We start from the raw sequence: 71,930 nt of genomic DNA on the forward strand, positions 1-71,930 counted from the left end.
CTAGGACTGACCCAATGCGAGTTACATAGTTCTCTCTTTACACAACGTGTACACTTTGTCCTTAGATCAGAGATTATCACATGTACTCAAGATGTGGATCGACTTACTTAGGGGCTATCAAACGCTACATCGTACTGGGTAGTTATAAAGGTAGCTTACGGGTTTGTCAAGAAGTATGCTGTGAGGCATGGTCAGTCAAGATGGAATTTGCTCCTCTCAATTTTCAGAGATATCTCTAGGCCCCTCAAGTGATCGGATCTGGAAATGCATGGCCATGCTACGTGAGGTTAAGAGTTAACCTAGAAAGGGATTTTGAATCATAGCAACGAGAAAGAGTGGTCGGCTTGGAGCTAGACCAAATATTATGAGGTAAAGGGAATAGCATGTACGTGATGTTGTGATGGTTCGCCTAATATGATCTTCGTGTGCATATAGGAGTTAGCATGTCTTGCTAGATGCCGCTACTAACTATTGGCTGAGTAGGAGTACTCGAGACATGTCTATACGTATATGAACCTATAGGGTCACACACTTAAAGTGCTTGAAGCCCAATTCAGATATGATCTGAATTGGACCAGGTTTAGGAGTACTAATGGGCCTCGGACCTAGAGGCCCTTTAGGAACCCATATATATTGAGGGGGGCCCAAGGGTTCATCCCTTTTCGTACTAGCAGCAGTCGCGCCTCCTACGCCCTCACCTTGGTGCACTCGCAGACCTAGCAGTCCGGCTTGCGATGCTTCCTCCCTGCACATGTGGATACCTTGGAGGTATTGCATCTGTAGCACTTGGACAAGCCGCTGCACGAGAGCTCTAGCAAGGAACCTGACGAGCCGACGAGGAACATGACGAGTTGGCACATGAGGAGTTCGCCGCTGCACGTGGACAAGCTACTAAGGAGCTGCTGGACGCGGACGTGTTCGACTACACTGCGTCGACGTGTGATCGACTTCGCTGCCCCGACGCATTTCTACAACTTCTGCACCTGTGCGTCGAGTGGTAATCTTGTGATCTTTAACAGTAGTTATTCCTGGTTTACGCGGTAGAAAAATTTTGTTTTGCGTTAGCGTAGCCTACCTCGTATCCCAACAGGCGGGAGAGCTCACCTTGGAGGCTTGGGGGCATGGACTTGATGCAATGGCGAGGTGAGGCCGGGCGAGCTGAGGCCGTGCAGCACGCACGGGGGCGTGGATGGCGGCGCAGGAGTCCTGGCTTGTCAGTGGCAGTGTCACGGGTGGCTATGGCGGCTCCCCTCCTCTGCTCCGGATTTCCCCCTCTTCCCTCTTCTCCAGTGGTGGCGGTGGATGGGGAGAACCCCTAGGGCAGCGACTGGCCGGAATAGGACACAGGCGAGGGATTTATAGCAGCGTGCCTAGGGTTTGGGCACCGGGACAAGGACGAACAACCGGCGATCTTCGGGATGTGCGAGAGGGGTGGTGTGGCGAGCATCGGACGACTCCTAGGGCGCGTGTTGGTGCACGCGGGGTCACAGGGGTGCAGCGCAAGGCTTCCGGAAGGCTCCCACAGCCTCCTTGTCGTGGGGCGGGAGAGGCGCAGTACAGGGCGGCGCAGCGCAGGGTGTCAGCGGAGGAGGCTGGAGGTTGACGAAAAAGCTAATAGGTGGGACCCACCTGTTGGCGAGCGTGAGAGAAGGGTGGGCGCGGTGCTAGCACAGGTGGGCGAGCAAGCCAATGGGCCAGTTGTTGGGCCATGGAGGCGGCGATGGCTTCGACTTGGCGGAGGGTTAGTAGGCCGGCGGAGAGGATGAGACCGGCAGGGTTTCGCGGGCCGCTATCAATTTCGGCCCATGTGAGTTTAGGGATTTGGCTTTACTTTTTATAATTCAAATCTTGAATTTAGAATTCAAATTTGAATTCACCCAATTAAGATCCAATTAAATCCAAATAAAAATCCAACTCATTCATACAAGGGTCATGACTAAATATTTTAGTGCACCATTTTTATTTACTAGAGATTTTGGGAGGGAGAGAAATTTTTAGCCCTAATTTGTAAATTAATTTCATGGCTCACACAATTCAAACAAAAATTTTCAAAATTTCACTTTTTGCTAAAATTGACATTTTGCAAAATTTGTGGGATGTTATAATTTGCTAGAGTTCGAGGAACTGTGTTTGTGCCGGTTATTCCCAGTATGACACAAGAAACTTTGAGGTGGAAGTTGTTTCCTGTCTCTCTCAGAGAGGACGGAGCAATGGTACAGTCGCACCGTAGGGACTGAGAACGGTGATTGGGAAGAACTTCGAGTTGACTTTTGTTACTCGTTCTCCCTTTTAATAAAACGCATAGCCTCCCTTCCGAGTGACTTCCTCAACTTCGAGCATTTAAAGAAGGAGTCCATAGGTGCAGCATGGGCTAGGTTCTTACGCCTTTTGGCATCTAGCCCAGGCTTGTCTATATCCAATAATGTATGATTATACATTTTCTGGTCAGGTTTAGACATGAAATCTACCCTAGATCTCGACATTGCCACCGGTGGTGCGTTTGCACACAAAACTACGGTGAAAGGAAGGGAAATCCTAGATTGCCTCTTAGAAAACTCTTCCTCCCCTACCGATCATAATGAACTCCGCCGAGAGGAATCTGAGTCGAGCCATGAGAGTCCCTCAATAGTCAAATCCTAGCATTTACCTTCCATATCCCAACATTCATCTGTTGAGCCCTCTCGCGAACCACGTACACCAAAGGGAGAAGAAATTCAACCTTCAGAGTTCTCTTTCCAATTCGAGGATGACCCTTTTTAAAATATTAGAAACACCCTGAATTATCCCTGCAAGAAGGAACCACCTATTGGGATACGAGGTAGGCTATGCTAGCGCAAAACAAAATTTTTCTACCACGTAAACCAGGAAAACAGCTGTATATGGATCATGTGATTACCACTCGACGCGTCGGGGCAGTGAAGTCGATCAGCGTAATCGAATGCATCAATGTTGAGTAGCTTCTTAGCAGCTTGTCCACATACAACGAGGTCCTCCTTGTGCCGCGGTTCGTCGTCGGCTCGTCGACAGCTCGTCCAAGTGCTGCAGGTGCAACACCTCCAAGGTATCCACACGTGTAGGGAGGAAGCGTCGCAAGCCGGATTGCTAGGTCCGCGAGTTGCAACAGCGCGAGGGTGTGGGAGGCACGGCAGCTTTGCTTTGGCCAAAAGGCTATCCACCCTAGGGCACCCCTACCCCTCTATTTATAGAGGTTCCTAACGGGCCTCTGGGTCCGAGGCCCATTAGTACTGCTAAACCTGATCCAATTCGTATCACATCCGAATTGGGCTTCCAGCCCCTTAAGTGTGTGACCCTATAGGTTCGGATACATATAGACATGGCCCGAGTACTTCTACTCAGCCCAATAGTTGGTAGTGGCCACTAGCAAGACGTGCCAACTCCTCTACGCACATGAAGATCATATCAGACGAACCGTCACAACATCACTTACATGCTATTCCCTTTGCCTCACGATATTTGGTCTAGCTCCAAGCCGACCGCTCTTTCTCGATCCTGTGATTCGGAATCCCTTTGTAGGTTAACTCTTAAACTTACGTAGCATGGTCATGCATTTCTGAATCTGATCACTTGAGGGGCCCAGAGATATCTCTCTCAATCAGAGAGGGGCAAATCCCATCTTGATTGACCATGCCTCTTAGCATGCTTCTTGACAAACCTGAAAGCTACCTTTTTAACTACCCTGTTACAGTGTAGCATTTGATAGCCCCTAAGTAGATCCACGTCTTGAGTACATGCAACAATCTCAGGTCTAAGGACAAAATATACATGTTGTGTAAAGAGAGAACTACTCGTGTTGGGTCAATTCTAGCACATGTCTCTACATACGCCTACATTATTAGTTTGACATCTCCATGTCCATGACTTGTGAAACATAGTCATCAACTAATACATGTGCTAGTCTAATATTCATGTGTGTCCTCACATGAACTGCGACTAGGGACAACTTTAGAATAACCATACAAGTAAAGAGTTTCACATACAATTCACATAATTGCAAATCAATTCAAGTAGCCTTTAATGGATATTCAAGGAACACAATATAAATCATGGATACAAATGGAATATCTTCATGTCTATGATTGCCTCTAGGGCATACCTCCAACACCACTGATCCTCGCTACTCCTTTAGATCCTCTAGAAGCTAGTTTCCTTAGAGAAACCATGCATGAGTCAGCCACCGTTAGGAGCAATGAACGGTTAAGGGTGCTGGAGCTATCGTCAGATGTTCTCTGGATCAGCTCCCCTGCCTTAACCATTCAATGCACCATACAAGGGATGGAGGTGGATGCTCTTTACAATACCACTATTGCGGCCAACATCATTTCCAATATCTACGCATTGTTGTTCTTTGGCTATCCACTAGCAACAACCAACAAAACCTTCCGAAGCTCCTCAGGGGATCTGTTAGAAGGGATAGGGATCTTGCAGAACATGTTTATAGGACACAGAGACATCGATGCTACCGTATACTTTCATGTCTTCAAAGTCCAAGACTTTGATATCTTGATCGGACATCCTATAGAGAATTTTCTCTTAGATGCTCCGACTCTAGGAAAGCTTGATGTCCAATTAGGGAAGGAACCTTCTTCTATCCATATCTTTCCACCTAGAAATACTTTGACAGAACATTCCCTCAGGCCTACAGTACCTCCTTCTCCTCCCGATCCTCACAGTGAAGCATTTCTCATGGAGGACATAAAGGAGGAATTGTCGGATGGATTGAGGCACTTTTCCGAAGCAATTCGGATTAGTTCACCCTCCATGATCCTTCCATGTTCTATAAGGGGAATTACTGTAGAATCCCATCTCAACCCCATCATGGAGGTCAATATCATGCCATGGCACATAGCATACACTCTCTTGGGCAATGTTCCGCTAAGGCCATCCGACAAGCTCCCCAAAAGTTTGGACACATCCTTGAATGTCAGGGGGTTGCAAGTGTCGTGGCAATCATGCTAGATAAAATCAAGGTCAACCTAGACTTCTACATATTTGATATCCTTGATTTTGATCTACTAATAGGCTACCCATTAGAAAAACCCCACCTATATGGTGCATCTCAAGGGAGCCTTGATGACAAGCATAGGAAAGCCGCTTCTGCCACCTTTTGCTCAGAAAATCCAATGGCGAAGCCTCTCCCCAAGCAAAATCTGCTCGAGAAGGTGATGCATGCATCTTCGTTCGTATCATCTGAGTCCGTTCTCTTTGAGATTGTAGAATCTACTGCTCCCGAAGAGTACGACTCGGAAGAGACCCTTCACCTTTGTGAAGATGAACGATCATCCCTCGATCGAGTTTGAGCCTCTTCCTGCTGGCTCGTATCGTGTTATTTTCGACCACGATCAAGAATCAACATTGATCTTCCACGATGAATCTCTTGAGATGGAGAATAAATGGGCCATGGAATTTAGTGAGGCACTGACTCTAGAGTCCGAAGGAAAGGATTCCATAGATGAGCGTGGAAGCTTCATTCTTGAAACACCACAAGAACAATGCTTGCATAATGCCTCTCCAGAGTCAGCCATGCTTTGTGCTCCAAGCACGCATGAGGACTACAACCACCTTAAGGTCCTCTCTTTCAAAAAGTTTAGAAGGTTGGTTGTAGATGCATATATTTATCATAAACATTGCAAATTTTGTAGATGCATTGTGGCACTAACCGTGAAGCAAAAGCTTCAATGAAACATTAATAGTTGGTGGTGAGAGGGGAACACGTCACCAATGATAGCTGCAAGAGGATGTCCCCATGGTCGAGCTTGTGACCATAAACAAAGCACTACCGGAGATAGCCCGAATTATCATAAATTTTTTCCTTCCAAATAAAAGAAAGAACGTGTCTTTAGGATAAACTCTCCTTCGGATATTTTTGGTCACTAACCATTTCAGGTGAATATTAAAAAGAACGATGGATAGGTGATACCTAAGAACATGGAAGGTACACTAACTACAACACCTTGGTAAGTCTTGGTGAGGGAACAATTACAAAAGGAAGCTTGAACTCCACACACTTGAGTTGTGTTGCCCTACAATGCAAACTCCAAGTGTGGGGGAGGTTATGAGTATCCCGAGTAAGTTCCTTTCGTACCAAATCTTATCTCAGTTTAGAGATGGTGTTGGTTCTTGCATCTTGCCCCACTAAAAGAGAGAGAGAGAGAGAGAGAGAGGAATTACCACTATGGCAATTTAGAATCCTTCATCATCCAAACGCCATGGTAAGTACCTTCAGGTATGTCCTACTTTTGACTTTAAACAAAGCCCTTCTGGGAGGTCGCATGAGGTTCACCAATCTTATACTCATGTTTATCTCTCCTCTTGAATATAGCTTGATCATGCTTTCATGCTTCCTTTATCTATGCTCGTATGATTTGGTTTGAATGTATGTTTACCTACGTACATTCATAGGCCTTTTAAATTAAGCATGGTGCTTAGGTTAAAATATCTTCTTCCATCAAACTAGACATGGTGTCGAGTTTGATTGATGAACCTTAGAGTTAATACTTTCATAGATCTTGGTTGTATATGTGGATGTTCATGTAGGAAAGTCTTCAAATCTGAACGGGTAAGTCGTTGAGCTTGATTAAAAAGGGAAGATAAACCAAGGTGTCGGATTCATGTTGCACAACATACAAAGGAGGTAAATATCACCCTTCAAGGGTCCACTGTAAGTATACCCTCCTTTGCTTATGATGGTGCAATTTTAATTCAGCCTTGTTTGAGTTACGTCATGGTGAAAATAAAATAAATATCTCAAAAATATTTGAGTTCAAATAAAGTAAGACTCCCTGGTTCTGAAACCAGTAGAGTCCCTTTTTTGTTTCCACCATTTTGTTCGAATAAAGCACCAAGTATAAGCACAAGTGTGGGAGAGATCTCTCAAGCTCATTGATATACACACTCGAGATCTCCCACAAAGATGTCGCACAACATCGACTGCGCCAACATGACAAGGGACAAGGCGAGTGCACCAAGATGAATTGGCCACCCCCGTGGTTTGGCCGAATCACCACTAGTCTGCCTCTGTCCCCATATCCTTCAAGAGCGATGGTATGTGCACTCTATTCCTCACTCTCCTTGATTCATGAGTTTGAATGATTTGTAATTCTGATCTACTAAAATCAAACTCAAAAATAAAATGAATCAGTATTCTCCACCTGCTCTACATGTTTCCTATGGTTGGCTTGCATATGTTCTATTCCATGCTTATCACCTTGATGCTTGTGAGCAAAAATCTTTAGACAAGCATGCTCATCTAAGTAGTTGATGTTTGATGTATGGTTTGATGATATGATCTTCGCTCTTGATGTTTAAGTTCTTGGAAAATTTATTTGAAAAAATTAAAAAGCCCTTGCAAGCTCCTCTTTGATATGCCAAATTCCTACAAAGGTCATATAATGAGATATCTTGAAAACCCTATACGCATGTGCTGCCTGTCTTTGCATTGACTTTTGTCAAATTGTTGTGACCCTTGAGAGAATTCCTTCCATGCTTTCATGATCAAGATTCATGTGCATACCATATTCCGCTTGCTATGCTTATATGAGAGATAGCATGGTACCATCCATCCATTCTACAAAATAAATGCTCCACCATATGTGTTTGTCTCTCTCTTCGCTTATTGTTACAAAAGAGACATGGGCTATCAAAAAAAAATATATGGACACATGAAGGTCCAAGCATTGAAAAAAAAGTTGGACACAAGAAGGTCCAAGAAAGTAAGAAAAGAGAGAAAAGAAAGAAGAAAGATAGCCATGTTTCAATGGAAATTACAAAGGGGGAGAGATCATACAAAAATGAATTTTCATTCCATCCACCATATCCATACACGTGCACATCTTGATCTAATTGTATGACTTGTTTTTATCCTTGGATCCGATTTTTGACTTTGCAATATATGTGATACAAGTATGCCTTATCCTTCATACCCTATCTTGAGCTACACATATAGCCATCATTAGAAGTAGGATGAAGAAAGGCAAGTCTAATGCCTTGGTGAGGACATATACACATTGAGTGATCTGAGAGAATCAAATGAGGAGCTAAGCAAGGTTTGTTTTGAAAACTTATTGAAAAATCCCAAGCTACTTGACATGAGCAGTAGAAGTGATTTGATTCAAGATCATTCCATGCCTCAACTACCCAAGATGGTATGATAGACACTTAAAAGTTCACAAGTGCAAGGTATGGTTTGGAATATCACTTATGCTCGCATCATACCTTTGGAAGTAAAGTTTCACCTTAGTCCTTTCAAACAAAGGCTAAGTGTGGAGGTGTTGTTGACGGCTCTTAAGAACCAAATCTAGGCCATCAACTCCTGCATAAACACACAAATGATGAGCATCAATAGTAGTGGTAGGAGTTATTACTAACGAATTCCGCAAGTGTTGATGAATATTTGTATGCAGGTCCATTATAGGAGAAACACACCTCAAAGAGCAAGGAAACACACTCTCAATGAATCAGGAGCAAGAACACGGATTGAAGGGCCCACAAATGGGAGTAAACCAACAAGTTTCACCGCAAAACACCGTGTACCTATATGGGGACCCACCTGGCAGCCACCCAGCCAAAGGCGGCTGCCTAAGGCGGTTCCCTAGGGTCGGTCGAACCCCTAGTGGCCCCGTTCGCCTCTACCCATCATGTGTCACTAGTTACCAACCTTGTAATGGTAGTTAGGAAAGATTCCCTAAATATTCCCCTTGGGAACCAGCCCCCAAGTGCCTATAAATACAAGGGGAGGGGTCTCATTTGAGGACACACCACCACCTTGGATGAACACCACCAACACCACTCAAGAAGAGTTTAGAACTTCATTGCAAAGGCGGAGTGCTACCTAGTTAGTGCTTAAAGTAGGGAGAGAGTAAGGGGTAGTTTGGGGAAGTGCCGGGTCTATCGGCACCCTTCTCCAAGCTCGTACCTCTATGAATGCTAGCTTGCTTCGGTATAAAGTAAGTTGTATTCATGATTCCTTTCTTATAGTAGTTCTTATAGTTGAGTGAGATCTATTCTCTTACTCACGGGTTCGTCGCTTCATATTTATATGGAGTGTTGTAGTTGGCTACGGGACGTCAGAAGTAGTTGGGCTGTAGTAGTAATTAGTAGCGCAGACGTGGTGTCTAAGCTAAAGGGTTATCCTTCGTTTGCCTTATATCCCACGGGTTGCTAGAGGTAGCTGTAGGTGGTGACAGCCCTATTGGTCCTTTATAATCCTCCACATTCGGATATAGCGTAGAGCCGTTGGCCGGAGGTGCCTGACTAATTCAGGGTAAGCCGATGCCTGAAGTGAGTTTATGACCTGAGAGATCGACCTTTAACTCACCTATAGAGCTATCTTTAGAAATCCTCCCTACCCTCACCACCTATCTTGGTGTGTCCTTGGACCAACTATACTAGGAGTTAGTGCACACACGTTCTCTTGGATTTGATACCCTTGGAATACTCTGAGGTGAAACCTACAATGATATTTGTGCGCTTGCGAATTTATTTGCATTCATTAAATATAGCAACACCAGCCAAATGGGCGTTTGATGATTTTGAAAGACATCATAGGATGTTTCGGTGTTTTACAATACCTAGAGCCAGATCAATAGCTAGTTAAGTGCGCTTTCGAACATATTGAGATACGTCAAAAGGATTTTCCCACAACTACTATGATAAAAGGTCTATATGCACATATCGGTTTATATCTTATACAAAAAATGAGTTCAGATCGAATCAACTAAAACATTAACTGATTTTACTTCCTAGTCCTCGTCACTGTCAGGTACAAGATTTTCATCTTCATTATGGTATTGTCAGATAGTTTCATCCTCCTCTTCATCATTAGAATTGAATCCATCCAAATCATCCATGCTTTTCTAGAGAATGGAAGTAACTTGATCCGCTGGAACGACAGTCCACTCCTCCTCGTCAGTAATAGGCACCAGAGCCTCTGAACCATCACCAATACCATCATCACCACATTCTTCAATTTTCATCATCTTGATATGCAAGTACCATGCCACTAGGTGCTATGTCCTGCTCATTTTCATTAAAGCTCCACAAATGCCTATGCTCAATTTTTTGCACCACTCTCCATGGGTCTTGTAGCAGGGTGTCTGGCAAGTAGAACATTCATTTCTTGTTCAGCAAAAATGTAGGGATCACTTTTGTACCAGTACCTTCTAGTATTGATGCTTGTGAAGTACCCATCATTTCAAATCCTCAGTTCCCTCTTTGTCCCTCCCAGATCATACCAATCAAAGTGGATTAATACAATAGTTCGACTTATGCTACGTCCTGATGAGTTATACCGCAGCTCAATAATTTCTTTTAGACAACCATAAAACTCAAATGGCTCACTGTTATGAAATCCAGGAGCCATAATCCCACTGTTCTGTGTCTTCCTATTTTCCTCTCAACCATGTGTGTGGTACCGGATACAACCAACAAGACATGTTGAATATTTTCTTTCTCGCTGGTCTGGTAAAGCTAATAATGCATATAGGTCCTCGGACACCTCTCATTCAGGCATCTTTTCAATCTGTACAACAAAACCATAGTTTTATATATAGTTCCTCGCTAGCTAATATAAGTTTGTTCTGAAAAAGTAGAAAACTTACATACGATTTAAACCATCGGGCAAATTCTTTCTGAATTCTATGGTCAAGGAACTTGTCCAACACACCTTCCACTTTTAATTGATCCCTGTATATCCTGCAAAAACACATCCATCTAAAAATAAGACCGAAATAATTGCAGTACAATAATTGCATGAAGGATTACATACCTGATATATGGCTCAACCTCTTCGTAATTGTTTAGCACATACCTAATCCAAATCAAGGAACGAAGTCTTCGCTGCTCCAAGTTTATGAACATTGTGCTAGAAACAAGATAAATCTCCTTCTCGTAACAAATCAGCATTCTCTCTGTTCCTGCCCTCCTGATTGAATCGTGTGCCAACATCATCATTCGCAAACTACCATGAGAAAAATGTCAAGCACTCATTAGCAACATATGTTTCTGCAATGGATCCTTCAGGCCTAGCCATGTTTCTCATGAAACATTTCAATGTGTGTAGCCTTCTTTTGATGGGATACATCCATCCATATTGTACTAGACCTCTTAGGATTGCTTCCTCAAGCAAATGGACAGTCAAGTGCACCATAACATCAAAGAAGGCAGGAGGGAAAATTTTCTCAACCTTGCACAAAATTATTGGGATATCAATTTTCAGTTTCTTCAAACACATCCAACTTCAGAGTTTTTGCCCGAAATAAGTTTCCTAATTCTGAAATAGCTGAGTATATCTCTTTATCCTTTAAACCTCGAAGGGAAGCAGGAAAAATCCTTTGGAGTAGGATATGACAATCATAAGTTTTCAGTCTTTGGAGTTTGCATCCATCAACGGCAATACATCTTGATAAGTTAGAAGCATATCCATCTGGGAACTTCACCTGACTTATAAAATCATAGAACATCTTCTGTTTCTTTTTACCCATTGTATATGGAGCTTCTGGCATTTTGCATGACTATACTTTCGTAGTATTCAGCATGTGTAGATGTGGTCTAATGCCCATCTTTTCCAAATCAACCCTAGCATTGATCGTGTCCTTTGTCTTCCCAGCAACTTTAAGGAATGTTCCAATAAGGTTTTTGCATATGTTTTTTCTCAATGTGCATGACATCAAGATTATGTGGCAGCTTCAGAGTTATCCAATATGGCAAATCAAACAAACAAACCCTTTGGCTCCAACACTGTCTGGGTTTCCGCTTCCTTTTCTAACCTTGAGGAGGCTTTCCTGGTTTAATGTCTTTAACCTTCTCTAGTTGCTGTTGAAGCTCCTTAGTAGTAAATTGCTCTGGCCTCTCTTGATTTTCAGTATTACCATCAAACTCTGCTTTATTTCATCTCCATGGATGGTCAGTTGGAAGGAAACGACGATGGCCAATATAACATATCTTGTTCTTCAATCTCCTTGAGAAAGGATCCTTGTCACAACGCACACAGGCATAATAACCTTTTGTGACTCGCCCCACCAATGTGCTTAGTGCTGCATAATCATGTATGCACCAAATAACCGCAGCTTGCAGTTTAAAGGATTGATGACTACAAGCATCGTATGCATCAGCACCCTTCCAAAGGTCCAACAGCTCATCTACGAGAGGTTGCAAGAAGACATCAAAATCCTTTGATGGAGAACTCGGCCCAGGGATCAATAATGTCATCATGAAGTTTGATTCTTCCATGCATACCCATGGTGGCATGTTATATGGCACAACAAATACTGGCCACATACTATATGAGTTGGGCCAAATTGTCACACTAGATTTTATAAACACAACCAGGTGCACACTTTATGTATGCCAGGATCATATTTCATACATAAAGTTTGACTTCATCAAAGGTACATTTCCGTATCACATTTAAATATTACAAAATGACCCTTTGGTCGAAAAGAAAAGTACAGCTATTGCTTAATATCTTGTGCGGAAGCAGGCTCCATGACCACATGCAATCAACCGGGGGTTTGCACTCCTAGATCTTCATGGCCTCCAACACCTTAGCAGCATTTATTAGGGAGAGGGACATTAGGGGTTGAAGGGAAAAATGGTAAGTACATCAAAATGTACTCAAAATGTACTCTACAAGCGTAGGAGGTAGAGGTATTGTCGGTGTTTAAACCCGGCAACCTACCAAGGGGGATTCCCGAGGTAGTGTTTTGGTTAATGGGGCTCGTCGAGATCAGAAATTCGAAGGTAAATGCAGACACACAATTTAGATAGGTTCAGGCTACTAGATTGGGTAATACCCTACGTCCTGTGTGTTGGTTGGATGGAATTGCTTTGGAGGGGATCCTTGCCTCACCTTTATATTGCCAGGGGTAGGATTACAGGTCGGTTGGTCATATTACTACGAGTATTTTCTAATCCTCGACTAGTTCCTGTCTTTCCATGTAGACTACACCGTCATGCGCCATAGTCTCCATGTCAGATACGTCTCGATGTCATATTTAGGACTGTCCAAACCTTCTGGTGGGCCTATAGATATATGTACAACAAGCCGTTGAGTACTTTTTAGTCAAATGCAACAGTTCCGAGTACGTTTGTAGACTTCACCAACTAGTTTTTGAGGCTCTTTGAGTACTTCATCTAGTTGAATCTCAAAGGTACCCAAAAACTGTCATGCGGCTAGAATGTACTCAAGCCTCATTTAACTCAGTGTCGTATCCTCCAATCTTGAATTTTATATAGAAGTGCGAAAGTGCACTTCATATGGAGTAGCCCCCGAGCCTTAGGTTGAATCAAAAAAACCAGGCTGAGGGTTAATTTGTAATTTGCATCATTTTCCCCTTAAAACCTAGAGAAAAAACTTTTCTATGGATTTGATGATGTGCAGGACATTTGCACCAGTCCACGAGCATACCTTGTTTCGGAGGATGGTGGCTACATTAGTGCTTCTAATGTCGAGGAGAACATTGATGAGGGTGTTTTTTTGGGTGACAAAGTCAACGGCGATGATGATGAAGGACTTGTCTTGGGCTTTGAGGACACACTGAGGTATTGTGATGTGTTTTCTACCGATCAATCTATTGCAATACCTCCTGTTGTCCCTAGCCTTTTGCAGGACATTCAACCACACAAGGATGAGGAAGAGAATCATGACATCGCCTCATGTGAACATTTAGGATCTTCATGCCATGATGCACCTTCGACTACCGCTGCACATAAGACCAAAGGTAATGAAAAAGATGCTACACTCACGCAAGGTGATAATTAATTCTTTTGATGTGTTAAATTTGTCCACAAAGCATGCTATCATAGAGTAACATTTAGTGGAACCTTTTAATGATTTATCTTTATCACAAGATGAATTGCTTACTATTTCTTGTGATAAACAAGAGTTGTGTGAAAATTATTCATTTATTCCTATGTCGCAACTAGAGAATAAGCACAACACTTTTACTTGTGCTGTAAATAAATATTTTTCCCCTATAACTACTGCACATGATGAGCTGAAATTGTTATCTTCTTTCAATACTTTAGGTTATACTGAATTTGATATTCTGTGTAATCTAAACTGTTTGGAGCAGAGACTTTTTGCATATTCTGAGTTGACATGCTTATCTACTCATACATATCACTTTATTGGCGGGTATAATTGTAAAGGAGAATATATGGTACACTGAGTTTATATTTGTTCAAAACTGAAATCTCCGTCGATTGTGCAACAATATGATCAAGGATAGAGCTGCAATAACACTAATCCTATAATGTCAAGTTCTTTTAGTTTTGTTTTAAACAAACAGATACAATTCCAAGAAGGGAAGCATTGTTGGCTATTACCCACGATATCTTCTACAACTACACTCAAAATGAGGACGGTTTGCTTTCAAGAAGGGGAGAATGATGAGAATATGACTACTATGGATACACAAAAGATAAGGAAATATTTGGAGAAAGTCATGGATGATAAGGTGAACTCCTTCCTGTGTAATCTTTTTAGTTATTTCGAGAATAGATTGCTACCTAATAATATTAATATGATTAGGAACAATGGAAAGAAGAAGAAATACTTAAAGATAGGCATGGGAACAGAGAGGACCAGCATGGGACGTCCAAGCCATGTAGAGGCCTAAACGATATCAAGTTCGGGCCTATCTCGGAATCCAGGAGCAGCCCGCACAAAAATCAACACCCAGGCCACATACAGACTCCGTTTTGGATGTTATACATATCCATGGAAAGCTAAGGTGGCACCAGTCCCACATCAAAATTCTTTCGGAATCGATATGAATCATCAAAACAAGTGGGTATACAGGATTGGTTAGATGGTTGTGTCACCGTCTTTTGGGCCGGTGGGCCGTGTATCGTATTGGGGGTCCATTAGGAATGTGTCCAGGAGGTGGAGCTTGCCCCTAATTCCTTGTATTCAGTAGCCGCCGCCAACATTAGTTTAGGTTTTGCTTAAATTAATTTGTCTTTCAACAGTTTCGTCATTTATCCGTTTGTGAGGCCCCAACTCGTGTGCTTCATATTATTAGCAATATTTAGATTGCATCTACCTTGTTCTTACTTGTGTTCTTCGATTCGCAAGCAGGGATTAGCGTTTGTGGCGACGTCAATCGGGATATGCACGGTTGATAACCAGAAGAGAAGTGGTGCTGCAATTGTGGGGTTCGGATCTTGCTTATCGGAAGTCGGATCGTGAGTGCTATTTCTAGCTCCACCAAATCGAAAGTTATCCTCACCTGACGGAAGATCGGGTACCCTAGTTCCATCAGAAATCATTTATTTTTTTCTTGTTGACCTAATTACTGCACATATATAATTGGTTCAAGCAAATATTCTGCATATTAAGAGCTAAATTTTAAAATACTGTACAACAGTTCCTACGGTCAGATTGACATGTTTCATGATCTATATAAATTTTGGTTCAAATGGTGGTTTGGAGATGAACTGACAGATTTCAAAATCTATATGTTTCTTAGTTTCTTACTAGTAATCGCTGCCCTAGAGAAGCTAAAAACTAAAGTTTAATTTACCATCACGTAAGCAGTGGCAGTTCAATGTGATGTGTGCTGCGTATTAAAGAATTACATGGTCAGATCTAATGAAGTCAAACCTACTCTGCTCCTGTTTAGTGCGTGTGCTCTTCTTTATAGCATTATTAGGAGGTGGTGATCAGTTGCTATTGTATAATATTGGGCTCTGCACCCAAATATATTATATATTATAATAGAAATGTTGACAAACAACTTCCAAGGCATTAGGATCTAATGAACCAATTGTTTTATAACTGAGTCATGCGTGCACTTGTGCTGAAAATTTGTTTATTTTTTTTTTAAAAAATATTCTGTCGTTCCTTCAAAGAAGAAAGAGTCTATAACTGAGAATGTGAAGAATAAAAATTTCGATGATTTTCATCTCATTTTTCAGTAATTTCCAGAGTTTTCCTTATCCTTGAATTTAAAAATGTTGATGCGTTGAAGAATCGATTGCTTCTTACCGATCTCGTTATGATCAACTTTCAAAGATTTGATGTGTAATATTTGTTAACTGCCGCACATACATCTATATCATACGACTGCAGCACAAAGAAGACAGCTGGAGACTGGCTTTCCAAGACAAATTATTCAGCTCAAAGTTTACTTAAGAACGCGCCATGCACATATGTATAATTTGGAGAGAAGACATGTAAAAAATGTTTCGCTTATTGCAAAGCAATCGAGAGGGCCACGAGCTCAGAACTGCTGAATTGGAGCCAACCGCCGCATGGAGTTTCTCTGAATTGGTAAAGAAAGAAATTAAACATAACTGAAGCACTGAAACTGAAAGTTACATTAGCCATCCTGACTAAAATCCGACAACAAGACCAGGCGAGTGTGCTCCCCTCAGATCCAATTAACAACACAATGTCATCTAAAGAACAAGAGATCCCTATAAACTTCGTTGGAAAGGAACTTGCAATTTATTTCTGCTTCTCTTTCGAGATTGATTTTCTCCATTTGTGCCCACAAGTCAACCTATCAAAATGACTCTTATTTCTTAAATTCGCAGCATCATGGGAAGAGTTACAGGTTCAAAGAACGATTCCCATACTCCTGAACCATTGCAGCGAAAAGGGATGGCTGTTCAATCAACCTTGACGGTGCGTCAAATTCTTTTACCAGGCCTGAACAGAAAATGGTGTTGTTTAAATAATATCCTTAAAAAAAATGCATGCATTTCATGTTACCAGAGTACATATACTAAAAGCGACAAAGTGCTCTTAAAAACGAAGACACGTAAGGGACATACCTTCATCCAGCACCAAAACTCTATCACAGTCCATGACTGTTGGTATTCTGTGTGCAATACTTATTATCGTACACGTTGAGAATTCTCGTCGTGTGATCTTCTGAATCGTGGCATCTGTTTGAGAATCAACAGAAGCAGTTGCCTCATCCATAAATAAGATTTTGGTCCGCTTCAATATGACACGACCAAGACAAAGAAGCTGCCTTTGGCCTACGCTCCAGTTCTCTCCACTGTCAGCCACTATGAAGAACCAAAACATGGGACATGAGTGCAAGATGCAGCCTATGTTAACAAGAAAGTATGAAGAAGCATAAAAATAAAAATACCTGGAGCATCAAGTTTTTCAGGTTTTGAAGCTACTACATTTTTCAGCTGGCAGCGCTTCAGAGCCTGAAATGAATGCCCCCGGCTAATTAACACAGCACATTTTGAAGAAAGGAGGCTAAGTAAGACAAGTTATTAGTGACACCATACCTGCCATATTTCAGCATCTGAATACTGTCCAATTGGATCTATGTTGTTTCGAATTGTTCCTTCAAAGAGAACTGGTTCCTGGGGAATTATGCCTAATCGAGATCTCAGGTCATGCAGACCCAGTGTGGATATATCTATTCCATCAATGATCATCTTCCCCTCTGTAGGCTCAATCAACCTGAACAATACTTGGATCAAAGTTGACTTGCCACTGCCTGTCCTTCCCACGATTCCTATCTTCTCTCCACCACTGATGCTTACATTAATACCTTTCAGAATTAGAGGTGTATTTGGTCGGTACCGGACCTGAAATGATAAAGTGATGTGCTCAAATTTGTAAAAAAAAAAGTTCCCTATTTGGAAAAAGATTGTTCCAGTGCATTTCCACTTTATTGGGGGCAATATAGACTGGCAGCTGCTTCAAATTATGTGATATATAATTTAGAACAATGGAAGAAAAACAAAATTACAATATTGTCTATTTAAATTCTTCGAATTATAAAGGGCTACTAGAAAAATAAGGGTAAATATGAATTACGAACCTTTAGATCCTTAATATCGATATCTCCATTAGTGGGCCAATTCTGAGAAGGAAGATTGTCTTCTCTTTTCCATGCTGCCTCAGAAGGAAGATTACTGAACTGATTTACCCTCTCCACAGCAACCATGTCATTTTCTAACGTACAGCTAGTGGATATTGCAAAGTACACCAGGGAATTGAGGGAAAGGCCATGCGAAAGAGACATACCAACAAATTCTGCAACAACAGCCTTAGTTCTTCAGAACTATGATAAGCTTACAATCATAACTGTAATAACTAATGATCAGCTATGCCAATCATCAAGCAAAAGAGCAACTGAGACAAAAAAAATCATATATCTTTAAAGGTTACCAACATCCCGGCAGACTAAAAATGTTGTTTAAGAAAAACAAATTCTAAATAGCACCTGTAGCAGCGAGGCACCAAACTAGAATACACTAGCTTTCTAGAGCAGATTATATCTAGCAATTTAGAACCTTGAAAGAAAACAAATTCCAGTTAATGTTCTTTGATTATTGCATTCTGATGAATGAAGCTGAAAGGGGGTAAGCTCAGAAACTTTCAAAGAAGCAATTCGTACTTTCTCCTGAGATGGTATGGCTACCTTTATATGCTTACAGGAAGTTAAAATAATAGTTATACTTAATTGGTACCTTTCTTTATAAAATTACTGGGCAAACTTATCATGAGAAAAGCAGTTATTGACAATACGAGTGTTCCAATCAGTTCCAGTCGGAACCCGAGCCACTCGTTTGCAGCATAGTTGTGGAAGGACATGCTCAAACTTGAATTAATTCCAACTAGATTCTTCTGGAAAAATTCTTCTTCCTTTTTGAAACATCTTATAGTTGTAGCACCTAGAACAGTCTCTGAGAAGTGATCAATAACCGGTGCATTTGTTACTCCTTCAAGTCGAGTTAACTCCCGAGAAGTTTTAAGATAGCGGTTCTGCAAAGTAAGAGGAACATTGCAACACCAGTAAGAAATATGTTTCCCATAATCCCATGAGCAGAACTAGTGATGGTGTTTGAGATGAATTTTAGATACCATACCATGTACCAGATGTTGAATAGAAGAAGTGGAATTACGGCTATAACTGATGGCCATGCGACCTGACAAGTAACAACTATAGCACTCAATACTGAAATGTACATTGAAATTGTCAGACCAATAAAAAAGGCCAGCACATCGTCAATGGTTGTTTGGTCTGATGATGCCTGAAAAGACAAAAGGAAAACACCATATCAATAGGAGAATACGTCTTAAATTAAAAGTACTCCCTCCGTTTCAAATTGTAGGTCGTTTTGTCTTTTCTAGGTTCATAGATGTTTGTATGCATCTAGACATACACTATATTTAGGTGCATACAAACATCTATGCACCTAGAAAAGCCAAAATGACCTACAATTTGGGATGGAGGGAGTAGTACGCACTAACAGTTTAGAATGGTCATACTATTGAAGCTATGATAATGGCTTAGAATTGTTTTCGCCTATATGGTTTAGGGTTTGTTGAGGAATGCATGTCCAATTCAGAAGGGTTTTCCTAATAGAGTCTTAACCAAGTGAAATATTTACCCGACTGAGAATCCTTCCTGAAGGAGTCGTGTCAAAAAATGACATTGGAGCACGCAGAATGCTGTCAAACATCTTCGTGAAAAATATCTGAGCCGTTTTAAGTCCAAAAACCGTCTCAAGAAGACTCTTGATTACCTCGAGAACCATTGAAAATACAGCTATGGCTACATACACTCCAATGAACAACGATGGGTCAAATGGAATACTGCCTGACAATTCATACGATAGCCAATAGTCGCCAGCCAAATCAGAACATTGCCACACCAATGCAAAGGCAAACATGCCCACAACCCCCCACCAACCCCAAGCCTCTGTCATGTATAGTTTGTAGACTTGCCAACTTACTTGACCAATCTCCCTTTCCTCTTCTTCTATAATCTTAGAAGTAGCTGCCTTTATGTCTGGTGTGACAACCACCTTCTCACCTTTTCCAATGGATGTAGAGCGAAGGGAAGGGATTCTAACAACTGCAGCAGGCTGAGAACGTTCAGTTTTCTCTGCTTGCTGACTTTGCTCCATCAGCTCCAATGAACTGTCATGAGCAGCAACAAGAGACGCAAAATCTGAGCCAGCCTCTAGTAGTTCATCATACTTTCCTGACTGCTCAATCATACCATCTCTCATGACCTGTATATTTTGGTATGGGCAAAAAGGATAAAAGAGCAAGTCAAGGGAATATTCAAATACACTAGCATTGTGCACTTCTACTGGAAAAGATTCATCTACAATCTTTAGACCATCTCAGATCTATAGAAGAACAAAAGTATGCTACGGTTTTTTATTGTAATAGATAATCGTTGCAAATTTGCTTACAAACCTTGAGAAAAAAGAATTGTATCTTTCTTGCTAAATCTTATCAGAACATGGTGATATGTAATTTTATCAGCAGACGTGAGATAGTGCATATAAAAACTGTAGAAGGTGTAGCATACAACTTACAAATATATTATCCACATTATGCAAGAAATCCACTTGGTGCGTAACAAGTATGATGGTCTTTCCCTTAAGTGTTCCCCTTAGACACTCCTGTAAAAAAATGTGACCATTGTAATACTGTTCAAAATTATATGGTTAAACAATCATGCTGATGCAGAAATAGAGACAAAAAGTACTGTGGTTTTTCCACCATTGAATGCATATATCAAGATAAATCAAGTACCATTACACCATTCTAAATTCCATGAAGCTACTAAAAATATTTTTTATATTTAGATCAACATAGAACCAGATCATTCACATATATTTTTCAAGAATATATTTACCCCTAACTCTTTGTATATTTAGTTACTCCAAGTGACGACAATGATCGATATGAGATTTTGTGGTCTAACTCCAGCAGGAGATAGAAACCTACTGAAAAATAATCTCCATCGTACTAAATTTTCAGGGAAACAGAAAAGTCTAAAACTTACAAGCATCATAAGGGGGAAATGTATATAACTGGAAGATACCCATGACAATACAACTTATAGAGACAGACCATCTTAAAAAATAATTAACCTGACAACCTCACATACTTGGCCCATCTCTCATCAGTTTCAGTTAACATGGTTTGGAGGGAAAGAATGAAACTTAATCATGAACCTACATAATGCATAGTTAGTATTTTTAGCATTTGATAAATTCATGAAAACAAATTTATTCTATTCATAAATAAGCATGAGCCATGAGGACAAGCTTCAATAGGATTTTAACATTTCTTTCTGCACAGTTTGTGGTCTATATATAACTTAGACTACAGCTTGTGGTAACATTAATGCAGCAAACAATATTGTAATGGCATGCGAGCTTGTAAATATTTAAAATATGAAAAAATATATACCTTAAATATGTTTGAACCGGTATGTGCATCGACAGCACTGAACACATCATCAAGAAGATATATACTGCAATTTTGATAAGCTGCTCTTGCAAGCTGAATCCTCTGTTTCTGCCCACCACTGAGATTGATTCCCCGCTCTCCTATTTCAGTCTGGTCACCAAATTCCATCGTCTCCAAATCTTTTTCCAGGCAGCAAGACCGTATAACTTCTTTATATCTTTGGGGGTGCATCTGCTGTCCAAATAAGATGTTCTCTTGAATCGTTCCATTTTGAATCCAAGCAGTTTGTGCAACATATGCAGTGCTCCCACAGACCCTAACCTATATAAAATGAAAAAGGATTAAGAAAATGTTTACAAGATTACAAACAACAAAAACAGCATTTAGATTTACGGCATCTTTCTGAAAACAGATTAATGGAGTTTGGGTAGGAACATGGAGTCCATATATGCTGACAGTTGTGTTTGCTGATGTTGCTATTCGGAGAATGTTGTATTAGAATAATGAAAGAATAGAATAATTCGCTACTAACAACATTTGGCCAGGAGTTTGTATCACCTCGATGTAAAAACCTTGGATTCAATAAAATTTCCCTTATATAAAAACTAACAATGTTGAGCCTGTGCCAGAAATATCACGCACTCACCGTGCCGGAGACCTTCTCCATCTCCCCCATAATGCATGACAGCAGCGATGATTTGCCGGATCCGACCGTCCCGACAACCGCCACAAGCTCTCCCTTCTTTACCTCCATATTGATCTCCTTGAGCACCGTCTCCAGCACCGGTGTCACCTCCACATCCTTGTACTCCTCCTCCTCCCCTTCCTCTTCCTCATCCTCGTCCTCGCTTTCATTGTCGCTATCAATGTCATCATCCTCACCATCTTCTCTCTCCTTCTTGCCCCTCATGTCCCACGCAAAAACGCCATCGCGCACCGCCACGACCACCTCGCCTGTGCAAATGCCGGTGTCATCCACGTGCTCCACTGCCGAGTCATCAAGCTCAGCTTCCAGGAGGTATTTGTCAAGCCTGCCAAGAGACACGGTTGCCTGCGTCATAGCAGAAATCGCCTCGGGGAAGCTCTCCATTGGTCCGTCCAGCATATGGAAGAACGCGGTGGCCGTGAACACCTTGCCAGCATCGAGCTCGACGCCGGTCAGCACGCAGGTTCCGAAGACGAGCACGGTCATGGCGAGCGGGCCGCTCCACAGCACGATGGTGTTGGCGCACATGAAGTACATGGACTTGGCCAGCCACCCGAGCTCTTCCTCCCGGAGCTCGCGGATCTTGTCCCCGAACTTCTCCTCCCACGCCTGCAGCTTGATCACGCGGATGTAGTTGAGCAGGTCGGTGATGGCCTTCATGCGCTCGTCACGCTTCCCGAGGAACTTGGTCTGGTACCCGATGTTGAGCTTGTTGGCGAAAGCCACGACCACGGTGACCACGACGATGGCAGCGACGGCGGTGAGCACGGCGGGACCGAGGTGGGCGTAGAGCAGGGCAAGCGCCACGGCGATCTGCAGCGGCATCAGCCACAGATTGTGGAGCTCGTGCATGACGCTGGACACCTGCTCGGCGTCCACCTCCATGTAGTTCACGATGGCGCCGGTGCCGTGCACGCGCCGGGCGCCCGTGGACAGCCGCAGCGACTTGCGGTACACGGCAGCGAGCAACGCGGCGTGGATGCGCATCCCCAGCTTCTGGCCCTGGAACTCGTAGTGGTGCGACGCCAACGTCTCGGCCGTCTTGCCGGCTAGCAGGACGGCAACGAGCTGCAGCCCCTCCGTGAACTCCCCGCCGTGCCGGATGAACTGGACAAACCTGTCCACGAGCGACGGGCCGATGTACATGACGGAGAGGTGCGCCACGCCGAGCACGGCGGTGAGAAGGAGCTGCGGCCAGAAGGAGCGCAGCAGCGTGGTGAGCACCGGGTGCTTGGGCATGGATGACCCCGGCACTGGCGCGGGCCAGTTGGAGGTGAATAGCTCGTAGGCAACCTCGGCGGTGTCGGCCGGCGCCACTGGCGGGATGTCTTCGGTCGCGAGCGTCTCCCTGGAGCCCTTGCTGATGAGCGGATTTATCCATCCGAACGTGGCGAGCGAGAACCACGACGCCGTGGCGTACGTCACCTCTGCCGCGGCGGCATGGCCAACGTCGGACGAAGCGCCGACGACGGCGAGGCCAGTGGAGCCGGTGACCGAGAAATACAGCAGCGGGAGCGAGAGCGCCAGCCACGCGAACGCGAGTGGGTCATCTGGGAGGAGGGGCTCCCCGGCGGCGTACCTGGCGGCCGCGCACCCGGAGAAGAGCGCGGCGAAAGCCGCCGTGCCGAGCCAGAACAGCCTGAGGTGCAGCGGGTGGACGGCCAGCGCGGCCGCCCCAGGCTTCTTCTCCGCCGCGACGACCCCCGCGGCCGCGATGTGCGCCACGGCGTGCGCGGCGAGGAGCACGCACTCCGCCGCGACCCACGCCCCCGTGGCCCCCCGGCGGAGGCGCAGGAGCGCGGACACCAGCAGCACAAGCGCCGCCGCCACCTGGGCCCCGGACGCCGCGAGCGTTAGCCCGTGCCGGGTGCTGCCTCCGCGGCGGGGACCCGCCGCCGAGGCGAGGAGAGGCTCCCGCTCCGTCGCGCGGTGGTCGACGCCGCCGCCGTCATTGCGGCGGCGAGTGTGCCAGGCGCGGAGGGCGAGCGCGAGCGCGGCGAGGAGGAACACGAGGTCGAGGGCGGCGAGGAGCGCGCGCTGCGGGCACGGGGAGAGGAAGAGGAAGGCGAGGCTGGCAGGGAGGGAGCGCGGCGTCGGCGGCGGGGAGCAGGCGGTGGTGGAGAGCCACCTCGCGAGGGCGGAGTGGGACGGCATCGCGGTGGTTGTTGGAGTTGGAGGCCTGGCAAGTGGTGGTGCTGCCTCGGCGTTACATTTGAGCGCGCCGAGGCGACGAGGTGGCGGCGGCGGCGTGGGGGATGGCACATTGGAGGGAGGGGGGGGAGATGCTGAGCAGGCGGAGAACGTTGACGGCCGGAAAGCTTTGAATACTGGAGATGTGACTGACACGTGGACCCACGGAGGACACCTGCCGTGGCACTGTACGTGGGTACGAGTTCCGGCGAAAGCGTTGATAGCTGCGCCGTGTAGAAGGAGCAGTGGACCACGTGGCTCGGGTCAAAACCCCGCGCTTGCGTGGCCTTGGAGATGGCCGATGGGAGATCTGAATATCTTCAAAAAAGATTGGGCAGCTACCAGCTACATTTATTTACTGTACACTGCATCGAGATACGCGAGCATCCTAATTTAGATGTTTATGTCGCCACAGGCAATTTATATACGCTGAGGACATATATATATATATATATATATATATGGCATGTTTGATTTCCTTTACTTATCCATAAGCAACTTAAAAATAAGCAAATAAGTTGCTTATAACTCAAACACTCTTGCTTATAGAGTTGCTTATGCATAAGCAAATAAGCAAGTTTTAAGTTGCTTATGGTTGCTTATGGGGCACTTTACTCCTCCTACCCTCATTCTCTCTCCTCTCTCCCCTTTCTCTCTCCTCTCTCCCGGAACTACTCTGGCGGCGGCGTGCTTCCGCCGCCGCCTCTGTACTAGGAGCTGGTAATGGTTGGGGGTAGTGGGAAATGAGATGGTAGGGGCAAATATGTCATATGCAATCAGATAAGCAACCCAAATCAAACACCTAGACTTATAAATAAGCAACTACAAATAAGCGAATAAGCAACTTATAAATAAGCATCCATAACCAAACAGGCCCATAATCGTATCAAACTTTCACATTTAGGAACGGTGCAGTTGCTTAGTTGCAGGAGCTAAGCCATAAAAAATTTTGTAAGAAACAGTAACCTATGCTGAAATTTGTATGTACGATGAAAAGTTTTCTCTAATGATATGCATGCGTTTGATAAGACAATGTTATAGAAATAATAAGCATAGAGCATCTCCTTTCAGACTCTTATCTTCTCTTTTCTCAATAGTTATTGTGATAAATCAATAAGCCACTCTAACCCTCCCCGAATATCTAACTCTCCCCAGATAGAAGGGGAGTTGTAAGTCTCAATAGTTGGATTGGATTGAAGACTGCAAGTGTAACTCTCCAAATAACATGAGATACCACCCATTAATATTCCATCTGCTTCAAAATGTGTGTCGTTTTAGGTTTTTTTAGATACATATATTTTGCTATGTATCCAGACATAACTTTATATTTACGTGCATAGAAAAATCTATACATATAGAAAAGCTAAAACGATCTACATTTTAGAACGGAGAGAGTATTTATTAGAGACTACCAAAAATGCTAAAGCATCTCCAACAAACTGCCCATTTTTGGCTCTCTATTTGACTCTCTATCCAAGTTGGCAAAAAGATTCTTCTCTATATTAAGTTGTTCATTCCAACAGACTATCCATTTTCCACTTTCCAAATCCCAACAGCTAGCTTCTTCTCTAAAAATCCGCACTCTCCATCCACTCCAACATCCTCTCTATTTTTGTACTACAACAGTCTCTCCATTCTGCACTCTCCATTCTGGCGATCACTGCGTGTGGAACCCACACTTTAGCAAGGCAAATTGGCTTGCCAAGTTGGGATAGAGAGCCAGATAATAACTTTGTTGGACCATGATTTTTTTTACTGACTTGCCAAATTTTAACTTAGAGAGTCGCAAACTCTTTAGAACTTTTTTCTATTTCTAAAACCAACCTAGCGGCGTACAGCCAACTAGCGGTTTATACGTGTGTGCAACACACGCTTGGTTTCTACTTTCTAATAAATGCAAAATTGCTTCAGACTAGCACCTATCGGCCTACGCCCTAGATTTTTGTTATTTGTTTGTTTACTTTTATGCCACTTATCTCTTTTTTTAATTTGATAAACTCTTAGACTACTTCCAATGAGGAGTTTCATGAGGTTTCATTCTCAGTAATTAGTACACCATATAGGATTTTTTTATGACATGGCATGAAATTAAAGAAGAAAGAGAGGGAATCAGTTTGATTTGGATGAAACACACACGAATACCAACTCTCCATGAGTCATGAAATTAAATGCGATTTTGATCCTATGAAACTACACTATGAAATTATGCATTGGGGACACTACTGGAAAAATCGCCTCTAGTACCGGTTCACAACCCCCCTCCAGTATCGGTTGTGCAACCGGTACTAGTAATCCAGTACTAAAGGGGGGTCATTTAGTACCGGTACTAAAGGGTACCCTTCAGTACTGGTTGGTATCCCTAACCGGTACTAAAGGCCTGCCACGCCACGCACGGGGGCAGCCTCATTAGTACCGGTTGGTATCCCCGGCCGGTACTAATTTTTTTCCTTTCTTTTCTTATTTTCTATTCCTTTATTCTATATTTGTATTTCGTATTTATTTCCTTTATTCTAATATGCTAATATATATAAAGTTCTATTTATTTTTAATATTACATTTAAGATACTATTATATATATACATATTGTGCGCGTACACATATATGAATAATATTACACATATATATAGACATATTGTGCATACACATATCATATCTACTAATTGAACCCGAGTCCCGATGGTGCTGTAGATTTATCCGGTATTATGGAACTCCCCCGCAGGATTTATGACCTCGTCTAGTAGAAATCCACATAATTATTCTTGTATTGCCCTAAAAACTTCCGTCTCGAGGAGTTTTTCCTTCCTGTGTACATCATTTGTGTCATTGGCAAAGTTTATTATATATATAGTAGATCAATGGGTTTGGACAATTGAAACTTTTTTGAAGTATAAGCAAATGATCTGAAGTACTTAATCTAATTTTTCTAAGTACATACACATGGATTGGTTTTTGAAGTATAAGAAAATGATCTGAAGTACTTAATCTAATTTTTCTAAGTATGTACACATGGATTGGTTTTGAAGTATAAGCAAATGATCTCAAGTACTTAATCTAATTTTTTCTAAGTATATACACATGAATTGATTTTTGAAGTCTGCATATGAATTGAAAAACTTAATCTAATTTTTCTAAGTATATACATATGAATTGGTTATTGAAGTATAAGTAAATGAATTGAAACTTAATCTAATATGAATTGAAAAATTTCTAGGTAATTTCTAAGTATTTCAATTCATGGGAGAAATCAATTCTAATTCATTTGCTAGACGAGAAATACTAGGAATAAGATTTCTCATCTCCCTTGGTGAAATCTAATTGATTTAGAAATACTAGGAATAAAATCTAAGTGTTTGAAGATTTATAGTTTTTTATATGAACTCGGATGGATACAACTTATTTCTATGAAAAAGGGCAATCACATCTAGCTAGAAAATACTAGTGGCATAGGAAAATCAAAGTTATTGATGTGATAACATTATCGAAACACGTTGTCGCTCGTTCCATCCAAACGTCGTACTCTATAACCTCAAATCTGTAATTTTCACATATTTTCTATAATTTCTAGCTACTCCAACAATTTTCTATATTTTCTAGCTATTTTCTAGTACTGCAAAAATAAAAAAATAGCATGATTTCCAACACTTATACAAATTTTTCTACAATTTCTATATAATTTTCTACAATTTAAGATAATTTTCTAGCTATTTTCTAAATTTTTCTACAATTTTAGATAAAAAAATTAATGACCCTTTAGTACTAGAGGGTACTAGAGGGTGGGTGGCGCATTAGCACCAACCGGTACTAATGTGCACCCTTTAGTACCGGTTTGCCCCCAACCGGTACTAAAGGGGTTCACGGGATGCGCTCCGGGCACCGTTGGACCTGATACTAATGCTAACATTAGTACCGGATCCAAACCTAACCAATACAAAGCCTCGGGACGAGAGGTCATATTTCTAGTAGTGGGAGGGTAGTTTCAAACACCATTTTATTTCATTCTTATATGCGGCTGTTTTAGAAACATCAACATTAAATTTTTCATTGGGATTAGCCTTAGCAAACAAGGAACTAGTTCCCCCCCCTCATGTAAACAACTTATACTTGGTGATCAATTTTTGTTGGGATTCCTCCAACGAGAACCATAAAAAATTACTGCATGCGAAGCAAAACAAAGCCCTCTTACATTTGGGAACTGAGAGAGGGATGGAGCCTAAGGGCATATATAATAGTACTATGCAAGTACTTGCCACATCATATACAGACAACAAAATAAATAAATAGTTGATACAGTGGTTTGTCTATATGTTGTCTAGAAATTAATTTAATTCATATATGGATGCATGAATCATGACGATCAAATGTTAATATAATCTTTGTATACCATTTTATTGCTTATTTGAGATAATATATGGTGCATACTATGCAAACTAATATAATCATTTCACAAGGACTGTAATGTAACATTATTATTATATTTCCTACCTTCTTGCCTGTCTAGAGGAACCTTATGTGATTTCTTTCTCTATCAAGGAACATATGGTAAAAAGGGCAAGATATCTATCTGAACTTCTCTCGCTGCCATTGACTTCGGTATCCTCCCTCTCTCACGGAGTGTTTGATCCCCGGGCTAAACTTTAGTCCTTATCACATCGAATGTTTAGATACTAATTAGGAGTATTAAACATAGACTATTTACAAAACCCATTGCACATATGGAGGCTAAACAGAGAGATGAATCTATTAAGTCTAATTAGTCCATGATTTGATAATGTGCTGCTACAGTAACCATTTGCTAATGATGGATTAATTAGGCTTAATAGATTTGTCTGACCATTTAGCCTCCATCTGTGTAATTAATTTTATAATTAACTCATATTTAATCCTCCTAATTAGCCTCCGAATATTCGATACGACACGGACTAAACTTTAGCTTCAAGATCCAAACACCCCCTCAATTGCATTGCTCCATCTGTTCAGGGCGACGCGCACGACATCTGGCAGCTTGGCTCCGACGGCTGGTGCGGCTCGGCATGGGCGTTGCGGCGTCCAGAGGCCACACAGCGCGGCATGGGCAACGTGGCGCGGTGCGGCGCGGACGGCTGGCTGGTGGCACAGAGCAGATGGCCAGCGAGCAGGGCACGCACACCGGAAGTTTGCTCGCTGCTGCTGATTTTCCTTTCCAGTGGCGGAGCCAGCCATGGCTCCTAGGGCTCCTCTTCTTTCTCCCTGTTCTTCTTCCTCTTTTCTCTTTAAAAATGGAGGCAGGACTCAAAAAGGGTTCCATTATTTTTGGAAGGACAAGGGGGCTTGAGCCCCCCGACTCACCGGTGGCTCCGCCACTGATCCTTTCCCATCAGCATCGTTTCGAAATAAAATCACGCGATCCCACATCAGATCGAGCAATACCGTCGTTAGGAGAAGATGGTCCGTACAACGCGTCGTTGTCTTCTCGAAGTACGTGGTCGTCTCGCGAAATGATGGCCCATGCCTCTCTCTTCATTGAATGTTGTACACGTTAGATGGTTTTGCTTGTGTGGTACTATGGGTGCCGTCTTTCCGTTGTACATGCACTAAGGAACCATAACACTTCTGGGAAAAATTTTAGGAAACCCATCACAAAGGTGAGTCCATGGTCACAAACGATCGAAGGAAGGTCACTTTCCAACGGGTGTTTTTCTTTTAAAAAAACTATTCTACCTCCTCTTTTTTTTAGTTCGTCTGTGTTGAGGCTGTTATTCTGAGGAAGGGAGGAAGCTTTCCTTAGCCCAAATGCGGATCTTGGTTCTGTTGCTATTACTCGACCATGTTGTTGTTAATTCAATAATGTGAATCTTGGTATATAAAGTTGATTTTGATGGTTTAAGCGATTGAAGACTAGGAGATCATCACCACTCAAGATTTCATCTTTTGGAGTGGAGTCCCAACTACCTTAGTTCTGCTAAGGTCCTTTTCTTTCATGATTCAGTCCAATGGACTTGTACTTCTTATGCCAGAAGATGTATTCCCACGTTTGACTATGTTTATAAATTCCTGCACCAAGTTTGCACCCTCACTCATATCCTTAATTAGTTGCCACGTTTACATTTCTACATTTACTTCCTTGCAATGTGTAAATGTTTACTTTCGTAGAGTAGTTGCTAGCACTTGGACTAGGTTAAGCCTATTGTTATATTTTAAAAATAGTCACACTAGAAAAATCTAGAGTGGATCTCGATAACATATGAGATGGATTTTCCTTGTGCAAGTTTTGTTGAATCCAAGTAGTTTTTAACTTTCCTAATTCTCTCCCTCTCCATCTTATTAGGATGACAACAAGGTATTCTCACATGCTTTATATGCTTCATATCCATATATGCCATTCATTATACATGCGATTAAACTTTGAAATACTCTTAAGTGATTGCTGAACCATGCGCTTGTGGTACAAACTTTAGGTGCAAAGAGAATAGCAACCACCTTACTAATATTAGTAGATATAGAGATTAGTGGCTCAAGTACAAATATCACTTACAAAAGATAAAACCGTCTCTAAACCTACACGGAGACTGAAAATATCTTAATTGATGGCAAAGGAAAAAGTCCTATCTACTTCCTCCAAGTATAAGCTTGGTCTAAATTAAATTATATAAGTTGGATTATGAGCATATGTGTAGTATGGTAAAAGATCACTGATTAACTTATTTCAGATTATTTGTGGTCTTATAGTAATTTTTTACCCTACTACCCTTGGACTATAATCCAACTTATATAATGTAGGAGGGAAACAAACAGACGCTTAACCTCCTCATTTTGCTAAACCAGTTCAAACCACACCTTTTAACACATACTTAAACCGGATTTGATGACTTGGCAGAATTAGGAACCTGATTTTGCTGATTAGGATCCACACGTCAGCTGACCTGCGTGGCCGAAACATCAACCCCGACCCTTGTCAGGTTGTTAGGTGTGTTCCCTCATCCCTCGCACATTGTTAGGTTTCGCCCCTATCTCGCTCGCCCCTTGTCAGGTTTCTGCGGCTGCAGCCAGATCAATCTGGCGAATGATCAAGGAGCCGATAAGTTAATTGGTGAGAAGAAAAACATCCAGGGTTGTTTCCCTACCCATTCTACCGTGAAATTTTGGCTAATTGTTATTTTGGCGGCCAGGTGTTGGATACGTAGAAATTTGCCATACGAACAGCGCCAATTTACCTTGTATGATTGCTGAATGAACAGCCGCCCATTTGTTTTGTACAGGATCCGGAGCTGGAACCGGGAAATTTTTGTAGGAAACTTCCAGGCCACGTACATGCGTCCCAAAAACTTCTGGGACCTCCGGAGCTGGTGCTTCGCCTCGTCCAAGACAACAGAGGTCGGCACAAGCTAACCCTACCGTGGGAAGGTCCGTTCGTCATTGCACAAGTATTGCGACCAGGCACGTACAAGCTAGCGACCCCCGACGGGCAAGTCTTCACCAACGCTTGGAACATCGAACAGCTAAGACGTTTCTACCCTTAGCTATTTCTTCCAAGTTTGTACATACATACTTCCGTCATCTTTTAGTTGTGAAAAAGGGGTTGTTTTGAGTTGCCTTCGCTAAAGTCTCGTCCCAAGCTTAGGGATATCCGACCCCGGCTCTGCCCTAGGGTCGCATATCCCTTGGGGGCTGTCAAGGGCTCCGGCCCAAGACACTTAGCGTCCTCTCAAAACACCGTTTTTTTTTTCCAAATTGACCCTCTTCCTAAACGTTTGGGAGCGAAAAGAGAGGAGTGCGCGAACGACGCTCGGGTAAGACCGATCGGACTGCAAGAAACCCACGCCCCATCGGCTACGGTGCCTTCGCTCATTGGCGCTTCCCGACACGTCCGACCCGCACTCTGAACTTTCCAAACCCAAAAAACAGAAAGAGGATCGAAATTTTTTTCAAAAAATTACACAAAGAAAGGCCTCTGTGGCCATCGTGAAGGCAAGTTCAGAATTATTTAATTCTTTACATATTTTTGGGTCTCATCATGGGCGCTCTGGCGGGACGGCTTCCACCTCCAAGAGCTGCGCCAAGGCCTCCGCGGGAGTAAGCACCGACGCGTCGATCTCGTCCAGCTCGGCCTCGGAGTAGCCGGAGGCGTACCCCCCGCTCATCGCGTCGAAGTTGATGTTGGAGTAGTGAGAGCCAAAGACGCCGAAGGCCCGCCTCACGCCGACGTGGAGTGCCTCCCGAGCGATCTCACGGGCTCGCCGGTATGTCCCGAGGACACGAGCCGTTAGTGTGCTCGTCCCCTCCTCCTGGACCACGCTAAGGTCCTCGTAGACGATGCGGACGGCATCCCGCAGGTTGGCATGCTCGACATGCTCCGCATCGGCGGCGTCCCTCAGCCGGGCGAGCTTGCTCTCAAGTCCTGTCCAGAAAAGCCTGCAAGTCAGGAACCGACGCAACGTTACAAGCAAGAGGACAACGGAAGCCTTACCCTCAGATCGGGCTCTCAGTAGACGTTCCCGGTCGACCCCTTGGGACACGACGGTCTGAAGCCTCTGCATTTGCGACTGGAGCTGACTGACGTCCGCTCCAAGGTCGGCCGCCATCTTCTCGGCCTCAACCTTCTGGCCCACCTCGAGGTCGCACTCCTGCCGAGCTGTGTGTCACTCGTGCCAGATGCGCTCGACGGTTTTATGAAGGGCCTCATGCTCGAGGCCGACTCCCTCGTCTTATAGGGGGCGTGCGGGAAGTGAGAGAGAGATCCAATCGCAGTTATTGCGACGCCAGGTACGCCCGTCGCCTCTGCCTTTTTCGAGAACCGTGCGCGCGATCTCTTCCTGCTGCAGGGAACATCCCCCCTCCTCGTTTCGCGGGCCCGGTGTTTTCCATCACTTCACCTCCCAGAGGGTGCACGCGCATGACTTCCTTCGCGTACGGCCTGGGGTCCACCAACAAGTAAAAAAGGGATACGGAGCTGAAAACGCTCCTACGGCCCATTACGGTCCAGGGGTTCGAAGGCTGACCCACCGTAGGGTTCGACAGTCGCCCCAGGATGCTCCCGAGCAAGGGGTGAGAAGGGACGGGTCCGCTAGCGGCCACCACCCAGGCGAGCGAAAGCCAAGGGCGTCCCGACCTCACGTTCGAGTCCGGACTGGCGTTTAAGTTCATGATTTTTCCCCGGAGAAAGGCAACGAGTCCCCGGATCCAATCGAATGGACTCGGGAACTATATGAATTGGCCATCCAAAATCTGGAGTACGCCACCAGCTTGGCCCGAGCCGAACCCCCCGAATGGGGACTGGGACTCCACTCGAACTGGCCCGTTCGCAGCTCAATGAGCACCACGGTTCGTCCAACGAGGATAACGTGGCACGGCTCACCCCCTCCATCCCAGCGAATGGACGCTTGAGGGGTAACGATCAAAAGTTGATCCAACCTCTCGATCGGTCTCCTGCAACGCGCGGGGGCTCGGGGGCTAGTATCGCAACCAACGACCATGCGTGTGGTCACAGTTTGGAGTATTGGAGCAGGAGTGATCGTCGAAACGATAGGGAATCTTCCTGAGCCGAGCCATCCTCGGAACACCCTACCTACCTAAAACTCCCCGGCCAAACCGAACGAGCGAAACTTTTTCTCCCTGATCAAATGCAGGTTGCGGGATAAACAAAGATCCTTGACGAACGACAAGTACAGCCTCTGGAGGAGCATCTTTGCTCCACCAAAGGCTCGGGGGCTACTGTTGGGGGGAAATATTAACAACTTCCTTATATTTCTTAAACGACGGTCATAAGGGCTCGGGCCCGCCTCCAGCAAACAGTGACCTCCGCCGACCTGTCCCGACCCCCGGGTCAAAGGGTCGGACACGCCAGACCCCCCGAGGCCGCACCTCATCCCAGCCAAGAGAGTTCCGCCTCGCCCGACCCCTGGGCGCGAGGGGTCGGACGCAGCAGGTCTCCGCCTCGCCCGACCACGGGCGTGTAACACCTGGTGTTTCAATCATCAAAGGTGAGTAAGAAAAGTTAAAGGTGAATTATGGAGAAAAAGAGAAGAAATTGACTAAAAGTCAAATTCAAGTCAAATTTGACCGAAATTTGAATTTTGAATTCTAAATTCATAGTGTACAAAATAGCGGGCTATAGCGAGGCTATAGCGGCACTATAGCGTTTGATGCTAACTGCTGCTACAACACTGTTGTACTAATTAGCGGGCTATAGCGGAGCTATAGCAGTTGAGCACAGCTCTACGCTAAATCTCATAGCCCGCTATTTTGTACATTGAAATTCAGAAAAATTGGGCAAAAATATGAAATGGAAGCTTGAGAGTGTTTAGAACTTTGGGGATCAAGATTGGAGACTAAACCTAGCCCTAAACATCTCAAGAAAGACAATGGAAAAATTAAAACAACAGTGTACTGTTCATTATCCGAAAATAGAATTTCTGAAAAACAGTATAAGTATCCATTTTGGAAATTAATTTCTGCCATATTTTCCAAACAAGTGGACCAAAGTAACTACACAGCAATGAAGTATGAACTTTGGACAAGTATATTAGGGTGTTGTTGGTCAAGAACAGTAAAGGGACCAAATTCAAATTAAGGCCCAAAGTTAGCACTTTACCACGGTTAACTTAGCTGCTGAACTGAACTTTGTCTAAGTCTGAAAACAGCAATCAGTAGCTGAGTTTGGAGCGAAATTCAGAGGGATGTAGTGCAAAGGGTATAAGTGTTTATGAGCAAAATGGGATCTTTGATAGTTGTAGAGCACAAATGGTTAGCAGTTGGACTAAAAAGAATGAGTTTGGGCCACTGGAATTGAATTAACAGAAGGTTAAATGACCATGTTGAGGGTCTGACGAACTGAATGAAAGGTTCAAAGGGATTCAATTACCCGAGAGAAGGAAATTTGAAATTGACAATAATTGGATGTTTATCTCGGGTAGGAGTTTAAATAGAAATTGGAGAGCTTGAGATTATCTTCAAGATTGCTTAAGTGACCTTGGGACCGTCGGATTCACAATCAGCCGTGGAGAGGCTCTGAACCTCGAGTGGCAGAGAAGCAAAGGAAGGGGCGGGGGGGGGGGGGGGGGGCGCGATAGAAGCAGAGCAAGACGTGTCGCCGCCGGCGTCTTCCATCGTCCGCCAGCGCAACATCTACGCCACCTCCTCACCACGCAAGCCTAGCACTAGGCCACGGTGTCGCCCATGCGTGCGGTAAGTCTTTCGAATATCTACCGCTCCCGCCGCCATTTCTTACTGCTATGTTTTTCACCGCCGCCCGTAGCTCTCCGTCAAGCCACCGCCACCGATCAAAATCCCACCACCGCAACGCCTCCCCCATCGATTCCTCTCGCCCAGACCTCCGCTCATACCTCACCTACAGCCCTGTCAGCTTGTTGTCCAGCTTCTCCGCTGGTGCACCTGTGACCGCCGCCATTTTCGTACGCCGCCGCAAGACCTCCTGCTCACGGTGAGCATCACCTTGCCGTTGTTATCCTTCTTTGTGGTAAGCCGTAGGTAAGCGCCTGGGGTACTAGGAAGTTGTAGAGGTAGTCAGAAGGGTGAGTTATCCCGCCGTCATGCTTGGTCACGGCTGGCGGTCAGTCCCGCCGCCCGCCGCTGTGGAGAGGGTAGCTCCGTCCACCTTCTGGGGAGCTGCCGCCGTGCACGGGTGTGCTAGGGCATGGGGATGCTTCCCCAGCCCGGCCCCGTTGCCGGTGGGGCGCCGGCCGGCGAGCTGCGCCGCCCCTGTTGCGCTCGGGTTTTGGCGCGAGAAGGAAGAAGACACTGGCGACAGCGGGCCCGCGTGTCAGTCGGAGAAGGGGGGGAGCGTAGAAGAGGCCGGCCAGAGCGCAGCGAAAGCGTGGTGGGTCGGAGTCCAATAGGCCCAGGCTCCGGTACGGGGGCCGATAAAGGAAAAAGGCCGGGGGCCTGAGAGGTCCAGCAGGCCGATGGGTCGGTGGGGCAGGCCGGTACCATGGAAAGAAAAAGAAAAAGGATAGGTGGGCCGGTGGGTCGGAACCGGATTAAGAGAGAGGAAAGAAAAGAGAATCGACCCAGTGAGCCTGGTAGAGGAGAAAAGGGCCGGCGGGTAGAAGGAATAGGGGAAAGAGGTGGGTCTGAGCCGCGTGCCCAGCGTAAGAGAGAGGGGGTAGGAAGGGGGTGAGTAAGAAAAGTTAGGCTGGGGGTTTTTGGGAAAAATTTAGATTTTCTTTTGTAGAATAATAGATTAAATTCGTATATCACCATTTAAATCACAGAAATTTCTAGGGGTGTCCAAAATTAGTGAAACCAATTTTGTTAAGATTATTTTATTTTCCTTTATGCATTAAAAATTTTTATATCCTAGGAAAAATAATAAAATTTAGGTATTTGTTTAATGCCTTTTCATTAAAGGTATTTAAATAAATACTTAACCCTTATTAAATGCATAAAATATGGAATAATGTTTTCATAATCACAAATTATTGTTAACTCATAGGAAATTAGGTTTCAAGACTAGAAAATAATTATAATGTTTTCTAAAAATAAAAGAAAAGGCCTAAGGTAGGGTTAGTAAAGAAAATAAAAATGGTGGGTTAATCTTTTTGGGTTTTTGTGTGTTGGCTTGCAACTTTATCATGATAAATTGTGTAGTCCCTTGTTAGCTTGCAACGTTATCATGAAGGAAAGTTGTATAGTCTTGTATTCAAAAAGTTGCATCACTAACCCATGCATATGCTTTATCTTAGACACTGAAGCACCGGAAGAGGATTTCGTGGAATTATCAGAAGGATCTCCAGAGTTTGAAGAGATCATTGAATTGATCCCCTGCGAAGCCAATCCGTCAGACAGTACTAACATTTTTATAGAACAAGGCAAGCCCCGGTGCATTTATACCTATCTACTTTGGAAGTATTATTTCATGTGTCCAATTATTGGTTAATTTCTATATGAATGCACTAAGTCTAGGAGTTGATTGAAACCCATTCTTGTGCATAATCATACCTTGTTTTAAGGACATCTTTGCCACTTGTTCAAATGATTAGTAAGTAACCCAAGTTTAGAAATGCTTAGATGCTTAAAGTAACTTGGTTACCCAACCTTAAGGTGAAATTTTGAGACATACATGCTAATTATGGTAAGGTAGCTTGGAAGTTGAAAGGAGATGTTAGTTATGTCTGCTAGTTTAATCCAGTTTAGGTCCGATCGTTGTCTTAACCTTTGATCAAGTGAATGACACCTGATTACTTACTGGGTATGGGACCAGTAAAGCCCGGTAGATTAGTAGACTCTCTGATCGGGAATATTCGTACCCGTGTTTGACGTGCTGGAGATTGGTAGGGGCATAGCCTGAAACTCACATGGAGATCAGGCCAGACGTGGGGTCCCATGTGGGGGTGCGTCCCTGGGTCCGGGTAGTCTTATTCCTAATTCTTAGGTATGCTAATCGAAAGGTCGTTACGTATGACCTGGACAGTCGTACATAGCTGGTGATCAGAGTGCTCTCCTGCAGGATGTAAATTGATCCGGATCGCCGCAATTCTCGGTTATGAATGCACTTGATCACTGTTGAGCATCGTAGTATAATTTCATGAATACAATGTCTTTCCAGTAATAATTTGATATATGACTTCTACCTTGCTGCTTGCAAAATATTCTTTTTGTCATCATTTAGAATGGTTAAGTAATAACCTAATTGGAATAAAAGATAAAGCTAAGGTCTCACTTTTAGTAAGCTCTTTTGGCAAAAAGTGTGTCAGCCAGTACACTAAACAACTATCATATAGTTTCAGAAAAATTATTATATCGGTTAGTCGGGTAAGTCTTGCTGAGTACCCCGTATTCAGGGTTATCCCTTGTGGCTGTTTTCAGAGGCACCGCAGGAGTCCGCCGAGGAGGAAGCCCTGAAAAACTAGGGTATTGTTACGAGTCTTGCAATACCCTTAGAAGAAAACTTAAACGCTCATCTCCCACCTGGACCAGTTTATGTTTTAAACTCCTAGAATCTCTCTAACCTGCACTGTTAAGTTTATTTCAAACTACGTTATGTAATAACTCGTACCTCATGTATGTATGTAAAAATGTAATATTTGTTGATGCTTTCCCATCGTGGAAGTAATCCTGGTGTATGGCTATGAGACGTGACGTGGATCTTTCGAGGAGTCCTAGGGACACTCCACGGACTACCGGACTTATACTGTTTTAAGTGCGTTTTGGATAATTGCTATTCCAACAGCGATTAAGCGCATTTAAGCTAGTTTAAGTTGGGCGGTTCCGCCACAGGGCGCAAGGGGTCGGACGCGCCCGACCCCCCGTCGCAAGGCTCCGTCTCGCCCGACCCCGGGCGCTAAGGGTCGGACGTGTTCGGACCCACAGGATAGAGCTTCGCCTCGCCCAAGGACGTGAGCGGACCAGCAGAAGGGGGCGCAGATCTTGTGGGCCCCCACCAATCTCGTCATAAATGCAACCGATGGGATGCCCATGTCCAGAATATGGCTCTGACACACGGAGAGGCGCCTGCGTCCCCCGACATGACCCGCCGGAGCTTTCGGGCGGCACACTGCTACCACGACTGCACTGCTGCCACGACTGCGCCATCCTAACCCCCCACTGTAGCGTCTGTCATAGGGCACTCATCGCCCATGCGCCCTGACGGAGGAGGGCGCGCCGCCCGGTTTCCCGCTCGGCTTGGCAAAAAGGGCACATCGGTCGCGCCCCCCGGTCAGCACACGTGGCTACAGTGGTCAGCATTGCCCGCGATGTGCACGACCACAGTGGCCAGTTGTGACCACCAACTCGCACAGCTGCAGTGGTCGGCGGCCACGCACGACCCACATGCTTGACTACAGTGGTCGACCTCCAAGCCTTCAACGGAACCCAACGGCAACCACCCCTCCTTGGTGACCATGCTGACAAGACACAGAGACCAGGTGGGTAGGCGGCGTCCCCGATGGCTCGGCCCGTCTCCTTGTACTTTATCTCCCAGGCTTTTTTTTTACTTTCCCTTGCTCCTGACTCGATTGTAACTCCTGTGTCCTCCTTACGCTATAAAACGGAGGACCAGGGAGTCCAAGAAAGGGACGGCTCTCAAGGGAACCGAACAACCCCCAACTCACAACTCTTCCTCAGGAGCATCAGTACAAACCCACAGAAACTTGGGACCAGCTTTCCTCTCTCATCCGTTTGTAACCCCTACTACAAACTCTGCACGAGTAACACGAGCAGCCACCCACATTGGACGTAGGGCTATTCCTGCTCGAACCAGTATAAACCCCGTGTCCTCTCGTGCAACCATCCGAGCCTTACGCGCATAGAAAATAAATTTACTTACCGGAGTCTTGACCCGTGATTCTTGACAACGACACCGTCTCTCCAACCAATTATCAAGTGGGATCATCCGATGCCAAAAAAGAAGGATGACCCTATATGCTGTACCGTCCATTCCTTCCCTCCATCCGAACACACCTGTACTGTCCTTTGCGCCACAAGACGAAACGTCACAAAAACGTTCCATCGTCCCTAAAACTCGGCACCCGCTTTGAAACTCGGCACCCGCTTCCCACGCATCAAAAAAACGTCAATACCCTCCTCCCCTGGCCGCGCCGTCGAACACAATCGCGAGGCCTCCTTCCACACAGTTCCACGGGAGCATGTCGCTTCGGATTCATCTCGCGTAGCCGCCGCGCTCCTCCACGCTCTACTGTTCGCACAGAAACACGCTCCGTCCGGATTGGAGTGATTATTTCATCTACCGTTGGTTAGCGATCCCCTTAGCTCATGGATCCTTCTTTACTGCTTGCAATCCGTCCAAATCAGTCGTTCCTGCATCTTTACGATCCGGTCCCGGGTCCTCCCGGTCCTAGTTTGTTGCGATTCGGTGGTGTTATAGCTGAATCCCCTGTTTATCTTGTTCACGCTTTTTTCGTTGCCCGATCTGCATAGACCTAATGCGGTGGTTGGTCATTGGTGGCTAAAAATTCTTCAGCGGCGGAAAAATAGGGGCCGGTATCAAACGAACTGTCGCACACTAGCACCACCTCGCCGTAAACCCCCTTGTCCCCTCCCCTCCCGCTGGTCCTCCGTCGACTACCGCCGCCGCAGGGCTCCTCTCCTCCTCTCCCGTTCTGGTGGTGGGGGATGGGCGAGGTCTGATTCCTTGCTGCGTTGGTGAGGAGAAGGGAATTTGATTTTCTTCCGTTGCCCTAATTTCTCGATCGGACCCCAATTCCTCGTTTTTTCTATTCAGAATTTTTGTGCTGCATGGAGCCTTACTAATAAAATCCTCCGTGGGGTTCGTTTAGGTCCTTCTTCGGTGCGCGTGCTGTTTTGTTTCCGAAAATTCTGGGAGTTCGTCTGAATCCCCAATGGCCCAAGTGGATTCCGGCCCTGCCTCCATCTCCCTCGATCCACAGGTAGGCCTACGTGTTTTTTACCTTTTGATTTCTTTTCTATCTATCAAATGTGCACAGAATCCACCGCTTTGGGGTCGATTAGATGCTTCAAAATTAACTACCTAAACAGAACATGCTGCAATTGTTATGGCATTGATCAATAAAATAAAGTAAAAATGAAACGACCATCCAAAGAAGGTGTAGTAGACTTCTGAAATCCGGGCCCTTTGGTTTTGTGGCGCTCACCACTTATGCGTAGTTATACTCTTTATCTCTATAATTAATCATGTTCCCTGCCCTCCTATGTCCTGAGCATTTAGACTTCGTTCATTTGCCTCTGTAGAGGTTTGGTGCCCCTTCGATTAACCCCCCACCATCCTCTGTATTTGTGCAGTTACATAACCATCTTGTGTGTTTATGCAATTCTTGCTGCATGCTAATTTTTGAATGTCTTCATCAAAATTTTTCCTTTTTCCCTATCGAGAATCCTTTTAGACTGTTAGGTATATCTGATTGCTGTGTGACAGGTAAAAGAGAATGAGGAACATTACATGGGTTTGTTGGTGAAAGTGTCACTTCTGCTGGTCAGCAAGGATTTCCCACTTGAGGTCCAGTGCCATGGAGCTAAAATGATAAAGGTCTTTCTAAGTTCTTTCATTTATCTACAGTGTGTAATGTCACACTTGCGCATTAGTGCAGATCTGCAGGGTATAATTAATGCATGAATAATCATTCATCAATCATCACATGTAAACTCAACTAAATTATACAAAATAATTGGCGTGTACAATTAGCTAAAATGAAATCAATTTTCATCATCATGTCAAGCATCAAAAGATAACAAAAGTGTTATACCCAAGTTCCCACAGTGTATTGCTAGTACTTGGGGTGCATTGTTCTTGCTTGTGTTTATGACCTCTATGCTCATGGACTGGACTAGATAAAATATTACTAATTGTTTCTCATACATGGTTTGTTAGAATTTTAGCAATTAGTGATAAGCTGTGTTGAACTGCTGCCACCATTTGCTGTAGTTTGATGCTTGATTGGAATAAGATTGATAGGCCATGGCTGTTGGTTATGGTTTTTAAACATGTCCTTTAACTATATATGATCTGGTGTCCTTTATTCTAGCATATGTGGACCCAGGGGTATTGTTTTTAGGGTGACGTAACACTACAATTTGTATTGATAATGATTTGTTGATGTTACTAGGGTAATTATACAGTAACTATTTGTTTCTTTTTACTTGGGCATTTTCAGCATCTCCTAGAAATCAGGTGCGAGGACCTTAGCAGAGCTGATCTTCTAAATTTGAACCTAGCGCTGGTTAAGTCCCCCAATGAAGATCATACATTGAGAACAGCTGATCCTGGGGAACAGACCAAGCATGCAAGTAGTTTACTTCTGCTTTCTGTAAACAACAGCTCGAGAAGTTCAGCTGCGGAGGAAACAGGTGAATATATAGTAATATGATAATTGTTTGTCTGATGAAAGTTGGCCTAATAGGTCAGATTAATAATTGTTTGTCTGATGAAAAGTGGGCCTGATATGTCAGATTAATACTGAGGCCCTGTGTACTAGGAACTGGAAGAATATATTTCACTATTTTTCTTGACCTCAATTTTGTCTCCAGTCCAACGTCTGTGCCCCTTCTGCTGGATAAGTCTTTGCTGGTTGTCTTGCTTCTGGTCTTGAAGGACCAGCTGCTGTACTGGTCCTGCTGGTCCTCAAGGATCAGCTGTTGTACTAGGCCTTGTGCTGCTGGTCCTGCCTAGGACTGCAGCTGTTGTTGACTAGAGGACGGTGGGGCTGTAGCATATGCTTGCTGCAGCACCACCTTTGTCGACTACTTTTAGGGTAGGACAGTCCTAGGCATCTTAGACTAAATAGGACAGCATCAAAAAGGCATCTTAGACTAGCATATGCCTTGATGCTTGGCTGGTTGGCTGCTTGGCCAGCTATAAATATGTATCCCCAACCCTTGGTTGGACATGGTATTGTGGAAAGAAAACCCAGAAAATTGCCCCAACTCTTCCTATTGCCATCCTCTCGATGAGAGTTACAGTTCAGATCCTAACAACTGGTATCAGAGCCGTACTATCCTGTAGCTTGAACATCTCCTGCTCACAACCCTCCCCAGCCACCTTTCGTCCCCAGCCGGTAACAGAAGCACCGGCTGTCCCTGCTCACTCCTCTCCCTTTACACAGACGAGTGGCAGCTCGTCGGAAGTAGCCTCTTCCCCACGTAGCCCCCCGGTGGCGCGCTATGTCCGCTGGACAGTCTCAGCACTCGGTCTCCTCGAGCGCGCGGCGTCGACAGGAGGCCGAGCTCGCTGCGGCAGAGGAGCGTACCCGAGTGGCGGCGGAGACCGCTGCGGCGGCGGCAAGGGCGTCGAGGCTGGCGGCAGTGGAGCTGGCTGCAGCAAGGGCGGAAGCGGAAGCGGCGGAGGCGGCAGATGCTGCACGTTCGGCGGCAGCGGAGCTCGAGACTCTACGCGGCGGTAGCATCAGTAGCGCTACCTCTGCCGATGGCGGTACTGACGTAGAGCTCGTGCAAGCAAGGGAGGCGGCGCACGAACGGGCGGCGCAGTGGGCAGCCGAGCACCCCTGCGGGCGCGGCGGCGGCAGCCCAGACGGGTGTGCACGCGTCGGCGGCGCTCCAGGCGGGGGCGCGCGCGACGACCGTTTTCCTGGTGGACATGGTGACCGCGACTTCCAGGGCGACCCGCACATCGCCGTCGCATTGGAGGTCCAGCGATTGCGGGAGAGGGCTGCCCAGCTGGAGGCGGAGATGGAGTTCGATCGGCGGCACGGCGGCCGGGTCGACAGAGAGCGCGGCCCTTACAGGCAGCGTGGCTCTCCCTCCCCGGACCGCCGTCATGGTCGCCACGGGGCCCATGCTGTTGTCAGGGAAGTCGGCCCTGGTGGTGGGTGGCCTACCCTCACCAAGACCAACTACGTCGAGTGGGCCGTGGTGATGAGGGTGAGGCTCCAGGTGCGGCACATGTGGGAGGCAGTCCGGTACGGCGACGTCGACTACGATGAGGATCAACGGGCACTGGACGCCCTCATCGCTGCCCGCCCGAGATGCAGTTCTCACTTTTCCAGAAGCGGAATGCCAAGGAGGCTTGGGACGCCGTCGCTGCGGCACGCATCGGCAGCGATCGCGCCCGCAAGTCCACACTGCAGGCACTTCGCAAGGAGTGGGAGAACCTGGCCTTCAAGCCAGGTGAGGACGTTGATGACTTTGCTCTCCGTCTCAACACTCTGTTGCAGAAGATGGTGCAGTACGGCAACGACACCTACGGCGAGGAGAGAGTTGTCGAGAAGCTCCTCCGCTGCGTACCCGAGAAGTACAAGCAGATCGCTCGCTCGATCGAGTCTCTACTGGACCTCTCCAGGATGTCGATCGAGGAGGCGATAGGTTGCCTCAAGGTCGTCGACAGCGATGAGTCACAGCCTCCCTCAGGGCCTGTCATCATTGGCGGGAAGCTCCATTTCACTCAGGACCAGTGGGAGGCCCGCTAGAGTGATCGGAAGAAGGGGGAGCCTTCTTCCTCGACAAGCGGCCGCAGGCGCGGCAAGCCACGCAAGGCGCCCAAGGCTCGACAAGGTGCCGAGGGCGGCACGCGAGGAGGCGCCCAGGGTGGTGCTGGCGGCGCGTGAGGAGGCGCCTAGGGTGGTGCCGCCGGCGAGCACAGGCCGCCACGCGATGACACGTGCCGCAACTGTGGCAGGCTTGGCCATTGGGCCAAGGACTGTCGACAGCCAAGACGCGGCCAGGCTCACATCGCACTAGCGGAGGAGGAGGAGCCGGCTCTACTTCTGGCACATGCAAGCATCGAGCTAACTCCAGCGGCATCGGCCGCAACGGTTCTTCTCCACCTTGACGAGCCGAGGGCACACGCCTTCCTCGGTGACGGCTCCAGCAACGATAGGACTGAGGGGTGGTGCCTCGACACCGGCGCTACCCAGCACATGACCGGTCGGCGAGAGTTCTTCACCGAGCTTGACTCTAGCGTCTGAGGCATCGTCAAGTTTGGGGATGCCTCCGGCGTAGAGATCAAGGGCGTCGGCTCCGTCATCTTCACCGCCGAGTCTGGAGAGCACAGGCTGCTCATCGGAGTGTACTACATCCCCGCGCTGAGGAACTCTATCATCAGCCTGGGACAGCTGGAAGAGAACGGTTCGCGCGTGGTGATCGACGACGGAGTCATGAGGATTTGGGACCGTCGTCGTCGCCTTCTTGCCAAGGTAACCAGAGGCGCAAATCGCCTCTACATCCTTAACGTGTAGGTGGCACAACCCTTCTGCCTCGCTGCTCGTCGGGATGACAAGGCGTGGTAGTGGTACGAGCGCTTCGGGCACCTTCATTTCGAGGCCCTGAAGCGGCTCAGTGCCAAGGAGATGGTGCGAGGCCTACCATGTCTTGATCACGTGGAGCAGTTCTGTGATGTCTGTGTGTTGACAAAGCAGAGGCGGCTCCCCTTTCCCCAGCAGGCGAGCTTCCGAGCCAAGGAGCGGCTCGAGCTCGTGCACGGGGACTTGTGTGGCCCGGTGACACCGGCCACACCCGGAGGACGACGCTACTTCTTGCTGCTCGTCGACGATCTCTCCCGCTACATGTGGGTGATGGTCCTCGGCAGCAATGGGGAGGCTGCGAATGCCATCAGGCGCACGAAGGCTGCTGCGGAGGCGGAGTGTGGCTGCAAGTTGTGCGTGCTGCGCACCGACAACGGCGGCGAATTCACGGCGGCTGAGTTCGCGTCGTACTGCGCTGATGAGGGCATTCAGCGCCACTACTCCGCGCCGTACAGCCCGCAGCAGAACGGCATTGTTGAGCGGCGCAACCAGATGGTTGTGGGGATGACTCGGGCCCTCCTCAAGCAGAGGGGGATGCCGGCTATTCTCTGGGGAGAGGCGGTGGTGACGGCTGTCTATATCCTCAACCGCTCACCCACCAAGGCGCTCGACGGTAGGACGCCATACGAGGCTTGGCATGGGCGCAAGCCGGCGGTGTCCCACTTGCGGGTCTTCGGCTGCCTCGTGTTTGCCAAGGAGCTTGGCCACATCAGTAAGCTTGACAACAGGAGCACTCCAGGATTGTTCATCGGCTACGCGGAGGGTTCGAAGGCCTACCGCATTCTCGACCCGGAGACACAGCGTGTGCGCACAGCGCGCGATGTTGTGTTCGACGAAGGGCGAGGATGGGCGTGGGACAAGGCGGTGGACGACAGTTCGACTCCGACGTACGACGACTTCACTGTCGAGTACGTCCACTTCGAGGGAGCTCGGGGAGTAGGCAGCTCTTCTTCGCCGAGCGTGCCTACCCCAGTCCCCGAACCTCCACCGACTCCGACGCCTGCTACTCCGGTGTCGCCACGCTCTCCAGCCGCGACTTCAGCTGCGACGAGATTCTCGCCGGCACCACCACAGCCGGCGACGCCACGTACTCAAGCACCGACAGCCACCCCTCCGGGCACGCCTACTTCGACACCAGCTCATGTCAAGCACAACCCGGTGGAGTTCGCTACTCCGCTCTCTCACGACGAGGAGCGCATCGACGCGTACCACGACGGCGAGCAGTTGCGGTACCGTACGATGGAAGACCTCCTCGGCGACCAGCCGGTGCCGGGACTGGTGCCTCGCGACGTGGAGGCACAGTTGCACCTTTCATGCGACGACGGCGAACCTCGGTCTTTCGCGGAGGCCGAGAGACACGCGGCATGGCGCGCTGCGATGCAGTCGGAGATGGACGCGGTTGAGAAGAACCGCACCTGGGAGCTTGCTGACCTCCCTCGTGGTCACCGTGCAATCACCCTTAAGTGGGTGTTCAAGCTAAAGAGGGATGAAGCCGGTGCCATCGTCAAGCACAAGGCTCGCTTGGTGGCACGCGGGTTCGTGCAGCAAGAGGGGATCGACTTCGACGATGCTTTCGCCCCCGTGGCACGGATGGAGTCCGTGCGACTCCTCCTTGCGTTGGCCGCCCAGGAAGGCTAGCGCGTTCATCACATGGACGTCAAGTCGGCGTTTCTTAACGACGACTTGAAGGAGGAGGTCTACGTACACCAGCCGCCGGGTTTTGCGATCCCCGGCAAGGAGGGCAAGGTGCTGCGCTTGCGCAAGGCCCTCTATGGCCTGCGGCAGGCTCCGAGGGCGTGGAATGCCAAGTTGGATTCCACGCTCAAAGGGATGGGCTTCGAGCAAAGCCCGCACGAGGTGGCCATCTACCGGCGGGGCAATGGAGAAAATGCCCTGCTGGTGGGTGTCTACGTCGACGACTTGGTGATCACCGGCACCAAGGATGCGGAGGTGGCGGCGTTCAAGGAAGAAATGAAGGCCACCTTCCAGATGAGTGACCTGGGGCCTCTCTCCTTCTACCTGGGGATCGAGGTGCACCAGGATGATTCCGGGATCACGCTTCGACAGACCGCCTACGCCAAGCGCGTCGTGGAGCTAGCCGGGCTCACCGACTGCAACCCAGCTCTCACTCCGATGGAGGAGAGGCTGAAGCTGAGCCGCGACAGCATGACGGAGGAGGTAGACGCTACGCAGTACCGGCGTCTTGTGGGGAGCCTTCGCTATCTCGCCCACACACGGCCGGACTTGGCATTCTCCGTCGGCTACGTCAGTCGGTTCATGCAGCGACCGACGATGGAGCACTAGCAGGCTGTGAAGAGGATCGTCCGCTACGTGGCGGGGACCCTCGACCACAGTCTCTTCTACCCGAGGTGTCCCGGGGCGGCACACTTCGTCGGGTACAGTGACAACGACCACGCCGGCAACATCGACACTAGCAAGAGCACGAGCGGGATTCTCTTCTTCCTCGGCAAGTGCCTCGTTAGCTGGCAGTCGGTCAAGCAGCAGGTGGTGGCGCTGTCCAGCTACAAGGCCGAGTACATCGCGGCCTTCACTGCTTTGACTCAGGCGCTTTGGCTTGCCCGACTGCTCGGTGATCTCCTTGGCAGAGACACTAGAGCGGTGGAGCTCAGGGTGGACAGCAAGTCCGCTCTAGTCCTGGCAAAGAACCCCGTTTTTCATGAGCGGAGCAAGCACATCCGGGTGAGGTATCACTTCATCCGAGGCTGCTTGGAGGAAGGAAGCATCAAGGCGAGCTACATCAACACCAAGGATCAGCTTGCGGACCTACTCACTAAGCCCCTTGGGAGGATCAAGTTCCTTGAGCTCTGTTCCAGGACCGGGATGGTCCAACTTTCCCACAAGATGACGCACAAGACTTAGGGGGAGAATGCTGGATAAGTCTTTGCTGGTTGTCTTGCTGCTGGTCTTCAAGGACTAGCTGCTGTACTGGTCCTACTGGTCCTCAAGGATCAGCTGTTGTACTAGGCCTTGTGCTGCTGGTCCTGCCTAGGACTGCAGCTGTTGTTGACTAGAGGACGGTGGGGCTGCAGCATATGCTTGCTGCAGCACCACCTTTGTTGACTACTTTTAGGGTAGGACAGTCCTAGGCATCTTAGACTAAATAGGACAGCATCAAAAAGGCATCTTAGACTAGCATATGCCTTGATGCTTGGCTGGTTGGCTGCTTGGCCAGCTATAAATATGTATCCCCAACCCTTGGTTGGACATGGTATTGTGGAAAGAAAACCCAGAAAATTGCCCCAACTCTTCCTAGTGCCATTCTCTCGATGAGAGTTATAGTTCAGATCCTAACACCTTCCTCGTCTACATCAATTTTATCCTGTGAATTGTTTCATTAGTTTGGCAGGATGCCAACTCATACGCACCTACTCTATTGTTTCCCAAAGATTGCTAACTGTTATTCTCTTCCTTTTTCCCCAGTCGATGGTCATGCGCCCATCACTTATTTCGGATCGCGTACAAAGTCGGAGTATACGAGATTGATCTACATCTCAGAATCTGATAAAAGTAATCTCAGCAGCAGCAGCAGCACCACCTCTGGTACCAGATCCGATGGCACAAGATCTGAGACTGGTAGCTGGTGGAATAGTGAAAGCAGCAAGAGCAGTAATCTGTCTTGTATGAGATCCTTTGTATTGCCTTTCGATGACCAAGTGGACTATGATGAGAGTGAATTAGAAGTTCAGGTAATTCCTGTAATGTTTACGTGTATTTTCCTTAGATCTTTTTTGAGGATGTATGTATTTTCCTTAGCTCTTGCTTATGCGTATGTCACTTTTGTAGATCAATGGATCTGCATGTGACTAGATTTTTTTTTCTTTTTTGTTAGTTACATTTTATTGAACAAAATCACATATTTCTAGAACATTTTAATATTTAAGCTGGAACATTTTTTAGTCCGTGGAAACAATATTTTGCTGTTACCCAGGAACACAAGTTATAAAGATGGACTTGCACATAAGAAAAATTCTAGTTCAACTTTATATAGAGCAATTCACAAAACACATTTAAGGGATAGAAAAAGTGATTCATGCATAAATCATAATCAAGATCTAAATGATTATGGAGCAAATATGATTTTCTATTTAGTTTGGTCTCTGCATCAATTTAACCTTTACCATCCTTACTATTTGTCTTCAATTTGCATTACAGAGGCTCATGTCAATCGACATGTTTGAGAACGATGAAGTCGATGGTGATCCTGAGGATCAAGTTGTTCCTAAGGATCATGATGATTTTGGTAATAGGATTACCATCTCGAAAAAGGTTGCTGATATTGTTCACCCACGAATGTTGGTAAGTGTCCTTTTCATTCATCTGATACACTAGTATGCTATTAGTCTTATTCTCTTATTTAAAGTCGTCTTGTTGATGGTACAGGGTTTGGATGGAAAAGCTTATAGTCATCAAGTTAAGGCCTGTCTACTCTTTGCAGAGCATAACATACTGTGGGAAGCTTTTGTTATAATATCCCGTTTGAGGTATAGCATAATTATCTTTTGATTAAATGGAACTACTCTCTCTCTCTCTCTCTCTCTCTCTCTCTTCGCATGTGCGTGTTTATGTACTAAAGTCTAAAGTATGCTGTTAATTGATTAAAATTGACTAATATGTATAAATATTTCCTTTCATAGACTCTACAATGTGCGAGAACTTTCACCATTGGATACGCCCTGTATGGATAAATTTGTTTAGATCCAAGAATAGAATGATATTAGATTGTCTTTTGTAATTTCTTCAAAAGTCAGCTAATGATTAGAGTTATACCTTAAGACATTCTTTATGAGTAGGGATAATGGTCGCAACCATCTTTGCATTAGAAAGTAATTCTTTACTTCTGAATTTCTTTGTAGGGACACCATGTACAAAGGCATACTTCCTTGGTTGCTTAATCCTCTCAACGTAATATGGACCCAACCAGATTGGGAGAGTACATTTCTCTCTGATGGATTTGGGCTATCATGTCTGTTTTCTGATGGTAGTTTCTTGAAGATGGTTTACAATGTTGTAAAGTTCTATGAGGATGAGCTCAAAAGAAGCATAGAAGAAGACTTCACTGAGAAGCAATCTTATGATACTTCCTCTGTATCCCTTCACTTGTTCCTTCCTTTGTTACTGCAGGTATAAGTTAAATTGAACTTTAAGTTTTCCCCAAATTAAGATTGTAAGAACATAACTGAGTAGATGCACATACTAATTCATTTGTTTATTTCCTATTTCTGGATAACCTCTACATTTATCATGTTTGATATTTAATATTTTATCTTCAGTTACTTCGATGCATACACGCTCTCTGGAAAGCTCAAATTGCTTGCAATCTGTCTGAAGAACTTGAAAAGGCTAAAGCTCTGAATTGTGAGGAAGATTCCCAACAGAACAATGCAAGAAAATTGTTAGATGAAATCAGAGAGTGCGGGTGAGTATGTTGGTCATAGCAATTGAAGTGTTACTTCTATTGGCTACTTACCTTTTTTTCATTTCATATTAGAAACACATAAATGCCAAACAATAAAGTGCTGTTGAAATTGTGGGGGGACTAACAGGAACCTAAAAATGATATAATATCATTTTATTTTTTATGTTAGGTCCATTTTATGTACTTTGCTTTTATAGAAAACACCACAGTGCACATTTGTACCTAACTTATCCCTTTCATAGTTTGTCCTGGTTGTTGTGTTTAAATTGCAGATAGGTGTTCTACTAAACTTTTATTTCCTGTACTATCTTTCATTGAAATAAACTTATTTTTGTTATGTAAGTACAGTGATTTTTATGTCCACATACCTATGTCATCTTTAAATGTATGCACATTTGCCCTCATGCTGGTACATATTGTAAGTTGGATGGTGGTATTTTTGATCCATTTTACAGCATTAGAACAAAAGGATGCCCATATAATGAAATTAATGGACTTGGACAATTTTTTTATATGATTTAGTAGTGAAATGGAAGCATACGTCCATGTTCTTGAAATGTCATGTCTCTATAATGAGGATTGTGAACAATGCTGGTAGGGAAGAGGAGGTGAGTGGGAAGGGTTGTGCTGATCATCGTAGGTCCTACATATGGATTGGCACCAATTGGACAGCAGAGAATTAAATCTCAATAGATAAATTGGTAATCAACCAAAAGATATAACTTGGTAATCAATCAGCTAAATTGAAATTTTGATCTGCTATGCCATCACCGTCAGGCATTGTCGCTTTCTGCTGGCAGTGTCCCCCTTGATTGAGCATTTAGATGACATATTTATTCTACGATCTATTTGGTAGTTTGGTACTATGCACTTTGTGACTAATTTCAATATTGCATTTTTATTAATTGCAATATCACCACTTCATTTTTGGCTCATTTATTTTTTATAACATGGCGCTGTAATTTCTGAGAAGTCTATGATTTTAGTCTAGTCTCTTTTTTTTTTGTAATCCTTTAGTAACTGGCTATGGAACTACTTTCTTCTGACCTATATGTTGTTGCAGGTACAGAATCATAGGTCTATGTATGTCTCTTAATGGAGCATTTGATGAGCTCTTGGACTGTTCATATTTAACTGTTACTTTTATTGATTTTGATTCGATGGAGTTTAGGCATCTGAGCAAGCTTATCCATCTTGTTCTCCTTCCATTGGTCAAAAGCTGCCCTCGCAAATTCTGGAAGGAATGGATGTTGAATCTCCTTGGACCCATACTTGAGCACTGTGAGGATGTACTGTATTATGCTTGGTTCAGTCTTTTGCACGAAGGTCGAGCTAAAGTTTCTTATTACTTTGGCAAACTTCCTGGATCAGCAGAAAGTATCCAGGAGTTGGAACACACTATCTTACTTCAGTTCACACGTGATGTTTCTCAAATTTTTGGAAGTTCATCTTCCCCTGAGTTAAACAGTGGTCTCTCACGCAAATATTTTGAAGATGTCAGTAATGAAAAGATGACTTCTTTCCAAGATTTGGAATCATTAGCATCATATTCTCTTATTGGGTACACGAATTTGTTTACCTTAATTTCAATTGTATTTAGTTTTATTAAATATAAACATAGAAGAACACTTAGATCTGTCATTTTATTGCAGGTATCTTTTAATTAATGGTTGCTTTGGGAGATTAAGGATGAGTCTTTTTGGGTATTGGGTGGATGATGAAGCAGCCACAAAAGCTATTCCCTTTTGCCGCACTTTGGTTCAGCTTGCAGGCGTTAGTAAAGATGAAGGACTTAGGCTGTTTGTTTCAGATGAACTGCTTCCATCTGTCATCAAACGCCTAGATGATCAGCTACCATGTGCAATCAGACACCTAAGTTGCAAGTTAAACGTAACTAGAAGTGATAATGTTAACCGGGATCTTACCATCCTTTCTCAAGAACTGTACAACTATTTGTCCAGCAATTTTTGTTCACGAAGTCAGGTGACTAATGATTTAATTAAAATTAAATTAATCACAATTCAAAGGGCAAGAAGTGTCCATTACCAGCACATGTTGTATAACTTAATGCAAGTCACTTTGCTTGTTTGTAAACTGCACTAGAATCTCGTCGCTGAATACAAGGACAGAGAAAATGCTGCAGATGACTTCACGTGTTGGTTGGCAAAGCTAAAGGAAGATTTTTATTTGAAGGCATGCTGTGCTGCTCCTGAGGAATTTATAGGGATGGAAGTAGAATGGAATTGGGAGGTTAGTTCTCTTATTTATCTTCTATTTTGGGCATCTCAGTGTTGAACAATGAGGTATTGTTTTGGTTCTTATTTTTTCATTAATTTTCTTATATTTTATCCAGTTTGAAGATGAATTTAGAAGATATCTTCCCGTTTATATTGATATGTTGAAAGAAGTTGATGCAATGGACAACACGTTAGAGGTATTGTTATTTTAATTCAATAAATATAAGTGTTACATGAGGGCCAGAGAAATGCTTATGCTTGCCACATCTGAAGCTGATGAATTGATGGTGTTTATGGAGTTTATGGATAAGTGACATACAATAGTTATTATGTTAGTCATCGTCTATGTGATTGTAGCTTGCATGCATAAATATAATTTTCCATGAGTACCGAGAAGAGGTTATGTGAGAAAATGTTTACAAATAGTTTAGATACTTAACATTCGATATTTTTACTACCAAATGACTTGTTTATTAATATGGAATTTGTGAGTTTAGAACAATGACAACCAAAGCAATGGTGTTTCCTTTTTAATTAAAGGTGCTCCTTCAAGCTTTATTAGGTTAATAAATTATAAAAGGATGGATGGTTTGAGCTAATTCAAGATAGTCATCTCTTTGTTTGTTGAATACTACAATTGGATTTGTGCACAAGATGGGTTTCTGGATGATTAAATCTACATTCGCAGCTTGATTATTTGGACAACGGATTTCTCCTACAGAAATTGAGGCCTGAATTTAAACTGAAGTATGCCATTAACGATATGGAGCACCCTCATTTAAGGACCATCTCTGATATGCGAAGAGTACGTATATGTATATTGCTACATCAACTACTAACTTGTGCATATTTACATATAATGATGCATATGTATATACTAACTTGTGCATATGTATGCATATTTTATTAATGAAGCGAAAGTTTAATTCGATGATTCAAGTTATAAATCACAAAACAATGTTTGAGATTCTTAGCAAACTCATTGATCTCACTCCGTACATTAAGGTACTTCTCTCTCTATTTTAGTTTTCATCAATTTCATGCAGCATGATCTATATTTTATATTATTCTTTTTCAGGGTTCTAACTATCCTTATAGTGTGATTGATCATCTTGAACAAAATCCTGAGGCACTACCCAGTACTTTTGATGCTTACGATGTGGAAGAGTCAGTTCATGTGAGTGTTCGCCTTGATAATTCTTACTTTTAGTTTTCTTTATAGGATCCCTGTTAATTACTCTATTTCAAGATCACTATACTGATACTTCTCCAGGTCTAACCATTTCTTTTCCTTTCAGTTCCTCATTGATTCTGTGCTGCATATCTGGGAGCCTCAGTTTCATCCTCTGATCCGTGAAGTAATTTGTGGACAACTAAGTAGTTTCCGTTCCTTTTAAGTTTCCTTAGTATTGCAATAATGCTTTTATTTTGTAGGGACACAAAGATTTACTTCTATGGATAATTGGCCAGTTAACCAAGGCGAAAGAATTTGAAGATTTTAAGGTTTGCTCTTATAATGTTTTGGAGTCCTTTTTAGAAATTCAGCGAAATCAGAATTGCTTTTTTTTTCTTTTTGGCCACTAGTACTCCCTTATTCTTTTTCCTTTTCAGCCACTAGCACCAGAAGTGGAAGACTTCCTACCACATTTGAGACCTTATGCAATGTTCTATATTTTGACGAAGCTGAAAACATCTCTGGTATGCCATTGGGTTTCCAAGTTCTTTTTTTTTCTCTGTCTGCAGAATATCTGTTATTTTGTTTATTTATGCTTGGGCATAATGACTTTGTGTCATGTTTTAGTTACCAGTTCACATTTCATATGTCGGTAGCATCTCTTAACCCAATTGGTGCAATGATGTTTACTATGTTGCTGTACACAAGTATCACTGTGGAGTTTGCTAGGTTCGATAAATCTGCTTGTTGCATTACATAATTGCTGTGTTGTGCTTTTGTTTATTCCGTCCGGCTACTGTGGTGGCCAAAAACTTATTACCCATTAGCACAATGCTCAGTGATGCCTGGTTATGTTGAGATTAGTCCCATGCAGTAACTTTTAGTAGTTTGAGAGTGCTTGGCAAATATTCATGCCATTTTTATCTTGATTTCCTGGTGAAGTACTTTGAGAGTGCTTGGCTAAATACTACGCCATTTTTATGTTTATTTCCTAGTGCTTACTTGTACATGATTTTCAATTGGATAATTTCATGCAAGTTTCGCTTCCCCTCCCCCTTACTGAAAAGCAAATATTTTCTTGTAGGGTGGTCAACTTGTAAGTTGTAAGCTGATCTTTTAATCTCCCCACCAGTTTCTGTTAAATTGTTTGTGGTTCTAAAACATCATCTTTGCATGCCTTACTATCTGCATTTTATTGATGTTCTTTTTCTTGTAGTTTGCTAAGTTACTTAGAAACTAAGAAAGATCATTTTTTAAAACTGCGTCTGTTTCTTCAGTATACTACTGCTGAAGTGCAATTACACATGCACGAAGAATATGATGACTATTTGGCCTCTGGTAAACTGGATGACTATATCTACGAGTCCATGCGTTTAGAGGTATAACATTTTGTTTAACTATGTCATGTACATGTAAATATGTTCCAGCAGTTTCATACAAAACTTCAGAACTTATGTTCATCTTTTTGCAGGGTAATTTTTATGAAAAAGACCTTGACAGTTGGGCAGTGCCACATCAGTTCTCAGATTTGGACCATGGTCTTATTAAATTATCTCTCAAGGTGCTAATCATATTCTAGAAGTATATGGAAGTTATTTTTTGGTGAATTTTTCCTTGACAAGTGTATTCTTTTTGTAGCGAAGAGCTGCAATTGTGCAAATAGATCGTCAAGTTCGCGCATATTTGAATTGTCTAAGATGTCTCATGGAAGATGATTTGGTATGGGAGCAAAAAAGAAAGACAAGAAACATAGTGATAATATATTCTGACTATGCACACAAAGAAGACTTAATATTTGTTTATTGCTTTGCAATATAATTGTTAACCTAAACACTTTCTTGAAACTCTTTGTTGAATCTGAAAAAAATCACTGGAGTACAATGCACAATTATTGAAGTAGGCGCAGTTTTGTACAAGATAATTTATTTTGTTGTTTTATGTTCAGTTGAAAAAACAGTTCCTAGTACAAGGTGGGTGGATACATATTACTTCTTTACAGAATATATGAAACACATAGGCACTTCAACTTTCTTTTTCAAGTGACTAGTATCCTGGAATCTTGCCGAGCCCCGCTTTTTTATCCTTCCATACAATATCTTGCCATTTGATGGTTTATGCATAGATTAGGGTGAATCATATAACTGTGTTTTAGTGGATGTGAGCTTTCGAACTCAGCAACTAGACTGGGTTCAAAATGTTCTGTGTGGAATGTTTATGAACCTAGGAAGTATGTAAATTTTCCTATTCCCTGAAGTAACATGAGTTGATAAGATTCAATATACATGCTAGTATCTGACACAGCAATTTTTAGCAAAAGTATCTAAATTATCATATAGACATGAATAACTAAACAACATTTAATTGTTTCCTCATTTATGTATTTAGCTTTAGAAATCTAGCAAAGTTTGGGAATATGAACTCCTTTTATGACCTTTATTTCTTGATTAACTTGATTCGAAAATTTTACTGTACGTTTCAGCGTAAAGATCGTCTCACAAATTTGATGAGTGAGCTTGAAGCGGCTGGTTTTTTTGACATTGACAATTGCCGTATCAATTGGGTATATGTTTTTGCACAAATAAGTGATACCTTCTATGTTCAGCACTTTCATGTGTATCAATTGTATCAATTGCTTATGTAGGAGAAGAAGCATTTCACAGAGCTTGTTGATAAAGTCAGTATTGAAGTTTTCGCAGAGCATTCTCTTCCCAGACATTACGTTATTCGGGGGATCATTGTAAGTTTTTTCATGGCCATTTATCTCTTCTGTTTGAACTTAAAAGTAATAATACCAGGTACAAATTCTGCAAATTTCAGGATTATAGAACAATAACACTGTGGAGGGATCGGACTCAGCGATCCTTTGAACAGGTGGTATACACTGGAGCTTCTATGAATATTTTATTATTTCTGTTGTAGTCTTTAACACCCTAGGGCCAACAATTTTCTGATCTTAGCTGTTGTCAATGCAAACCATGCGCCACACACTAACAATGTTCTTTGGTAATAATCTTTCTCTCGCAGAAAAGTTGAATTGCACCTGCCAATTATTATGTTTTGTTCTCTTGACTTTTTATCTTTATATGCTATAGATGTGCATGTGAAAACTCTTATGGGATATCACCTCCACCAATAATTGAGCTGAGGTGATGCCAATGTTAGTGTGGTCATTTGGTTGTAGGTTTGTTTTTTCTGGTGATTTTTTTTCTCCAACACTCAGGAGAGGGGTTTTTTTCCCGGCCTTGGGGGGGACTTTTGTGTGTCATCTTAGGTTTCTGTTCTTCTTAAAACAATGATACGTAGTTCTCCTGTGCATTTGAGAAAAAAATTGAGCTAAGGTGTTAGTTTGTCTTTGACTAACGGCCTTCAATTGATTATCAAATTTATTGGTTCATTTCTTTTAGGTTGTTGGTGAAGCATGTGAAAGATTGACTGCATATCTTCCTCAGGTGCAGATATGGGGAATGCCTTTTCTTTTTTGGGAACTGGTGTAGTTCAATAATAATGTGAATAATAACTTAGCATGCATGTAACTTTGTTTCAGTTTTGGAGAGATACACGGCACTATACGCATAACTTCTATGAAATTGTTCGAGAACCCCTAGAAAAGGTCAGTATCCTCTCTTTCCCTCCTTTATGAGCCCAAGGAATAAGTTTAGGATCCTAAGTGGCTACAGAGTTCAGATCATGCATATTAATAAAGGTGAATATTGTAGGTCATATAATTAAGGTCACTGACTAATTAGACTGACCAATTTACTGAAAGGTCTGGATTTGATATGTTACTATGCACGATAGAGGCCACAATTATTGCCTTAGCTCTACTATGTTTTTATTATGTTCTAGAATTTATCGGATGACTAATCATGCTTTTCTGATTTATTCAAGTTGCGCAAGTGATAATTTTATGATACTCCCAACACTCTTAAATATATGACATTTAGGATAAGATGATAAGTTCATACGTTACATATTTAAGAACGGAGGTAGTACACGTTATGAGCTATGGAATTCTTTACAAGGAGATGACTGTTTTCGTCATTCAGGGTGCAGGGGGCTGAATTAAGTGGTTTTTGGTGTCTGTTTCTGCTGTCCTCCGTTTCTAATAAACCTTAGGTCTAATCATACCCCATGCGCCTAAGGGAGTGTGCTCTTTGATCGAGCTGAGACTTTAGATTCCATTCTGTTTCATTCCTGGATGCAAGGAAATATTTGGGACAAGACTAAGGGAAAGAGAATGTATGAGACTTCACGAGCCAAGTTCTTCCAATGTCTGTCCTGTTTTAATTACTGAACTCAAAAGGGCTATTATCAGGTAGATTAATGTGCAGTGGCAATTAAGATTACTTTTCTTAGATCGTACCTAGAGGATTTTGTTGTTTTGGTTCCTGTGGAGACAATGTGATGATGGTTCAGACACGAGGTTGCAGCTGCAGCTGTCATAACAGGTTGTTTTCCGTTGGTATATTCCTTCAGACCTATGTCTAGCTGTCTTCACGATGTCCCAGCCTAGAGCACATCCTCTCCAAACTTGTAGATCCACAATGAGTTTGAGGGAAAGGGGCGGGGGTTCTTCTTCCCATTCTGACACTGTTGTATATGTCTCCATAGATTGGGATTTCTTCCCTACAGTGTACAAGCTGGGTTCCATTTGATGTTAATATTGACAGTCAATGATTGTTTAAAATTCAGAGAATCTGCCACTTAGAATTGGATACCTGATAACCAAGTAAAGTTGTTGTAATGTTAAATTGGAAGTGAAATTGAAATTCCTTTTCTAAGTTGATTTTTATTTTTCATACTTGTGCGATGCAAATTTCAGACAAGGAACTGTAAGGAGTCTTTTGTCTTCTGTATATTATCCTTTATTCGTTTCCCAAAACTGTGTAATTTTGTGATATATGAAGCTTGTTAAATTGTTATACACTATTATTGCTACTGGTCCAAGTCTCCATGAAAATACTACGAGCAACATAATCAGCCCCATAAAAGCATTTATTTTTCATATAGCTAGTTCAATCACATGAATCTGATGTTCTGACAAATGCAGTTCCCATGTTTTGTGAGTGTGACTTGATATATGCTTGTGGAATTGGACATGGTCCACAATTCAATAGATTCAAGACATTTAGTTTTGAGCTTGTTGCATTTATTTATTTTTTCTCATGTCAGTTGGTCGAGTATTAAAAGTTATTTTTCACCAGCTCTTCGTGTAGGGTGACTGGGTGAGGGTCATTGCCTCGTTGCTGCACCAAATCTGGAGCACATATTATTGTTTGACCAACCAACACCTACGATCTTTGGTGCTGTCAGTACAGTAAGCAGGCGGAGCTTTCTAATCCTCTATGCATGATCATAATTGTAATATCTTTGTTTGAGAGGGATGACTTGTAGGATATGAACTGCTTATACTGACTGCAGCATCAGCAATGACTATAAAACATTTTCTGTAAGTCTCAGGCTAACTGTTTTAGTTTACAGAGGAGCACTGCATCTGAGTGTTTTAATATCTGAGATACACAACTCTTTTCACGAGGTTTATGTAGTTCAACTATGTGGATGTGCTCTCCTCTTGCTGTGGTTGGTGGAGAATCTTTGTAGCATATGTGTGCTCTGTGAATGCTTGTTGCTGGTGTTGAGAATGGAAAACTCAAGAAGTTTGTATATATGCAAATTTTGGTCACAAACCATCCGTAGTTGATTTTGGTTGCATACATAAACCATCCGTAGTTGATTTTGGTTGCTAAGTTTTTCTGGTTCCACATCATCAGGAAATTAAGAACCATTGGTTAGAACACATCAATGGACATGCCAATGAAAACCCATTTGTTGAGGCGAAGGTCCAGGGGACTTATATTGATATGCATATTTCACCGAGTACAGATCATCAACAGTTAATTTCCGATCAACTGTGCAGTCGTATTCTTCCCGTCAGCTGAACTCCTTGAATCATCTCCCATCAACTGCGCAGTCGTATTCGTTCTACGTAATCCACAGTGTAGTTCTTTCTCTAGGCTAGCTTGAACAGATTTGGTGCCATCTCTTTGCTCTGCAGCATCTGTCATGCTAGGTTCTTGCTTGCCTGATTTTCATTTTGATTCTTGTCTGATTTTTCATTTTTTGTGAACAACGCAGCAGGCGTTCATTTCATTATGATAGAAGAAAACGCAAGCTGGAATACATTAACCCAAACCAGACCAGATAAGCACCCCGTAAAGGAGCTCCTGGAGCTTAGAAGCACCTGCTATGCACCACAAGGTGCTTTCATCCGCTACGGTTTGAACGAATGCATGTAGGTTTGGCAGGGTTCCTTCAAACACATGAATCGCGATGCTACCAAATCTCCCAGGCCACTAGAATGAAAAGAGAGTTAAGTCCCTTTCGCATTTCATTTGGCACACTTATAATAGTATTCCCCTGTTGAAGAATAAAAACCAAATTTACCGAGTGAAAACACAAGAGACTGAATTGTCTCCGGCAGAAAGGGCAGGCAGCTGGACGGGGGCAAACCTTGCCATGCAAAGCCGGTCTGCTGTCTAGCTAGCCACGTGAAAAATTTGCAACAGATTTTTTTCTCAAAAGATGCACAAGAACTGCATGTCATTTAATCCAAAGAGGAAAAAGGTATATAAGATTAGGGAAAAGCCCCATCTTAGCACGGAACAAACCTAAACTCAAAACACACACCCGCGCACACACAAAACAACGCTGAAACTAATACCAGAAAAGAAAAAGGAAGACGACCTGGACTACCTTGCTTAAGAGGCCGGCTGAAGCAACATTGCGAGCAACTGAATGTTCGGCTGTACTCTATTGAACACGCAAGAATTGCGGTTCTTCCAAAATTCCCAAGACACAAGGATGAGGAGAGAGTTTAGTCCTTTGCGCAGATCTTTCAACGTTGATCGGATGGTGCTACACCACCAAGCGGAGAAACTAGACGATGCATTGGCAGGCGGTTGGATATTTTTGTTTAACGTGATCTTCTCACTAAACTACCGAGAGAAACTTTTCCCCACGTTTTTCACCTCACGAGGGAATAGGACTTGCACCGTGATCGGTAGGCATGTGGTTAGTTTTCCAAACGGACTCTAGGCCCTGACCCAGCAGCTCCATATAAAACTAAGGGGTCGGCTATTGATTTAACATCATCATGTCCTAAGCTTTTAGCCAAAAGACCTAAACACTGATTGCTAAGGGAGCTTTGTGGGGGTAGAAGCTCGAGCTCCATGTCCACGACCAGGTCAGTTCCGTTGGCATCTAGAAGGGAGGCGCTACCCGGCGAGTTCACCAAGTTGCCGATCAAGAACATCCCTTGTCCTTGAGTCGGCTCTCTGCATCATGCCTGCTACATCTACACCGACAACTTCACCAACTCAGGAGGCATCCACACACACAAAAAAAACAACAACACTGAAACTAATAACAGAAAAAGAAAAAGGAAGACTTGACCAGGACCGCCCTGCTTAAGAGGTCGGCTGAAGCAACATTGCGAGCAACTGAATGTTCAGCTGTACTCCATTGAACACGCAAGAATTGAAGTTTTTCCAAATTTCCCAAGACACAAGGATGATGAGAGAGTTTAGTCCTTTGCGTAGATCTTTTGGCGCTGATCGGATTGTGCTACACCACCAAGCCAAGAAACTAGACGATGCATTGGCAGGCTGGTGGATATTTTTGTTTAACGTGATCTTCTCAGTTAACTACCAAGAGGAACTTGTCCCCATGTTTTTTACCTCACGAGGGAATAGGACTTGCGCCCGTGATCGTTAAGCATGCGGTTAGTTTTCCAAATGGATTCTAGGCTCTTCCCCAGCAGCTCCATATAAAACTAAGGGGTCGGCTATTGATTCAACATCGTCATGTCCTAAGCTTTTAGCCAAAAGACCTAAACACTTATTGCTAAGGGAGCTTGGAGGGGGTAGAAGCTCGAGCTCCATGTCCACGACCGGGTCAGTTCCGTTGGCATCTAGAAGGGAGGCGCTATCCAGTAAGTTCACCAAGTTGGCGATCAAGAACATCCCCTATCCTTGAGTCAGCTCTCTGCATCACGCCTGCTACATCTACATCAACAAGGAATGTCTTACTTTTGTACAATGCCTAGGAATTCCTTGTAACTATCTTTGGTAAATTTGGCTAAGTCGAGGATCATTGCAAATCCTAGCTTGGGGTAAATACAAATGCAAATCCAGTGGTCTCTGCATTATATTAGAATAATTTATATTATAGATAGCATTAATTAGCACCAATTATATAAATATTAATTTAAACTAGCTAGCTTAGAGAAAATTGTAAGCCCCCATGATCTGCTACTTGTGAGCCTTTTTCCTCATTACTCTTGCAATGTACATGAACACTTTGTGTATTTCATCTTTGTGGGCTTTTTCCATATTACTCATGATCCGCTTGTGTCTGTACTACTTCCATTTCTGTTTTGACCCTTTCATTCAATTTGAACTTGTGCTCTAGCTCGCTAATTCGTGCTGGGTCAAGGTACCTGCCGTTCGTCAATTCTTTCTCTTTCCATTGCATCTTGCAGAATAGGTAGTCGCTCAGGTACTAGATATATAAAATATATACGTATGTACGTAAAACTCGTGTATGCGGTACATGTGGACTTACAAGCACCATGTTTGAATGAGCTGGATGTAGAGGTGTTGATGATGGTAAAGTCTATACAAATCCTCGAAATCGATCACAATCTCATAATCGAGAGTGCCAAGGAAAACCTTTTTTGGGATACGCGCGGTGATTGCTCGAATGCCTTGCTTTATTGCATCCATGATCCATCCATGCACCTTATTGAGTTCCCATGGGCCCTCCAATAGATCCCACCAATACAAGAATGGTTTTCCATGCTTATATTTATCTGGCACTTCATTTGATGCAAAGAAATTGAGGCCTTCATCTATTTCCTTTCGCTGAGAGGCGCCGCAAGCTATAGATTTCTCATTGGAAGATGAAGCCTTGTTCTTCATTACGTTTAAGAACTTGTTGACTTGTGTCGATGGATCCTTATTATCATATGTCCTAACAATTAGAGGTACCACTGTCCTCTAGGGAGGTGGAGATGGCGGCCTCTGCGGAGGTGGAGATGGTGGCCTCGGTGATGTTGGATCATTGCCTTGGAGAAATGAAGTCCATTCCTCCTCAGTGAGACCGTCTAGAACAGGTGATAGTGGCATTGGCTGCTTGCCGTCATTGGTAGCTCCCTGCACATGTGACTGAGTCGGTTGCTCACCCTCATTGCTAGCTACCTGCACATGTGACTGTGTACTGTAGCATGGGTTCATCTTGGCTCGACCGTGAGGTTTCTGGCGATGCATTAATACTTAGAATGATATCTCGACGATGCCACAGTATGTACTGGTTCATCGCATCACCGAGAACCTCAATCCCCTCATCAGTAGGGATGTCAAGCTTGCACGACTCATCCAACACAGTAACAACTTGCACTCAGGAGTATTCTGATGGAGGTTCCTTTGGGAACACATGAGCCGTTATTGCCATGCCAGTTGCTACCTCTCAAAACTTATTTTGTTTCTTTCCACAAGGTATCACCAACCTGCATGGTGTATCCACTTGTATCTCGTCTACAGGATACCTCATGTTTGAAATGGAGCCAACACTACTTGGAGCAATGTATCCTGTGGCAAGCTATAGGGGTGGTTCTGCCTGTCGTTGAGCATCAGATGCTGTCGGGTTGGTCATCGCTTGTGCTTGCTAGGTGGCGAAGAACTCAATCAGCTCCTTTGCGATTGCTCTCATCTTCTCCTCAAGGTCTTTCTTATAACGGTCCCGCTTCCTGTAGCTTCCTTGGTCATTCTGGAATGTTTGCCTCAGGGCAATGTTGATGACATCCCTCGAACACGCCCAGAGTGCTCCGCGATTCCAATTGCGGTGGTTAGCTGATCTCTCTCCCTGTTCGGCTTGAAAAGACCCTTCTTTTGCAACTCGGCGAGCTGTTCCAACCTCTTGTAAATTTCCGGTGTTGTTGGGTGTTTGAATGTAACCTTGCCGTCGGGTGTGAATAATGGAGTTCGAGCTAGCACCCAATTCCTGCTGCGCTCATCCAAGCCTTCAAACAAATTCGGTAAACCAGCTATCCTCTGTTCTTCTTCCTCTCTCCTCCATTTAGCGATCTTGACCGCATACCCTCCCGCACCCAAGTGATGGGGGTACTTGACGGCTTTCATAGCCTTCCTGGTATTTTCTTCGCTCAGGGCTTTTGCTTTCGGCGTGTTCTTCTATTGTACAAACTGCTCCCACATTTCTGGAGGAATCCTACCGAAGTCGTCCCTAGCATTCTTTCCTTTCTTTACATATTCTATATTAAGAATAGACCTCCAATTCCTGAAACATCTCCCAAAGAGGCCCTCAGCAAATTTTCTTGCGAATTCCTCTTGACCTTCAAGAAAAGTGAACTTTTCTTTCAATGTGGCCAACAAAACATTCTTTGTAGTGGTAGGCACATTCTTCCAGTTACTAGTCGTGATCCAGGTCTGCAATTTGTCCCTGATAATAGCTCCACATATGTTCCGAAACCTAGCAGCTATCCCCTCAAGTACTATGGGCTCACCTTTGGAACCAAGCATTTTTATGACGAGAGTACCTTTCTCAGGGATCTGGTTTTGACTTCTTTTCCCATGTTGATTTTTTGGAGCACTACTGGAAGGAGTTGTAGCCGAAGGCTGTGGTGCAGAGGCAGCTACCTCGCCTTCCTGCAGAGTTGATGTTCTACGACGTCGTGGCGGCGAATGAACCTGGGATTGGTCATCGTTCTGTAGAGAAAATAATAGTTGGAGTTTATCATCTTCATGTGAACAACAAACGCATCACTAGCTAGTATATGAATGTGCATGCAGCTACCTGATGATCCGCGGTTGGATCGTATTCAAGGTCATCTTCATCTAGACGCCTGCCAGTCTTAGGTGGGCTTGGTTCATACTCAGGTGGAGTAGAATATGATCCAAATGAGCCGTCGGAATCAGAATCCTCCTCGGCAGATTCAGTCGCTCTTAATATGCAAAATTTTAATACTTGGAATTAAAAATTATCCATGAATTTATGCATATCAACACAAATTTGTACACCTAATTGGTTCAAAATATCATTTGGTTCCAAATATTTCAATTGGTCACTCAAAATATTTCAATTGGTTCAAAATATTGCACTCAAAATATTTCTTATGCATTTTACATAAAAATATTTCCATTGGTTCAAAATATTGCACTCAAAATATTTCTTATGCATTTCTTATGCAGGCCTTGTTTCATTTCTACTCTACTTAACATTTTTATTTTTCTTTTTTCTTTTTTTGCACCGTTTTGAAGTAACACATAAAAATAATTAACTTATATACACAAGTACATTTTTTATATTTAGTAAACTACATATAAGTTGTTTGGTAGAAGTTTCAATAGTTTTGAAACTGATTTACTATTTTCTAAATGTTAAATGAATTTCTACATAGTTATCAAAATTAATTCAAAATTGAACTATGTGTGCATCTAATAAGATAAAAAAATTGCACAAAAATTATATTTAGGCTCTTATGTTCCATTCTAGCTCATTTACTAGAGATAGATAAAAAATTCAATTGTCTTGTTGGGACAGTTCAAACATGTATCTTCAAATTACCAAATAATAATTACAATAATATCTAAATTTGGTTGTAAAATTCTACAAATTGAAGTGGCAAAGTATACATTGTTCCCAAATGATACATCTCTCACATAGTTTCTTATAATTCAAGTCAAACTTTGAGATTTGAATACCTCATAACATGTTCGAACTTAAATTTGGACCTGACCTTATGTTGAGTATAACATTGGAAAATATCAAGCTACATTAGCAATTATTATGCAAAAACATGTTTTTTTATCCTCTATTTAGTTGGACAGCAAAATATCTTTGAATTTAAAGTTCAAATTTTAAATATCTTTGAGTTTAAATCATTTCAAATTTTAAACTCATCGAGGCTCATTGTCGGCCGGCGGCGTGGTGGGCTCAGGGAGGGCCACCGGCAGCGCGGAGGCCTCGGGGAGGGCTGGCGGCGGCGTGGAGGCCTCGGGGATGTTTGGCGCACCGGCAGTCGGGGAGGGCATGTAGCTCAGGGAGGAGCGGCGGCGCGACATGACGTCGCGAAGGGGAGGAGGGTGGCGCGGTGGAGGAGCGGTGGCCGGGGGAGGTTGGCGTGGGTGGCGGCGGTGCTCCGGGAGGGTGATGGCATCGGGGAAGAGCGGCGGCCGTGGGTGGTCTGGTGGCTGCTGGCGATGGCGGTGGTGCCAAGGTGGAGGTGGCGGCAGAGGCGAGGCGTCGAGGCAGTGGAGGAGGCGAGGCGGCGGAGGCGAGACGTCAAGGCGGCGAAGGAAGTGAGGAGGTGAGGCTGCGCCTATGTACACCTTCCGGAGTGTTCCGCTAGTGTGTAAGGATGCTCCTACCGTTGCCCTGCGCCTATGTACCCCTTCCGGAGTGTTCCGTCGGTGTGCAAGGATGCTCCTACCGTTGCCGTGCGTCTATGTACCCCTTCCGCACGTACTTGTTGGTAGGGTGCTCACTCTCAACCGCTTAAGGACCGAGTTAGTTTACCACCAGTCATAGTAGCTACTTTTCATACTTACCTCTCGCTTATGTTTAGGCGGGGTTCGATCCGATACTAGTAGTGGATAGTGCTCTTCGCATAGGCAGACAGGAGAGTCGTGTAAGGAATTTTAGGCTGCGACATGCTCTGACCAGAGTGCACCCCAGCGTGGGTAGGTTTCATATCTTCGAGGCCCTCACTGGTGACGGTGTGTCCTGCAGACGAGGACAGTTCCAGACTCGAAGAAATGGGAGAGAGCTATCCACTTACTAGGGCTCCAGCCGTTAGGTGGGCTTTGGATGACTAGCTACTGTTTAGGCTCCACCCGTGCAGGTACAATTGTACAACCTCTGCAGAGTGTATAAAGCTATAACTATAGCCCGTGTCCACAGATATGGACAATGCTGTTGACTACCACTACTGCTGACTAGACTTTTCTTGTGCTTCTACCTTCCCTCTTTTTGAGATAGGCTGATGTTTGCCGTTGAGATGTGAGGGGAGGAAGCTCTCACGTCGCCTAGTGTGTTTGGGTGCTGGACCCTTGGGTGAAGGATCCGGTTTTTTGTGCAGACTTCCTTGTTGAGGTGTTGACCTTAGGATGTGTGCTTTGCTTCCTTGATTTGCTGCTGCTGCTGCTTGCATAAACTACCACAACCATACACAGGTTTTATCCATGCATGTAGTATAATTCCCCCGTTTCCTTGGCTTTGCTGTTTTTGGGAGTTGACATGGCCTACCCGCTTCTCGGGTAGATGCTGGCTTTTTAGGTGAGGAGCCGACTACGACTTCGACAACGATGGCTGGGAAGACTAGGGATCGTGCTTTGCTCGAGTCGCCTGATGGAGATGGAGTTCACCATAGTTTTAGATTCTGCTGCGTAGATGTTTTACCTTTCATGATTCAGTCCTGATGGACTTGTACTAGCATGTGCCGCTGAGATGTACATGTACTCATGTTATCCATAATGATGTTGTACTCTATTTTCTCTCTCTGTTTCTGTGTTGTATGGATTTGTACTGTCTAAGATAGGGATTCGCATGTGATAGCCTCCTGGGACTATCACCGAGGTGCGTAGGCTTGATTTTTCAAAAATAGGAATTCGAGTCCGTTTTAGGTGGTATCAGAGCCATACTTGACCGTAGGACAACCTCTAGAAATGGACGATAGTATAGGAAGCCTAAACTATCCTTATTTGACTCTATACCCCTTGATTGTTATACAACTCCTTGAATTATTACTATTACTACCTTGTTTGACTCTAACTTGCTAACTACCGTTCACAACGTGTTGCAGATGGAAACGGAGGAGTGGAGTACGTTTGAGGGAGACGGACTACGCTACAGGGGCTTCTACACTCTCTTCAACGAGTGCCTGGAGTGAGTCGGAGTCCGCACTTCCCGCGTGCTCTACGAGGGCTGCAAGAGGGGTAGCGGGGACACTGTGCCGGCCGACCCCCGTGTGCTCGAGCTGGAGTAGGTGGTGGTGTTCGCTTTCGAGCTCTTAGTCTCGGAGGCCCATAGGACCGCAGCCAGGAGGGCTGTGCATGAGGTCCATGCACAGCTTTGGGACCGACTGGCACACACCCCCTACCGCTACCTACCACGGGTGTGTCGTGGTCCTCGAGACTTTGAGAGAGCAGCTCAGGTTTACCACCAGGACATGTATGAGGAGTTCGACGAGAGGATCAGGGTGGCTGCCCACTGCATCCACGCCTAGGACCTCATGCTATTCCACTACAACTGTGAGATGGAGGTTCTGCGCAAGGGATGGGACAACGCTATCGAGCACAACGCCATGCTTGATGGACAGATCGAGGGGCTCTCTCGTTGCTTGGAGCGGCTGGATCAGACAAACCACCGCCTCCGTGATGAGATCAACACCGTGCCGGACCCGTACGATGATAGGGATGCTCGGAATATCGCCATGCTAGAGACGAGGGTTGCTCTCATGGAGGAGGTGATTCACGCCAGGGACAAGTTGATCGACAAGAAGAATGCCAAGCTCAAGGAGAAGGAGGAGATGGTTGAGACCTTGGACGCCGCTCTAGCCTCCAAGAACGACGTCATCGACCAGCTCCACCACCGCCTACATAGAAACTACTATAGCATCGTCCACCTTGGTTCACGCTGCTACCGTGACAGGGACATGGTTGAGAAGCTTCAGGCAGCTTGGGAGTGCTCCGACCGGTGGTGAATGATGGAGCTTGAGGAGTTGAGTGTGTGGATTCCCGTTGAGTATAGGAGGGACCCTCGAGTGGAGACCTTTGAGCTGCCAGTGTCCTGGCTGTACATGCAGAAGTTGTACCCACCAGCTAAGGTCATGATTGAGGAGATGACCCGAGATCTCACCACACTCGCTTAGCTCTATGGTGGTGACTCGCTAGAGTTACCCGTCTACTCGAACGACGAGTCGTCGAGCCCATGGAGGGGTCGCACACCCGAGTACCACCCCGGCGATGGAGACGTGGATGACAAGGACTTCCCACTCTCCGACTGAGGTGTCGCTTCAGCTATGATGCTAGATGAGTTAGGCTTACCATGAGGTCTTAGTTTAGATTCTACCACCATGATGCTCATCGTAGTAGTATGATGATGTGATCCTCGTGTAATCTTGAAGGTTTCGGTTGTAGACCTCGAGATACACCTCTTTTGTATGGCGCCTATGCATGAGTGATATGGAGTTTCATGGATGTTATGGTTCTTATGCTTCTTATTGTATGTGTGCATTGTTTGAGTGTTTTATCTTAATATTTCTCTTAATAAATTATCTAACCCCCTATCGAATATCTTGAGAGTAACCACTGATTACGATATCATTTGGAATAGTTGTCGGGACGGTTGCTACACCGTTTCGAAGAGGTGGCCAATGAGGATGGGCCAAACCCCAACAGAGGTTGTGGTCACCGTGGTGGTCGCGCTCCCCACGGTGCACTCTGTGGAGGTCACCACGGAGGACGTGGTGGTCGAGGCCTGGAGGTGGAGGCACTGGGAGACGCAGCTAGTGCTGAGGGAGAGGTACAACAATAGGGTCAGGAGGACCATCAGGGTGTGAACACAGGCGGTGCTGAGGAGCAGTAGGCATCGCCACCACCCAACCTTGCAGAGGTGATGGCCGTCCAGTCGCAGCTGATGCAGACCATGGCTGATGCTTTGCTCCAATACAATTGGTAGGGAGGATAGCGCAGGAACCCACCAGTTGAGACTTTGCAGAGGAAGGTTGAGGGATTCACCAAGCTACGTCCGCCCACGTTCAACAACTCTGACAACACACAGGACGCATATGACTAACTAAGGGAGATCGAGAAGAAGTTGGACCTGATAGACTACACTGATGAGGAGTGTGTGGCTCTTGGCACTCACTAGCTGATTGTGACAGCACGTGCATGGTGGGACAGTTACTATGACTCTCACACGACCCAGCTCACATCGCATGGGACGAGATCGTGACAGCTTTTCGTGACTACCACATCCCGGAGGCAGTCATGGACCGGAAAGCTGACGAGTTCAGGCACTTGAAGATGGGAACATGAAAGTGCAAGAGTATGCCAACAAGTTCCAAGAACTGAAGAGGTACGCACCGGATGACACAAACTCAGAGAAAAAGAAGATGTACTGGTTTCACAAGGGGCTGCACCGCGGCATGGAGATGCACTTGGCCGCGCACGGCTGCTCGACTCTGCATGCACCGGTGGGGAAGGCACTTTAGGTTGAGAAGTCAAGGCTGGAGTTTGAAGAGTTCCGCTACCACAAGAGGAAGCGTTAGAACCTGTTTGGACACCCAGGGCCATCTCAGAGGCCAAGAATAGCACCCCCGCATTTCCAGTAGCAGCAGAGGCCGCACAGCTACCCGCCACAACAACAGTAGTATAGAAGCTGTGGCGGAACCACCCAACTTAAACTAGTTTAAGTGTGCCTAATCGCTGTCAGAACAGCACTTATCCGAAACGCACCTAAAACAGCATAAGTCTGGTAGTCCGTCGAGTGTCCCTAGGACTCCTCGAAAGATCCACGACATGTCTCATAGCCATACACCAGGATCGCTTCCTCGATGGGAAGGCATCAACAAACATTACATTTTTACATACATACCGGGGTACGAATTATTACAGACCACAGTTTGAAACAAACTTAGTAATGCAGATTAGAGCAGTGCTAAGAGTTTAAACCATAAACCGGTCCAAGTGAACGAAAAACATCTAAGTTTTATTTCTAGGGTATTACGAGACTCGTAAAAAAATACCCTAGTTCTTCGGGGCTTCTTCCTCGACGAACTCCTGCTGTAGCTCTAAATTAGCAACAAAGGATTCCCCTGAGTATGGGGTACTCAGCAAGACTAACCCGACTAACAATTGTAATAGCTTTTCCGGAACTGAATGATAGCTGTTTAGTGTACTGGCTGACTCACATTTTGCCAAAAGAGCTTACTAAAAGTGAAACCTTAACTTTGTCTTTTAATTCAAATTGAGTGGTTACCTAACTAGTCTAGATGACGAAAAGAAATTCCTTTGCAATAAGTAGGAAATCAAGTCATACCACATATTAATTTTGGAAAGACATTACATTCATGAGATTACACTACGATGCTTAACAGTGATCAAGTGCATTCATAACCGACAATTGCGGCACTCCGGATCAATTTACATCCTGCAGGAGAGCACCCTGACCACCAGCTACGTACAACTGTCCAGGTTGTACATAACGACCCTTCGATTAGCGTACCCAAAGATTGGGAATAAGACTACCTGAACCCAGGGACGCACCCCCACATGGGACCCCACGTCTGGCCCGATCTCCATGTGAGTTTCGGGCTACGCCCCTGCCATTCTCCAGCACGTCAAGCACGGGTACGACATATTCCCGATTAGAGAGTCTACTAACCTACCGGGCTTTACTAGTCCCATACCCAGTAAGCAACCAGGTGATATTCACTTGATCAAAGGTTAAGACAACGTTTGGGCCTCAACCAAATTAATCTAGTAGACAGAACAAAAATCTGTAGCTTTTGTCGGCTTTTCAAATTTCCAGGCTAGCTTTCCTTAACTAATAGGTATGACTCAACAATTTATCTTAGAGCTATGTAACAAAATTACTTAAAGTATCTAAGCATTGCGAAGCATGGGTTAATTACTAATTATTGAACAAGTGGCAAAGATGTCCTTAAAACAAGGTAAGGTCATGCACAAGAATAGGTTTCAATCAACTCCTAGACTTAATGCATTCATCTAAAAAATAACCAATAATTGGACACATGAAATAATAACTTTCAAATAGATAGGTATAGATGCACCGAGGCTTGCCTTGATATGTAAAAAATGTTAGCGTGGTCCGACGGATTGGCTTCACACGGGATCAATTCAACGATCTCCTCAAACTCTGAAGGTCCTTCAGATAATTCCAAGAATTCCCCTTCTGGTGCTTTGGTGTCTACGATATAGTACATGCAGGGGTTAGCGATGCAATTTTTTTTTGAATACAAGACTATACAACTTTCCTTCATGATAAAGTTGCAAGCCAACAAGTGACTAGACAGCTTATCATGATAAAGTTGCAAGCCAACACATAATTACCCCAAAAGATTAACCCATCATTTTTATTTCCTTTACTAACACTACCTTAGGCCTTTTCTTTTATTTTTAGGAAACATTATAAACATTTTCTAATCTCAAAACCTAACTCCTATGGGTTAACAACAATTTGTGAATAAGAAAA

The 71,930-nt window shown here is 44.5% G+C and overlaps 2 protein-coding genes across 6 annotated transcripts; one reads left to right on the plus strand and one right to left on the minus strand.

The window, feature by feature from the left end:
* Positions 1-16,315: 16,315 nt before the first annotated feature.
* LOC101769695 (ABC transporter C family member 4) lies at positions 16,316-24,162 on the minus strand. Its single transcript, XM_004977779.3, has 11 exons — positions 21,858-24,162; positions 21,212-21,532; positions 20,329-20,415; positions 19,390-20,016; positions 18,865-19,029; positions 18,466-18,760; positions 17,814-18,028; positions 17,272-17,577; positions 17,124-17,187; positions 16,798-17,037; positions 16,316-16,672 (listed from the first exon to the last, which is right to left on the minus strand). Exons 1-11 carry the CDS (start codon positions 24,069-24,071, stop codon positions 16,572-16,574), a joined length of 4,635 nt encoding a protein of 1,544 aa, XP_004977836.1. The 5' UTR covers positions 24,072-24,162; the 3' UTR covers positions 16,316-16,571.
* A 15,469-nt stretch (positions 24,163-39,631) lies between these two features.
* On the plus strand, positions 39,632-59,305 carry LOC101780865. 5 transcript variants are annotated; one of them, XM_004975133.3, is made up of 28 exons: positions 39,632-39,792; positions 40,337-40,447; positions 40,954-41,064; positions 41,690-41,882; positions 48,233-48,498; positions 48,965-49,108; positions 49,193-49,293; positions 49,666-49,933; positions 50,083-50,228; positions 51,292-51,789; positions 51,881-52,211; positions 52,332-52,478; positions 52,582-52,662; positions 53,154-53,270; positions 53,381-53,470; positions 53,544-53,642; positions 53,764-53,823; positions 53,900-53,968; positions 54,077-54,163; positions 54,917-55,018; positions 55,111-55,200; positions 55,278-55,358; positions 56,119-56,199; positions 56,281-56,376; positions 56,457-56,510; positions 57,044-57,088; positions 57,184-57,249; positions 58,844-59,305. In XM_004975133.3, exons 2-28 carry the CDS (start codon positions 40,400-40,402, stop codon positions 58,853-58,855), a joined length of 3,483 nt encoding a protein of 1,160 aa, XP_004975190.1. In that variant the 5' UTR covers positions 39,632-39,792; positions 40,337-40,399; the 3' UTR covers positions 58,856-59,305. The 5 variants fall into 5 exon arrangements, 4 of the variants coding, with proteins under 4 accessions (XP_004975190.1, XP_022683844.1, XP_022683843.1 ...); XM_022828107.1 differs by lacking the exon at positions 39,632-39,792 and adding an exon at positions 40,046-40,202; XM_022828109.1 differs by lacking the exon at positions 53,381-53,470.
* Positions 59,306-71,930: the final 12,625 nt, after the last annotated feature.

Source organism: Setaria italica, chromosome VII, assembly GCF_000263155.2.
Source record: "Setaria italica strain Yugu1 chromosome VII, Setaria_italica_v2.0, whole genome shotgun sequence".
Lineage (NCBI taxonomy): Eukaryota > Viridiplantae > Streptophyta > Magnoliopsida > Poales > Poaceae > Setaria > Setaria italica.

What these genes read in the sequence shown, in the direction of transcription:
- LOC101769695 (XM_004977779.3), bottom strand. Translation starts at nt 24,071, where the DNA reads ATGCCGTCCCACTCCGCCCTCGCGAGGTGGCTCTCCACCACCGCCTGC. An exon ending in TCGATATTAAGGATCTAAAG is followed by an intron (nt 17,578 to 17,813) that starts GTTCGTAATTCA and finishes TTATCATTTCAG; the next exon opens with GTCCGGTACCGACCAAATAC. An exon ending in CAGATGCTGAAATATGGCAG is followed by an intron (nt 17,188 to 17,271) that starts GTATGGTGTCAC and finishes CATTCATTTCAG; the next exon opens with GCTCTGAAGCGCTGCCAGCT.
- LOC101780865 (XM_004975133.3), top strand. Translation starts at nt 40,400, where the DNA reads ATGGCCCAAGTGGATTCCGGCCCTGCCTCCATCTCCCTCGATCCACAG. An exon ending in ATCTCACTCCGTACATTAAG is followed by an intron (nt 53,471 to 53,543) that starts GTACTTCTCTCT and finishes ATTCTTTTTCAG; the next exon opens with GGTTCTAACTATCCTTATAG. An exon ending in CGAAGCTGAAAACATCTCTG is followed by an intron (nt 54,164 to 54,916) that starts GTATGCCATTGG and finishes CTGTTTCTTCAG; the next exon opens with TATACTACTGCTGAAGTGCA.